This window comes from Amblyomma maculatum, unplaced genomic scaffold (genome assembly GCF_055883805.1).
Source record: "Amblyomma maculatum isolate TAMU_Amacu unplaced genomic scaffold, ASM5588380v1 scaffold_13, whole genome shotgun sequence".
Lineage (NCBI taxonomy): Eukaryota > Metazoa > Arthropoda > Arachnida > Ixodida > Ixodidae > Amblyomma > Amblyomma maculatum.
This window is the reverse complement of record NW_028146738.1, coordinates 4,319,644-4,391,732: the sequence shown is the minus strand read 5'-3', so window position 1 is coordinate 4,391,732 and position 72,089 is coordinate 4,319,644. Positions and strand designations below refer to the sequence as shown.

The 72,089-nt window shown below is 44.6% G+C and overlaps 1 protein-coding gene across 1 annotated transcript; it reads right to left on the bottom strand.

Annotated features, from left to right (window-relative positions):
* Positions 1-17,565: 17,565 nt before the first annotated feature.
* Positions 17,566-42,349, bottom strand: LOC146172118 (superoxide dismutase [Cu-Zn]-like). The gene is made up of 6 exons (XM_084585955.1): positions 42,287-42,349; positions 32,232-32,368; positions 30,041-30,137; positions 21,546-21,615; positions 20,917-21,034; positions 17,566-18,551 (listed from the first exon to the last, which is right to left on the bottom strand). The coding sequence occupies exons 2-6, from the start codon at positions 32,361-32,363 to the stop codon at positions 18,414-18,416; spliced, it is 555 nt and encodes a 184-aa protein (XP_084442081.1). The 5' UTR covers positions 32,364-32,368; positions 42,287-42,349; the 3' UTR covers positions 17,566-18,413.
* Between the last annotated feature and the right edge of the window lie 29,740 nt (positions 42,350-72,089).

Sequence of the window (72,089 nt, the reverse complement as noted above, 5' to 3'; positions counted from 1 at the left end):
GAATGCAAACATTATCCTCATTCACAAGAAAGGGGACTCTAAGGACCCTAAAAATTACAGACCAATCAGCATACTGTCTGTTACGTATAAGGTATTTACTAAGGTAATCGCTAATAAAATCAGGACAACCTTAGACTGCAATCAAGCAAAGGATCAAGCAGGGTTTCGGAAACGGTACTCTACTATCGATCATATCCATACCATCAATCAGGTGATAAAAAAATGCTCGGAATATAACCAGCCCTTATACATAGCATTCATTGATTACGAAAAAGCACTTGACTCAGTTGAAACCTCGGCGGTGATGCAGGCATTGCGAAATCAGGGGGTAGACGAGCCGTACGTGAAAGTGCTGGAAGATATATATAGTGGCTGCACAGCAACCATAGTTCTGCATAAAGAAAGTAACAAAAATCCCTTAAAGAAAGGTGTTGGGCAAGGAGACACAATCTCCCCAGTACTATTCACAGCTTGTTTAGAGGAAGTATTCAGAGACTTGGAATGGGAGCAGTTAGGGATAAGGGGAGATGGAGAATACCTCGGTAATCTGCGATTTGCTGATGATATTGCCTTGCTAAGCAGATCGGGGGATGAACCGCAAATAATGATTGATGACCTAGATAGGAAAAGTAGAAAGGTAGGCTTGAAAATCAATATGCAGAAGACTAAGGTAATGTTCAACAGCCTCGGGAAGGAACAGCAGTTTACATTAGGTAGCGAAATACTGGAAGTAGTAAGCGAATATGTCTACTTAGTACAGGTAGTAACCGCAGATCCGGACCTTGAAAAGGAAATAACAAGAAGTATAAGATTGGGATTTAGCGCATTTGGCAAGCACTCACAGATTATGACTAGCAGCTTACCGGTATCGCTCAAGAGGAAAGTATACAACAGTTGCATCTTGCCTGTACTCACCTATGGGGCTGAAACGTGGAGGCTAACCAAGGGAGTTCTACTTAAGTTGAGGACCACCCAGAAGGCTGTGGAACGAAAAATGGTAGGGGTAACATTAAGAGATAGGAAGCGTGCAGAGTGGGTCAAGGAAATAACTCAGGTCACCGACATTCTAGTGGAAATTAAGAAGAAGAAATGGGCATGGGCAGGACATGTAGTGCGAAGAGAGGATAACCGATGGTCGCTGAGGGTAACAAACTGGATTCCAAGGGAAGGAAAGCGTAGCAGGGGGCGGCAGAAAGTTAGGTGGGCGGATGAGGTTAAGAAGTTCGCTGGGGTCAAGTGGATGCAGCTAGCACAGAACCGGGTTAAGTGGAGAAATATGGGAGAGGCCTTCGCCCTGCAGTGGGTATAGTCAGGCTGATGATGATGATGATGATAATGATGAATTAACCAATCACATTCGTTGACGAAAACCTGACCACGATAAGACGATGCCTTCACACTCTCGCCGGTCCTACCACCACGACGCTGGTCGATTGATGTAACATTACTCTTTGGAATCGGAATTCTTCGGGCCGACGAAGGTGATGTATGCTCGTCCCCTGTAAGCCTTGTGTGAACTTGAGCGTCCAAACCCGCGTCTCCGCCGACTGTAGATTTATGGGTCTTCCCCTCCCCGGTTCGGTCGCCCCACTTTTGACGCAGTCGTCGTTTCTCAGGACATAGGTGCGCCAACAGTGTCGCCTGACCGAAGCGGGCGGAGGCGGTTTCGCGACCGCAAACCGGGCGCCGGTGCGCCGGCGGCGTCTGGACCGCAAAGGGGCAACAGGCCGTTGCCGGGAACACTTATGCGTGACCGAAATCCTTCTCCGAACGGAATACCGGTAATTAAGCACGCATCTACTCTCCTGCAGCAACCAGCTGCTCTTCCCATAATTCAGTCGGTTTGGCGCCAACTGTTCAAATTGTAGACAAGTCAAGCTCAATCGATCCTAATTGAGCTGAATTGAAAAATTGTGTCAGTGTGGGCTTAGGTAGCACTCAAGCCCAGGACCTTCAGTTTGCGAAGTAGGCTAACTCCTCATTACCTGTTCCGGCAGGTACAGGAAAACCCCAAACAAGTTGAAGTTGACGGGAACAACATTAAAACTTATGGACTCTCGTCTGTGCAAGGCCTTCCGCCAACTCACTCAGTTATTAGAGCCACTTTGGCTCTTCAATAAGTCATGCAGCTTGCATACATTTTAAAGAAAATAAGTGCACACAGCGTGAGCGCCAGAGTCCCAATCTCTGCCACCATACACTCCGCTATGTTCCATTCAGGCCAAGTGGAAAAAAAACAATATCATATGAGTTCATTTCGCCTTTAGCATCGAGAAATCGAATGGCTCTTGGTGAAAGGGAGAGGCTTTTTATCAAGGTAGGCTGTAGGCCTTCATAGAAAAAGGCAGCGTCGAAGAACTCTTGAAAGACACGTGTAGCACACCCTGGTCTTCTATGTACAAGCGAGCGACTTGTTCCGCTCGCCAGAAAAACACCTTTTTCTTGGAACCTACGATAGCTCATTGTATCGAGCTGAATAAAATTGGACGTAATAAATGTGCTGTGATCTTTGACCTGGTGTCTCAAATGAAGGCTGCTTATGCCTTCATGATTGATTACGGATGGGGGAAAAAGGAATCAGGTCATCACGCGAAAAAGGCAAACTAAGATCACAGCGCAAGGGACGATATGATATCCTTTACGTTATCGCCTTTAAATACGTAGAGCCCACTATGTGGCCATCAATAGACGCTGGAAATGCAATGCCTTTGAGGAAAAAATCCGGTAGTAATGCTTTCACTACTCAATGAATACCTGAAACTCTTGTGCGCCCGTTATTGAGGATGAACGAAAAGTTTTGTCTGCCCGTAGAGGCCTCTGCAGAAGCAGTATACAGTGCTAAAAATGAAGAGAAAGGAAAAGCAAGTCCTTGTGAGAACGCTGATTTGCTTAAGGGCCTCCAAAGGGTTTTATTTCCCCCTCCACCTTCCATAAAAAGCAGCCCGTAGAGGTCACGTTTGGTGAGGCTTAAGGCCATGTAATCGGGGCAAATACACCGAATCCACTGCAGAGGCGGCACCGTAGAAAGAAAGCTCACACAACTGGTAGGCAAAAAGGGTAGCGCTCCATCACATTAGTGCTACACTGAGCACAAAATGCCACGTGGAATTTCGTACGCAGTGTTTGCTACCACATCTTATAAAATGCAAATTTGTTAGCGCTTGCCTCTCAGGATCCTATCAAAAAACTTTGACTCAACGTAACGGGACACGAATAATTTCACGCCACTCTTTCGAAAACCATCACTGCTGTAGCCTTTGCTCTCGCAAGCTCTGCCGGTTGCAGATCGTCCAATAATACCCATGGCTGAAATGCGTCCCCGCATCGTCCAGCTCCGCCTCGTCGGTACGAAACATTATTTTAGAGATCTTCATCCTGGTCGCCTTTGATGACAACCCAATTGCAGAAGCCTAACCTCCACTGAAAGCCGCTATCAATGAGACTTTGTGAAGTGTTACGTGTTAGCTACAAACGTCGTACTTAAGCTCTGTTTCACAAGATGTTTGCAGCATCACCAAAAGATAAGGGCGACCTAGGACAGTTTGGGTGCCGCGCACAACATGACTGCGCTCCTAACGTCCGTTAATGCCGTTGGTGACAGGTGCGTACAAGCGCAGTCATATGTGGTGCGTGCAATTATGATTGGCCCACACTGCCTTTACATTTGACTGCGCCGCAAACAGAATTGTCAGCGAAGTGTAGAGATTACTGACCGAACAGAAGCAAAACTGTTTTGCGAGGGAGGAGTGAGTTTTCATAGACGGTCCGGCGCTTCCAGCTCATTTTCGCCGAGACGCTGATCTCGAAGTCTACGCTGAAGACAAGGCCACTTTGTTGGACGATACAACGCAATGGCGCTGCGAGAAGGATAAAACATCGTCATCATCTACATCATCAGCCTGACTATACCCACTGCAGGGCGAAGGCCTCTCCCATATTTCTTCAATTAACCCGGTTCTGTGCTAGTTGCAACCACTTGACCCCTGCAAACTTCTTAACCTCATCCGCCCACCTAACTTTCTGCCGCCCCCTGCTACGCTTTCCTCCCTTGGAATCCAGTTTGTTACCCTAAGCAACCATTGGTTATCCTCTCCTGCACTACATGTCCTGCCCATGTCCATTTCTTCTTAATTTCCGCTAGAATGTCGGTAACCTGAGTTATTTCCCTGACCCAATCTGCACGCCTCCTATCTCTTAATGTTACAACTACCATTTTTCGTTCCATAGCCATCTGGGTTGTCCTCAACTTAACTAGAACCCTTTTGGTTAGCCTCCCCGTTTCAGCCCCATGAAAGATGCAGCTAAGATGCAACTGTTGTATACTTTCCTCTTGAGCGATACCGGTAAGTTGCTAGTCATAATCTGTGAGTGCTTGCCAAATGCGCTAAATCCCAATCTTATACTTCTTGTTATTTCCTTTTCAAAGTTCGGATCTGCGGTTACTACCTGTACTAAGTAGACATATTCGCCTACTACTTCCAGTATTTCGCTACCTAATGTAAACTGCTGTTCCTTCCCGAGGCTGTTGAACATTACCTTAGTCTTCTGCATATTGATTTTCAAGCCTACCTTTCTACTTTTCCTGTCTAGGTCATCAATCATTATTTGCACTTCATCCCCCGAGTTGCTTAGCAAGACAATGTCATCAGCAAATCGCAGATTACTGAGGTATTCTCCATCTACTCTTATCCCTAACTGCTCCCATTCCTAGTCTCTGAATACTTCTTCTAAACAAGCTGTGAATAGTACTGGGGAGATTGTGTCTCCTTGCCTAACATCTTTCTTTATGGGAATTTTGTTACTTTCTTTATGCAGAACTATGGTTGCTGTGCAGCCACTATATATATCTTCCAGCACTTTCACGTACGGCTCGTCTACCCCCTGATTTCGCAATGCCGGCATCACCGCCGTGGTTTCAACTGAGTCAAATACTTTTTCGTAATCAATGAATGCTATGTATAAGGGCTGGTTATATTCCGAGCATTTTTCTATCACCTGATTGATGGTATGGATATGATCGATAGTAGAGTACCGTTTCCGAAACCCTGCTTGATCCTTTGCTTGATTGCATTTTAAGGTTGTCATGATTCTATTAGCGATTACCTTCGTAAATACCATATACGTAACAGACAGTAAGCTGACTGGTCTGTAATGTTTAAAGTCCTAAAGTTCCCTTTCTTATGAATGATGGTTGGTTTGTGGGGTTTAACGTCCCAAAGCGACTCAGGCTATGAGAGACGCCCCTTATGAATGAGGATAATGTTTGCATTCTTCCATGGTTCTGGTACCGTCGATAACACCAGCACTGCGTATACAGGGTGGCCAGTTTTTCTAGCACAATATCCCCCCCCGTCCTTCAACAAATTTGTAGTTATCTGATGTTCTCTAGCTGATTTCCCCCTTTTCATAGTTTCTAATGCTTTCTTGACCTCGTCCTTCATCACTGGTGGAACGTCTGACTCTTTTTCTCTAAAGCCCATCTAATTACTGTCCTGACTACTTTGGCTACTGTAGAGATCTGTATAGAACTCCTCGGCTACTTTGACTATCTTTTCCATATTAGTGATGACGTTGCCCGTCTTGTCCCTTATCTCATACATCTGGTTTTTGCCTATACCCAATTTCTTGTTTACCGCTTTAAGGCATCCCCCGTTCTTTACAGCATGGTCAATTTTATCGATGTATACTTCCTTATATCCGCCACCTTGCGCTTAATGATTTGCTTTGATATCTCGGCCAATCTGTTTTGGAAAGTGAAGGAAACGGTGGAATTGATCACCGGGTTGTCACAATGCATGCACGTATGCAGCTAAATGAGGCTTCTTTCTGTATTTATGAAATTAACATGTCCGCTTCCCTAGTCGTCGAAAAACAGTGCCATGCTTCTACAGCCAAGTAAACTGGCGGAAACAATAAAGCAGGCGATGGCACTGCGCCCCCAAAAAGGATGCTATGCCGCGGGTTTTCCATCCAAAGAAAATTTATACTGCTTTTTATTTTTCCGCGTTTTGCCGACCAACTCGACACGTGTAACATGTATTTTGGCAGGTAGGTGACAAGGATGCAGCCTCCAGTGGTCGCGGCTCCCCGGCCGCTTGTATTCGCTCCAGCCGATGACAACGCGCAAGTGGCACGAGATCCTTGTAACACTCCAAACCTTGAGTGAAGTCAGCACTTGAGCGTGAATGTGCAGCGCTGTCCGGCCGCCATGCAAAACTTAATTTCTCCAAAGTTGAAATTCTGAGAACTGTGGCACATGCGGCATTGCATTTAGCCATATGTATTGAGGTAACGGATGTTTTAATGATCCTCTACAAGTTTTACATTAGAATCTCCCTACGATGCATACTCGCCGGTAATGCCTGGCGCAGATTGCAAAAGTGTGCGCTCTTTGTTTTTAATGGATTCCTGGGGGCAAATTCCCCCGATGATGGCTTAAATCTCCCCTCGAAGCCATGCAGCTGGACAACAACGGCGGAATATTGTCAAGCTGAAAAGTATCGCGTGGTATTGTTGCCCCCAATTGCGACAACGCAGCAACACGCCCGCGTTCTTCCTCAAGTAGAACGCGCTTTCGGCCATCCCGGGGCGTTCACAATACCGTGGGAGTCTCCTGAAAACAAGAGCCCGCTCAATGGACTGCTGAGGAGTTCGGCGGTACCATCGGGCGCGCGATGTTGTTGTGCTATTTATGTAAATATTACTGAGAATTAGTCCGCTGAGAGATTTGTAATATTCAAATGAATCTACCTTGTTCTGCTGTGGCGCCCTCAGTGCATATCGCCTTGCTACTGTGAGTGGCTACGTATCACCAATGTATTGCTGAAAGTCAGTGTGGACGTTGAGGGACGCCCTAGTCCAGATAAATTGGACGAGACGTACAATAGGTTTTCCGAGATTTATGCTTTACAAAGTATTTCAAGCAATGATTTGCAAAATTTGGTATGTAGTGTTAACAGAACTGGAAACGATACGCGCCGTTAAGGCAGTGTCATAAAAAGCACAAGAAAGTGTGAAAACAGCCAGTGCGTTAGAAAACGTCTTCACTCGGTTTAAGAAAATTCATAGCCTAGAAAATTATTGGCACATGAATACCTTGGTCGTATTTGGTCACAAAACAAGCTATTAAGAAGACAAAGCCTCACATATATGTACGAGTTTTCCGAAAAAAAAGATATTTAGAGACACTAACTCCGTTAATTGACGTCCATTTCAAAGAACACGTTCACTGCTTTGGTGCTAACGTCACTCGTCGTGAATGACCCGCTGTTCCGGGAGTCTAGGTTGCAATGACAAAATGGAAATACTGTGCAACGATATCAGTGTCATAAGCTTTTTCGTAGTTGTCCACGAAGCCCTTAGAAAATTGAGAAAGTAATATGAAAATGAACATGCGTACGGTGATAAGCTTACCTTTGGGTTTAACAGTAAGAAAGAATGAGGATCCGTTTTGTGTGGACGATGCTGAAAATAAACCACTTTTACAAAATGAAAACAAAAGCAATGCCAATGCTACTACAGGTCAGTGAGACTGACAAAACATTACTTCAGCATCGCTTGCAATGCTAAGCGTCAACCCCAGAAGTATATTTCCAATAAACTGGGAATATTAGGACTGTGGCTGCTCTACTCTCCTATGTGGCCAGAATCACGGAAACATGGGCGACCTTCATTCACGACTCAGAAATAGTATTTTCGTTTTACTTTTTACTCTGATCCGATCACGACAGCCATGTTGGTGGATTAGTAAGCGCCATTACCCGAAGTTTATCGCCCAGCAGGAGCCTTCTGTAACCACGGAAGTAGTAGATACATTAAAAAACTTAATGGCTCTTTGATACTTATCGATGTAATCGGCAGGCGTTCGAATCAGTCTGAAGACATAAAATGGGTAAATTTCACAAAACTTAGTTAGTGAGCGCACTAAACCGTTAATAAATTTTGTTTTCAACTTTCAGTAAAATGATTAGGAGCCATTGGCTATCGGTGTTAAAGAGGTGCACAGCTGTGAACGGCTGCTGGATATAATGTTCAGCTTCCCTTTGACTCAAATTATTGCTGAAGTTACTCAAGCGCCAAGACATTCTAGCGTATACTACTTTATCTGGCCTTCCAGTCAGGCTCAATGGGTCCAGGAATACTATAAACGAGGGCATCGCAGATCACGTGGTGCTGGCACTAGCGTTCCATATCTAACAGAAGAGCGCGGCCAAGAAAGGTCTCAAATATTGAAGTTGAGGAAAATACGCACGAAATGCGCATGAAAACGCATAGGGCCTCAATCTATTGAAACCTTTATTTGTAGTTTTGAACAGTCGCCAGCACGTGGCCTTATCCGTGATTATAGCGCACGGAACAATCTTGTTCCTGCTCATTGTTGCGAGAGGCTGCTTTAACAATTTCTTTGTAGCGCGAGATAAGCCATGATTTTTTGAGTGATCACGTGGAGCCCAACTATTTCCTTATCGTTCCCGGTTTTTCAAAGTTCCTTTTGCCGGTTATCTGGATGTTCTTTTGCTGACGTTAAGTTACGCGCTGCCGAATTCTGCCGGCGTTCGTAGATAGATGAGCGATGAGTTGCTTAAATTGCCGAAATGCTTAAATAATTAGCGGACGGAAGTCAGCTGAATGAACAGCTCATTGAGTTCAACGCACGTCTCTTCGGTTGCTGCTTTCGACCTTGCCACCCCCACGGGGCAGTAGTGTAGCCCACTACCTCGAAATAGCGTTTGACAGCTTTTTAAGAGGAACAGCCCAAAGCGTTAATGACCCCTAGGGAGAAAGAAAAAATATTGTTGTTCATGGAGAAACAAATTTTGTTCCGTCCATAATAGAAGAATAAAACGCGAAACTAAACTGATAACGTGTTCTAAAATTTATCTGAAAAGAAAATTGCGTGGTAATAGAAAATTCTAAGCTAAAACCATGGAGGCCATTGCACGGTCGCGTCAATTGAAATTTGAAATATAGACAATGAGGAGTACATTTTCTATATTGTATATTGATATACATAGCAGGCGTTTTGAAAACTGAACTTCAAATGTTGTCTCGTTATTTGACGAACAGAAAGAACATACCAAGAGATCAAATATTGCTGGTTTAGCCGCTGAGGATATAACAAGGTAGCGGATTCGTTCAATGAGTATTTCCAATCGGTTTTCTCGCTACAACTGCCGTAAGCATTTATTTCTTCTGCGCCAGAGATATCAACAACAGGTCAAGAGCTAAGCGTGCTTTCACAAGCAGGCAGAAAAATGTTACCCCTCCCTAAAAATATTTTCAATTGCTTTTTGAAGCTATCTTTGGAGTAAATATTTCTTTTTTGCACATAGCTTTTGTCGAGTCTAAACTACCACACTTCTGATTGCCTGCATTCGCGCAAGGATAAATCCCATCTATATAGAAGTGAATATTCGCTGCTGATAACGGCATACAGTTGTTTCCGCAGAAAATCAAACTTCAGCGTTTTAAGCAGTATGCGCGTCATCCCCTTAAGTTCTCCACTCAAGCATGATAAGCAAGGATGATAGGTTATGCGAAACATTGATCTCAAGACACGCTAACTGTAGCGTCGCGGCAAAGCTGCGCATCAAATTCTAAAGTCAGGCAAAATGCTAGCTATAACACAAAGCGAAATCTTTTAAGTGTAGACCTGCACTATTCCCAGGCCTACGCCTAACGTTGTAGGCTCCGTTTCGGTATACCTTCCTCTTCCGCCTAGGTACTGCCTCGTCCATACCAATGCTTTTCCAGGCATTCCTAGTGTTTAGGTACTTTGGAACGGAAGGGTTCGGTACAATTTCAAGCATTGCTCTCCAGAATTCTAAAAGTATTCACTTACATATGCGGAGCTAAGCAATCTGCTCTCACCTTGAAGCTCTACGTACGTGTGTAAGATCACAGGCTACAATTCACTAAGTACCTTTGGGAGTTGCTCTGTTCCGAGACACAAACCACACTGTCATCAGCCGATCTGCGTCAGTCGACATTGTATGTTCAAGGACGAGCCTTCCTATCTGTTAGGTGAAGCCACTCGTACACGAAGTTTGCGCATAGGCGTTTTTTTTTTTATTACGCGCGCTATGAGACGTTCCCGCCAGCTCAAAGAGCACGCTGTTCCTGTTCGGTATATGTGCGCGCAGATAATTACTGAAAGACAGCAGAGCCCGACGCATCACAGCACAACACAATGGCTTTGAAGTTTATGGGCTCCAAGTTTAAATAGGAGGCATGGGCAGACGTGGACGGGCAGGTGCCGCTTCTGAAAGCAGACATTTCAAATTGTCTTTTAGTGAAATGAATGCTTTTCTTTCTACACTATTCACAAACGCGCTCGGCTTCCTGAGCCTGTCAGCGAACAGAATAGCCCTTTAGCTCTTATACAAAACTTAATTCTTATACATTCTGACCACATTAAATTGACGTTTTATATGTAGGATGAATTATGAGAACATGTTATTGAGCTCCGCAATCACCACCTCGTGAGAGATATTGGTTATTCTCTACGCTCTATATTTTAGCTTGCAGGAAGACCACAAATTTATTACCAATGCATAAAATCGAACTCGAAATCGCGTCTTTGTGCTGTATCGATTATAGCATATTTGTAAGAGGACGTGTAGTACGAAGAGAGGATAACCGATGGTCGCTTAGGGTAACGATCTGGATTCCAAGGGAAGGAAAGCATAGCAGGGGACGGCAGAAAGTTAGGTGGGCGGATGAGGTTAAGAAGTTCGCAGGGGTCAAGTGGATGCAGCTAGCACAGAACCGGGTTAAGTGGAGAAATATGGTAGAGGCCTTCGCCCTGCAGTGGGTATAGTCAGGCTGATGATGATGATGATGTAGGAAGGCTACAACAATTTACAATTTCGGATGCCATATGTGTGCCCTATTCCAGCCTAACATAGAACGTATGTTGCAAAAGGCGTTTTTTTTTTAATTGCTGTATGTCAGGTATATTTTTGCGCTTTTCTGTTACAATTTCCCAGATATACCGAATACAAGTTTTCACACGTATATTATTGTTACTTAGATTATACATGGGTACTTCATCTTGCAGGATATATTTTATGCAGGTGAACCAATGGAGTAGGCATTTATACTTTTGTTTAATGAGTAGGGTTTAGTACTAAGTTGTTCTATGAGGTTCACTGTTATGGAACGAAAAAAATTATGACTTAGCCTACGCTGATCACATTCCATTGCTCTTTCTTCATTTATTTTTAGAGTTAACAGCATAACTCTCTCCTTTAAATGTCTCAGTCTGTTAACTGCAATGTTTGGAGAGCGGCATATTGTTATATTTGCTAGCAGTTACTAGTTACGCTGCGCCAAGCGGGACGAAACAGTAGCCTTAGTCACGAGAGCAATGGGCTCAGTTTGCCTTGCCTCGTGGTCCTTAATTCGTGTGAGTAAAAATAAGCGAAATGTAAGATAAGTAAGCTAAATGAAAAACAATGCATTCCTTAATGGGATTCCACGTCCTGATCTGCGTCTAAACAACAATCGCACGTTTTTCTTTTTTCTTTTTTTAGAGCGCAGCTCTTTGGCGCTCGTGCCTGCGTTTCGCGTCGTTGCCGCCGTCGGCGTTGTCTCTTGTAACCAGCTCCGCAAACCCGTTAGTGGAATGTTTTTTGAGGCAATATGTGCCAAAAATAAAAACGTACTTTGTAATGGTACACACATGTCTTGCTCGAAATCTTTGCCTGTCTATCGAAAAGGTGAACCAGCTGAAGAGATGCGCTCAAATTTCACATTAGGAAGTAACATAATCGTCGGCAAATTTTTTTCATGTGCTTTTAATATAATGTGAATAGATTTTCAAGGAATATGTCGACTGGCGAGAGTATGCTGCGCTTCAATACCTTTGTACTCAAAGCCTTTCACGTTACTGATATTGAATCAAAGCCACATTATTAGGCGCCAACTTACAGTCAGTAGGAGGTTGCAAGTTCTGGCAGAAATAACGGCACGAACTTCCTGTAAGCTACATGTGAGAAACGCCGTTTTAGCGAAGAGTTTTTGAAAGGCTGACAAGATTACGATTGTGTGATAAGCTTCGATAAATGCGCGGCTAAAACAGACGTTTAAACACCACAAGAAACGGCTTCGCAACCAGCGTTCGTGCTACGGTTTTAAAACATCCCAGCCCAGCATTTGAAGATTATTATGACCGTCAAACAGAAGCCGTTTTATTCAACGCAGTGATGTGCAGAAGTGGGGCCAGTACCACTCCATGTGTTGGATAGCAGAATCAAGTAGAAAGGCGAAAAAAAAATGCTCGGACACTTAAGCTCCGCCTTTAAGAGCACGGTGCGCAAATGTCAATGGCTCCCGCCTGGGGCCTTCCTTGCGGATCCCCGTTAGCGCACATGAATTTTGCTACGCAGCTAATGGCTCATCCAATAATGTCTGCCCTTAATATCTCAGATACTATTAGCATAGAACTCTAAATTATAGAGCTATATGAAATGCCGTTTGACCGACATGTAAAAATTCTAGACGGAACTTCAGAGCACTAAAGTGCTATAAGACGAAAGCCATTATAGCGCGGTGGATCGCAGCCCTCCACTGCGGCACCTCTGCCTCCCTCTCTTTTTTCACTTCCACCTTCCTCCCTTCCTTTACGGCGTGGTACATGTGTCCGCGGGGAATTTTGACAGATAATGCGCCTTTTCTATCATGTAAAGCGATTTCAAACGCCGCTGCTGCCTGCTGTACTAACGCCTCCTAGACATCTGGGCCTGCTTCTCTTTGCTGTCCGGTGCGGCGGTCGAGGAAGCGGCAAACGAAAAGCGCCGCATGGATGCCTGGATCGGACGCCCGGCGGCCTCAACTTCGTATATGCATGAATTGCCTGGTGACGTCATGACCTGTCGTGACGGTACATCGCGCACCCCTTGTCGAACACAACCAGCCTTTTATTGAACGCATCAAATTTCATCGGTGTTCTATAATTCATCTACAGGAAAGGAACGGCGCAGTATTAGTCACTCGCGGAATCCCGCTATCATCCTCACGGTAAGCAAGGGGAAAATGAAGTGCGTTTCACGACCCGGGGTGTGGCGCAGTTGGTAAAGCACTGGACTGGGGATGCACAGGATGGCAGTTTGATTACCAGTGGAGGCAAGGCTATTTCATTTCCTTTTAACTCTCGCTCTCGCAAGCGTGACACCTCTGCTGAAAACATTCTGTCGGAAATCTTCTGTCGACAACGATGAGCCATCAATGGATTTCCGCATAATAATCCGCAAGATAATCCGCACGACCGTACCTACGTGACCTACGAGTAGCTCGTCTACACGTCTGGGTCTGAATCACATTGTCCCGAATGGCTGGATTCCCATTTCAGCCTCCTATTTCACAGAAGTTACCGGAGCTGGCCGCTGCTACTCTCTCGGCCTTGTATTTGATCTCGTGACGTCACATAAGTCGCCGGCCGATCAGTGCTCGGCAATGTCGTCTCCCAGCTATCATCTTTCCAGAGGTACGCTTGTGGTAGCTTCCGTAGCTTCCGGCGTAGGCACTAGGCGGAGAATCATGCCACGATATCTGTGGATATTTCGCGCTTTTTGCTTATCTCGCTATGCTTCTTATATCTCGAGGCGATGTCCAAACGCAGGAGTCCGTGCTCCTCCTTTTCACCTTCAGCTTTACAGCGTCCTGTGGCACACACTTCTTGAAGGAAGCCTTGAAAGGAGAAAAGAAATTACCGCCGACGCAGCCAGCAGATGGCTTGAGAGTTCTCCCGCGACTGACATCCTTCATTCCACTGGGCCGAACAAAGGTTCATAATTGGCACCAGGCATTATATGCCTCGCGAAACGAGAAAAAGAACAGAAGCAGGGGCTTTTGGGCGGCCCGACTTCCTCGCACTACGTACACGTCCTCCATTGTGCGGGAGACGTGATTGCAGGCTGTGTGCCTCTTTGAGAGAGGGCTGAAAGGTGCTCGTGCAGGGCTGCTACAAAAGATAGTTGTCTTCATACGCACCAGTACGGAGCTGACACCAAGCCTGGCGACGTTGCCTTGATTCATTGTGCTCCGAATTTATGGCGTTGTAAACTTCTTTTCATGCGAGAATGAAATATGTCTAGTTTACTGCCTATCATGACGCGTCCTGCTCTCAACTGTCCACTGGAAACAAACAGTACTGGAAATGATTCATACGGTATCCTATCTTGCCGTTTTTGTGGCATGCAGGTAAGACGCATTTTCGAGCTTTCCATTCCACTTTTTTTTTTCTTGAAACTGTGCATGTCCTATTAACGTCGAAAGAAGCATTAGTGATAGTTCTTTTGAAGTGGTTCTAATAAATATATTCTACCATTAATCTGGAGACCAGAACCTCCAAGCAGCTATCGCTTGGAGCAAAGCTATATTTGATGCAGTTTAGAGGCATGCGCCGGCTCTCCGTGCATCGCTGTCGCTTGAGGTGATAACAACAAAATTCTCCGAAAAGAATGTTCTGCCCCGCTGTTGTGTTCATAATCTGCAGAGCGTCAAACTGTAGGCTTGCCACTGCAGTCTTACTGGGTAGCTTCGTAGCACTGCAGTCTTAATGAACTCTTTCCTTAAGTCCTCCATTTATAAGGTGTGCTCGCTAACCGCGCGTGCGTGTAGTACGTCAGCAAGGGAGCGTCGGTTTGTCGCAAGTTGCCCGGCCCAGGAAGGAATTACTCAGGCGTGCCGACATCGACGGCCCGACGCCCGCCTCGGATCGGACACTATACCGCCCTGAACAGCTATGAACTCGAGACACTTCTTGTGCTTGCTAACAGTGCATGCGTGTAGTGTGTCAGCCAGGGAGCGTCTGCTCGTTTCAAAGTGTCCGGCCCAGCGAGGTATCACTCAGGCGAGCCGACGGCGACAGCACGCCTCTCACCCTGCCGCCCCGAACAGTTAAGCACTCTCTATACTGTCGTCTCGTGAACGCTTTCCTGAATTTCTCTCTTCTAATGTGTTCGGTATTGTACCTCTCTTTATCTGCCTATTTGAATGCATTGCATGTATGGCAAAGCTTTTTCTCTTTATCCTGTGCCACATGCCTTGTTTTGAATCCTTGTCATTTCATTCCCGACTCCTGTATCGTGTCTCCGGTCGGTGAGTGATCAGGAGTAGACCTATCGCCGGCTAGCCACCTGGTCCTGAATTAGAATTAGCATTCCGGTAGAGGTGTTTGTCCCTCTTTCCATCAGAACTGGGAACTTCGTGTGCAGGGAGACATTGGCAGAGTCCTTTCATCCACGAACCCTTTATCCCATATCGTGACACACCCTGGACCTATATAGCTCACTCGTAAGGCGCTTTCGTCGTGCAGTGTTCCGCCCTCCAGAGTTGGGGATGACTTGTAACAAGCTCTTTTATCGACTTGTTCATCAGCTCAATACACCAGCGAATCTGACTTTACTATACTGGGGGATCCAGATTTCTGTATGTACGTTTCATGTTCACCGCACAGCTTGTAACATTATATATATATGCAGATAAATGAAGGGGAAATGAGGCTGCTCGTTATAATACATGAAGGAAAGAAGCCAACAGTCGGCGAGGCCAAGGAAAGCATTGGGGATTATGTTTATGTCTTTTTGTTTTAATTTTTACTTGGATATTCACAGAAATGAGTAATGTAATCTGCTTAGGGGAAAGATAATTAAACACAAAGTAGAAGAAAAAACAACGTGCCGATGGTTGGGACCGAACCCACGACCTCCGAATATCGCGTCCGGTGCTCTTCCAACTGAGCTACATCGGCCGCTGTCCCCCCTGCTACTTTCTCGGGTATTAATGTTGTCTGTATACGAACCTTGAGAGTGTTGACCAGCGCCACCCTCAACCATAGCGGCGGACGTCGAACGTCCTGTGTTACCGCCAGCATCACGTAGAACGTGATCAAGAGTGAGGGCGAAAGCTGTGATAGAACCCTCTTATGCTACCTATGGCTTCAAGACTGCGAGAACCGAGACTCCCGTAAGCTAGAAGCAGATAAATGAAGGGGAAATGAGGGTGCTCGTTATAATACATGAAGGAAAGAAGCCAACAGTCGGGGAGGCCAAGGAAAGCATTGGGGACTGTTTTATGTCTTTTTTTTTATTTTTACTTGGATAATCACAGAAATGAGTAATGTAATCTGCTTAGGGGAAAGATAATTAAGCACAAAGTAGAAGAAAAAACAACGTTCCGATGGTGGGGACCGAACCCACGACCTCCGAATATCGCGTCCGGTGCTCTTCCAACTGAGCTACATCGGCCGCTGTCCCCCCTGCTACTTTCTCGGGTATTATTATGGCGCTCGCGGGTAAGCTATTCGTGGTCTTCCAATGACGTTCCCTTCACATATAAATGTTTGCGTGCATGGGGCAATGAACCTTATTTTTTCCTGTTACTTCATTATGTATATCCGCCTATTGCTGTGTGCATTTTGGTAAGACTGAAATTTTAGAATTTGCGTGTGCCATCGCGTAAGATTTGTACGAAGTTTAGCCCTTCAACTGCTGTTCCTGGCTTCCGGCCATTTGTTTTTTTTTTTTTTGCTACAAGGGGCGTTGTGCACTTAGGCCGCGAGAACATCTATCAATGAATATATCAGTAATTTTATTCATCATGTCACAGACATAAAAAAATGAAGAGCCACGTCCTGGGGTAAGTAAAGATGAATAAAAGTTTGAGCGCTGACTCCTTGGGTTATATGTAGAAGTTTTCAAGGTTCTAGGGGTACTGTGAATCGAAATTTAAACAGAAGTCAAGCGAAACCAGCCTCAGTAGTGCAATGGTTAGGGCGCTCGACTGCTGTGCCCAAGGCCCCTTTCTCACGTTAGTGCACGTTAAAGAAGCCTGGTGGGCGAAATCTCCGCAGTCCTCCACTACGCTGTCTCCATAGCCTGAGTCGTTTTGGGACATTAAACTTCATAAACCAAACCACTAGAGAAGTGAAGTAAATTTACTTTCAGCATCTGCTGTTCGCAAGAGAGGTTTGGTGTTGAGGAGGAGGAGTCGCCTCGCTCATGGGCATCAAGAGTGCCGTAACAGTATTCAAGAAACGCCTTAAACAGCGCACGTCAAATCAGATTGCGATACATGGATTAGATTAAATTGCCATTTGATGTCGTGCTCTCGGGCTCTAACATCACGGTCGTTATAAAAACACTAGAATGCTCACAGGTTGTCAGGAGATCTCTTGCGGTGCTCCCAATAAATGGCATTAAAACTATGTTGCAAAAATGTTCTACCGACCCTGCGACAAAAGCTACTTGTTTGTACCGTACCCTGACGAAATGTGCTAAACCCGTGTTGGTTGGATTTGGTTCGTAGGGTGACATAGGCTATGAGAGACGGCATAGCGGAGGGCTCCGGAAGATTCGACCACATGGGGTTCCTTAACGTGCACTGACATGGCAAGTACATGAAGGTCTTGCATTTCGCCACCATTGAAAGGCGGCCGCTGCGGCCAGGGTTTGATACCGCGCCCTTGGGTTTAGCTGTTGAGTGCTGTAGCCCCTAAGCAACCACGCCGGAGCAAACATACGTTGAGCAGCAGTCCACACAAACGCCACACGTAAACAAGAACGGAACCTCATTTATTTGTAAAAAATTGGCGCACATAAAGTAAGGATCAATATTAAGTAGCCATCAGCATTGGATTTGCTAAAAGACGTCGTATATCTAGTCGAACCGACAAAAGAACTAAAGAATCAAAAATCAATCTAGGGCTATGCTACAGATTCATTCCTTATGTATATTTTGTTCACGTCACCCTATCATCGAAGTTTAATAGATTTGGGCGATAGAGTAGTTCCTTTCGGATTAGAACAGCCTTAAGTATTTTAGAATAGCAGCTATAGGGGAGAGCTGGTGCATAATACCCAGAACTGTGGCGCAACGTAGACAGACACGTAGATAGAAACACAAAGCAGGCGCACACTGCCAACTGTAATACAAAACGGAACCCGAACATCCTCTTTCATCCTCAACCACAACCTCCTCCTCTACTCCCAAGTACACCACACTTGCACACCTCTTCTTTCCCAAGCAGGTGCCTAGCCAACAATAAACGTTAGCAGCTCTCACATCCAAGTATCAAGTATTTTGTTTTAATGACATTTATGCAAATAACAAGAGCTAAAATCGGCGTAATAAGACGAAACCAAAATGAGTGATGCGTGAGGATGCTATCTTGAACCGAATTTTCGTAGCAATATTAGACAAACTAACTGCTATTTTCCCCATTTTTTGCTATGCCGAGGACCGCAAGTGATATCGCTAAAGCTCTGTTTTAATGCAGTGCAAGACATGATTACGCTAGATCAGCTATGATGTGAGCAGAATTGAGTCTATGAGACAGAACCATGTGCTACGTGTCTTAAAGCCCAAAAGCGGAACGTGTGCCCAACCTGTCTACACATCGCTAAATATCTTTAGCCCGTTTTTAAGTTCAGACTACTGCTATAAGGGGCGATGCCGATGACACAACATGTTAGACGCGCTCCGGAGTGCCCTGTTGTGAGACTGTCGCTAAAATTGCCCCGACCAAGATCATCCCTGTCTTCGTGCACCTGAAATAAAAGTAAGAAAAACAAATAAATAATTAGAACGAGAAGCTGGTCTATAAACGATGCCCGAAGCGGTGCTAGTAGTTTACAGCAGAGCCCAAGCTAAAGCAAATTAATTCAATGAAATAAGCGTTCGTATATGTCGACACAGGAGGGGTGTTGCAGTCGGTATTTTTGCTAGTATAGGTACTGGTTCGGGACTGGAACTTTAGGAACATTGGAATATTTGATCGTGTGCTCTCCATGATGGAGTAGATATATATAGTATATTACCTTGCAGTGCGTACGTATGAAGTACGCACTACAGTTGTATTATAACTCTTGCTTAACCGGGAAGCCAAGCGGCATAATCATCAGATGCCTTTGTGCTTAGAAGACGAATGCCATAGTTCTACTTCACAAGATGCGTGTCACAGATGTGCTTGCACTTTGTGCCTTGGAGAGTTCTCCAAGCTGTACATGGCAAGGGTGTAAATCTTTTGTGTGTTTTTATGTGCTTTAGTGTTCCGTGTTTCTCGGGGCCTTACAAGCTGTTCGGCCCTGAACATCCTGATTTGTGACTTACGCTGACGACGGATTCCAAAATTGTTTTCTTACAGACGAGCAGAAAGCCGCCCCCCCTCTCTCGAAAAAAAAATTATTCCAAAAAAAAAAAAAAGCTTTAATCTCTTATGACACGCCTATTATATAGTTGAGTACGGAACAGGTCGTGCCCGACATACTTATTTTATTTTTTGGCCGTTCACTTGGCACATGATCATCAAACATGTTACCATAACTCGTTATTCTAGGTCTTATATGCGCTCCATGTACAGACCGAAAAAAAAATAAATCAAAAGCTTCGTTCGGTGCCTAAAAGGGTTACACTTGTAAGTAAAAATTGTTCGCGCTTAACATCCCGCTTAAGAACTGTTTTAGGCTCGATGCGCATAAAAATGACGTCTGGATGACATTTTGAGCCCCATGTCGATAAAGCGTGATTTTTCGTACTCAAAGCGTGAACACGGTCCGTACTGCTGTCGTACTCCTGTCATTTTTGTAGATGCAATCGACGAAACAGTTCAAACTCCGGGCAGGCACATCCCCGTGTTTGCAAAAGGCTCCAAACTTACTTTAGCTACGGCCATAATGTTCACACATGCTCATGCTAGCCAAAAACCGAAACTGTCACAGGGATCATTGAAGCATTGTTATACGCCGCCAAAGCCTTCAGCAAAGCAATTTCATAATGGTTGCCAGAGTTCGTACATTATGGAAGTATACTGTCTCGTCAAAAGTGACGCTAGCGCTTATTAACTATTTAAAATGAACACTAACAGCAGCAAAGTCTTCATCTGGGATATGCATATCCAGCCTCTAAAGTATGAAGTCAGGGGCAGGGTCGGCACAATTTGCATTCTGATTTGTATACGCCCAAGGAAGAAAGGCAGTGCGCGTGGGCTCAACGTCATCGGCGTCGGTTTTATGTTACTCATGCTTATCTTGCCGCATGACGAGTGTGCATGCCCGTTCCTACCGGTACCAAATATTCGGCGAGCGAAGTGGATTCGGCAGTTTCTACCTGCTGGGGTAACGGCAAGCGGTGTCTGACCCGTTTTCCACTTCCGTCGTGGTCCAATGTTTTATTCTGACGTCACATCCCATTCAGTACAAACCTGGCAGCCAGCATGTTGATACAGCCCGCTGACGTGGCCTTCTCTGCAAACGTACTAGAATAATAAGCCTTATAATAAACGAATACCTCCTCATCATGTGACTCGAGAGACTTGAAATTTGTTGTTGTTGCACGCAAGGATACAAGGTTATTCCAAGCTGAGTAATAGTGTAAAGAGTAGTGCCTATGCAACAAATGCTATTTCCAATTCCGCCCTAATGTACGCGGTTTTCCGAGTAATGCTTGCGTTTGTTTTGCATATGCAGCGATAGATATTGTTTCCTACAAAGATGGTTTTCATTCTTTAACAGTTAGCCCTACTATTTCTGATATGAGCACTTGAAGTGAGGAAACCAAAAACGACACTGCTACGGGACCTTTCGGTGATCGCGGAAAAGGGAGAAACCGTGATTGTTCTGCGTGCGTGAGTTTAAAAAGATGGAACGCATTTGTTTTCGCTACGAATACGGAACTAGCCGGGTGTTCCTGATAGTGTGAATGGAATTTAATACAGTGGACCTGACTCTGCTATTTCTTCAATAGCTAAAAGCAGTCGTATTCTAAGTCTCATGCCGCTGATAGTGCAACTAAGGCGTCAGGAAGAGTCGCATCACGCCTAAAACTTGCCTTGACCGCTAGGTTCAGTTGAGTTATTTGTATTCAATTTGTGGGTGAATAAGAGCACCAAATTAATTTCAGGCGACCGACACTTACCACAAGGGAGCGGCCAATGATAGAGTATTCGCCGTTCAGTTGCAGAAGACGGTCTGAGAAGGAGAAAACTGCTGAGCTGCTGTCATCTGCCTTGATGTTTCCGAGATCTCCAACGTGCCTGTAACGGGTGGGACATTATAAATTGTAAGGAATCACAGGCTAAAACCAAACTGGATGTTACTATTACAAGGCCTCATTTTACTCAAGACCGCTCCAGGTATTTTCGGCGAACTTCGCCTCAAGAACATTAAATAGGTCTCTGCTTGCTGGATAATATCACACTTGATCCTAAACTGGAAATTCATTCAGAAGCTACGGGAAAGTATTAAAACACGCATAACATAACAAATTGCTTAACTTGAGAGCTAACTTTTCAGAAGAATTCAATTAAGGACTGATGCTCTTTGAGGTTCTGACGAACAATATATGTTTACTATGTTTCCTGCATTTCATTTCAAAGGAATACTGAATTCTCCGCAGAAAAAACAGCAAAGTGCGCTAGCCACAAAAGTTACTACACTCGCTAGGAGCAGAATCGCAGCTCTTTTGGTTCGACTTATGTGAAACGCGATGGTCATTGGAAGAAGGCACATGTAAACTATACCAGAAAAAAAAACAAAACGTCGCACCTGTCTTCGTTGTACGGGGCACCGTGAGATTTACCAAAAGGATTGTAGTGGGAGCCAGCGGAAGTGCAACCTGCGTAGAGGTGTTATAGCTTATCAAAGTGCGCAACCGTAAAACAGTTTGTACATGAAAATAGCTATGTGATATCTCACATCCGAAAACTGCATTTTATGAAAGCGCCTTTCCAATCCTGTATATCTTGATATCAAACTGCCCCCCCCCCCCCCTCCCATTTTCCTAAGCTTCTGGAGTTGTCCGATAATGTTAACACATTCCTCTTTTTCGCTTTTAATGATTGGGCGAATTACTGACAAGTATAGCCGGTGTTTCTGCGAGCACTTGAGAAAATTAATAAAAATGGTGAAAATTTGGACCTGAAAAAAAGAAATTTTCCTGATTCCAATGGTATTTAATTAGAACTCAACAATTAACTTGAGATAACATATTTCGTTCGATACTGCTGATGGCAAAATCATAGCTGCAGAAAACAGTGCTGAAACAAAGCAAAACTCACTTCTCTGCGCAATAGCGACACTCGCCGCCTTAGATAAGCAGGAAGTTCGGTGAAAATGCGATATCTGCTGATGAGATGCTCCAGCGACTATGGCGCTCATTTTGAACTGCATGTGCCACGGCATGCGCTTTTCTGCCATGTCACGGACATTCCTTTGCTTGGTGCAAAAAAGTCTGTCAATGCTAACGATGCGGCCGTTAGTGTTGAGAGAAAAATAGCAACAGAAGGGGCATTGCACGGCGCAGTAGAGCAGACAGTTGGAATTTGGCTCCTTAGTCGCAGTTTTCTGCGTGATTCGAGGTCGACGGCGACAGTGGGGCGATTGTTTGTCCACGGAAAGACCGTTTTCGTTGAAACTCCAGTCTCTGCCGGAGCAAAAACACACAGACGGCGTGCCGAAACCAGAAACAGGGAGCGGAGCGAGCGAACTAGAGCCGCCGAAACGTTGAACCTGGTAGTGCAGATGCTCTGGCGAATACTGTGAGACCTCGGTCAACATTGGTTAACTCCAACGCCGTGCTGAGACCGAAGGTCAGTGACAGCTTGACTGAAAAGGGACGTTTATCGATCGTATGGGGACGTTTTCATGTCGAATCTGTGGAAGTGTAGAACGCTATTGTATAGGAGGATCACATTAGTCCCTTGCCGAAAATTCATTCCCATAACTATTAGTGCAAAATAACTAATCCGGAGGCTGCTACTCCTATTAAAATATGTGTTGTGTTGTGCTGTGTTGGGTTTTATGGCGCATAAGCAACTAAGGCTATCATGCGCCAAGAGCGAGGTTAATGTATGTTCTGGTTGCAAAAGAGGAAATGGATATGTTTAATCTATAGTTTATTTAAAAAGCTTCCTTCTTCTAGGAAACTGAGAACAGATGCTAGGTTTACAAGTGCTCTTTCTCCTAAAAGCAAGGTGGGATGGAATGGGATGGTATGATTGTAAAATATAGTAAAATGTTTTCTCCGTAGTGCCTCAAGTTTTGAGCATGTAATTAGAATGTGGTTTACAGTGAGTATCTCGTCGCATTCTTCACAGGTCGGTTTGTTATGTTTCATTAGCAGAAAGTTATGTGTTAGATGTGTATGTCCAATACGAAGACGGCATACTATCACTTCCATAAAACGTTGTTGATGTGTGCTCGATTGCCATTCTCCTAGTACAGGCTTTATGAGACGCAACTTATTATTTTCTTGGTTGTTCCATCTGGACTGCCATTTATTCATCTGTTTATGTTTTATTAATTTCAAGCAATCACTATGTGGTATGTTTACTTTCTGAATCAATTTGTTGTGGGCAAGTGCAGCACATTTGTCTGCTCTTTCATTGCCGTCAATGCCTACGTGACTAGGGACCCAACAGAACACTATGTTGTGTCCTTGTGTCGTGATCATTTTTAAATTATGTATTATGTCACCGATTAGAGGCATGGCAGCATTTCTGTGATTTAAAGCCATCAGTACACTCAACGAATCGGTGTAGATGACACTGTTACAAATGCCTTCATTCACTATTTTTTCTACAGCTGTCAGGATAGCACAGGATTCAGCTGTAAAGATTGATGCGCACTGAGGAAGCCTAATTATTTGTTCCCAGTTCTCTTCAACTACGGCACAGCCAACATAAGTAGAAGTTTTTGATCCATCTGTATAAAACTCTGTATAATTACTGTACTTTTCTTTTATTGTGCGAAATTCTTGTATTATATGCTCTTTAGGAGTTTGGCTTTTGTTGAAGTGTGTTAGAGTGAGATCACAGACATTTGGAAGTTTGTACCATGGGGGTAGGGGGCTGTTTTTTGGTGCAGTGTCGGGCAAGGTGTCCAGAATTTCTAACTCACTGCAAATGTTTTCGAAACGCATTATCAGTGGCCTCGTCGCTTGTGGTTTATTTGTGAAAATTACTCGTGAGCGGCATGTTGAGACTATTGGATAGCAGAGGTGTTTTTTCTGTGACCTTATTCTAAGGACATAAGCACATGTAAGTGAAGCCCTTCTATCTTTCAGCGGAGGCTCATTCGTCTCTGCATACAGACTATCAACAGGGGATGTTCTGTAAGCGCCACAAGAAAGGCGTAAACCTAAGTTATGTACCGGGTCCAATTTCCTTAGGTATGATGGTCTAGCTGACCCGTAGACTATGGACCCGTAGTCCAAGCTAGACCGCACAACAGATCGATATATATGTAGAAGACACGCCCTATCAGACCCCCAGTGTTTCCGAGAGAGAACCTTCAGTATGTTTAGAGATTTTATGGCTTTCCTCTTTAGGATGTTTATGTGAGGCAGGAATGTTAGTTTTCTGTCGAACGTTACACCCAAAAATTTATGTTCGCTCTTTACTGGCAACTCAATCCCATTTAAGTGTAACTTGGGATTGATCTGTATACCTCGTTTCAGCGAGAACATTACTGCCACGGTTTTCTGTGGGGAAAATTTGAACCCATTTTTAAAAGCCCATGAGTCTAGTTTATTTACTGTTAATTGTACTTGTCTTTCACAAATTGATATGTTTGAGGATGTGCAGGCTATTTGAAGGTCGTCGACATACAGCGAGAACATAATGGATTTTGGGATTACCTTGCTAATAGAATTCATTTTTACAATAAACAAAGTTGTACTTAAAATGCACCCCTGAGGTACCCCATTCTCTTGAATAAAGTTCCTCGAGAAGGTGGTACCGAGACGTACTTGAAATGAACGACCTGATAGAAAGTCCTTCAGAACATTTAGCATCCGGCCTCGGATGCCCAAATCTGCTATATCGCGTAGGATCCCGAACCTCCAAGTCGTATCGTATGCCTTTTCCATGTCAAAGAAAACGGCAAGGCAATTTTGTTTATGTATGAACGCTTCCCTGACAGTATTTTCAAGACGCACTAAGTGGTCGGTCGTTGCACACCCTTTTTTAAAACCACACTGATGAACATTAAGAAGTTTATGAGATTCTAAGATGAAAGTTAGTCGGATGTTTAAAACACTTTCAAAACATTTTGCTAAACAGCTGGTCAGAGCTATGGGTCTGTAACTGCCCGCTGAGGTCGGCGGCTTTCCTGGTTTCAGAAACGGAACAATAACGGCTTGTTTCCAAGCCTCCGGGAGTTTACCCAGAGTCCAAATTTTGTTAAAGAATTTCACAAGTGCCTCTACAGAGGATTCGGATAAATGAGCCAGCATTTCGTAATGAATTTCGTCAGGACCAGGCGCAGTCTGTTTTCCAGCAGCAAGGACGTTCTTTACTTCTTGGAGTGTAATAAAACTATTATATGATTCATTTCTGCCACCACTTGTTGGGAGTTTTTGTTTCTCAGCTATGTTTTTGTATTTTAGGAATGTTTCTGTGTAGTGTGACGAACTTGAAACGTGTGCGAAATGTTCGCCTAGTATATTGGCCTGTTCTTCTATGCTAGTCTGAACACCAGGGGCTGTGAGGATGGGAATTGTAAACGGGGAAAAGTTTCCACTGAGTTTACGAACTTGTTCCCACATTTTTTTAGACGTCATTGAGCTATTTATTGACGTGACATACTTCTGCCAGGATTCTTTTTCAGAGTTGCGACGGATGTATCGAGCTTTAGCTTTGGCCTTTTTAAAAGCTGTAAGATTTTCGTGTGTAGGGTACCTTCGGAAAACACCCCATGCTTTATTTTGTCGCTTTTTGGCCTCCTTACATTCCCGAGACCACCACGTCTTGTGTTTTTGTCGCACCACACCTAAGGACTGTGGAATGGCGAGGTGAGCGGCAGTGATAATGCAAGTCGTGAACAACTCATTTATTCTGTCGACACTAAGGGCATCTGTAAAAACTGCTCCTAGATTCGCCTCTACTTTAAAAAGCTCCCAATCTGCTAAGTGAAGTTTCCACCGTTTCGGTTTGGTCGGCATGAGTGATGGTGAGGATGATAAGCTGATTATTGCTGGCAGGTGGTCGCTACTATACGGGTTGTTCAGAACATCCCATTTAAAATCATTAAAAAGGGAAGGTGAACTAAAAGCCAAATCTAAAAAACTCATTTTTCCTGTCCTTGGTGAACAGTACGTGGGCTCACAGGAGTTCTATAAGCAAATGTCTGAACTAAGAATAAAATCCTCGATAAGCTGTCCACGTGTATCACTTTTTTCACTTCCCCACAAAGGAGAGTGTGCATTAAAATCTCCTACTACTAGGTAGGGCTCTGGTAGCTGGCAAAAAAGGTTTTCTAGATCATGGAGTGTTATTTTAAGATTTGGTTGAATATAGACAGAACACACCGTAAGAGTTTTAAAGGCAATTATTCTGGCTGCTACAGCTTCTAAGGGAGTGTTTAATTTCAGTTCTTGAGCTGGAACTCCACTTTGCAATATGATGGCCGCACCACCCGAAAGCCTGCTTGCTTGCTCTCGATCTCGACGGAAGACTTGATATTTTTTCAGTATATTCGAGTGCATGCAACCTAAATTTGTTTCCTGTACGCACAGTGCAACTGGCGAGACTGTATCTAGAATGTCTTTTATGTCATTAATATTCTTTAGAAGTCCTCTACAGTTCCACTGTACCAGGAATGCCATCTTTTTTTGTTGAAAGCTTGGAGATTAAGTTAAGTTTTTTCCAGGGCCCGTGATTCGGGCCTTGTCTGTTTTTGTTCGTTCCAAGGAGCTCCGCCGTCTCTGTGACGAAGACGGCAAAGAGCTGTCCTGGCCTATGTCCATTACCTCGTCTGAGGTGCTGGACGAACGTGCCAGAGGCACGTGTTCCTTATTTTTAGACCTTGCCTCGTGGGCAGAGGTCTTGTGGCCCGCCGACCCTGAGGGACGCGTAGCCTGTTTTGGGGGTGGTGGAGGAGCGGGAGCTGCTTCCACCAGGGCAGGGGATGGCACTACCTCAGCCTCGTTTGAGGTCTGGGTAGGTGCCGAAGGCCGTTGTGGTGCCCCGCCCTGTCGCACCACATCGGCGAGATTTGGTTTCGCTGTGAACTGAAAAGTGTTCTTGGTTTTGTTGTACTGGGTACGTGCCTCTTTGTATGTGATGTTCTTTGTTGTTTTTAGTGTTATGATCTGCTTTTCTTCTTTCCATTTTTGGCAGGATCGAGAGTATGCGGGGTGATCCCCCTCACAGTTTGCACAGCGTGGGTCTGCGGTGCAGTTATCAGAGTTGTGGTCGTTCGCAGCACATTTCGCACAAGTTCTGCGGCCACGGCAACTTTGCGAACCATGGCCGTATTTCTGGCAGTTGAAGCATCTCCTCGGATTTGGGATGTACGGTCGGACGTTTATTTTGATGTATCCAACTTCAATTGTCTCTGGGAGGGTGCAGCTATTGAAAGTCAGAACCAGATGTTTTGTAGGGATCTCCTTGTTATCCTTTCGGATTTTTATTCTGTGAACCGCTATGACGTTTTGGTCTGCTAGTCCTTCTGCCATTTCATCTTCAGTGAGAGCAATGAAGTCTATCTCAGATATTACTCCTTTTACAATGTTCAAGGATCGGTGGGGAGTGATGACGACGGGGATGTCCCCAAGCGACACAATGTTTTTCAGGTTGGAGGACTGGCACTTAGTTTGTACTTCTAGCAAGAGGTCACCATTTACAAGTTTTGATACTTTGTATCCAGGGCCCAGGTCTTTAGTGAGACACTTTGACACTATGAAAGGGGATATTTTTCGAGCGGGTTTTTCTAGCTCTTCGCTATGTATGACATGGAACTTTGGGAAAGTCTCTTTTGTTTTCACAAAGAAATGGCTTGTAGCATCGGTCCGCCCTCGTTTGCTTGGAGGGCGATCATTTGTTTGGGAGAAAGAATCCATGAAAGGGTTTGTGTTTTCGGTAGTTGTGCCTGCCACCCACCATGGAGCCCAACGAGGGGACGGGACAGGAACTTGAAAGAAGTCCTGCCCACGCCAGCAGTACACCGCCACTATAACCAAATATGGGCAACTCAGGGTAGCTACTCCACACAAGGTTAACCCTCGCCGCCAAGAAAAAAGGAAAAACAAGAAATGAGGAGGAGACAGGACAGTGCTGAGAAAAGAGATAGGAAAGTGAAAGATGAAGTGGAGGACAGGAAAAGGCGACTGCCGATTTCCCCCGGGTGGGTCAGCCCGGAGGTGCCGTCTGTGGGAAGCGTGGGCCAAAGTGGTGTGTTGCCTCCGCCGAGGGGCCTTAAAGGTCCAAACACTCGGCATCGGCTCAACCACCAGGATCCCCTTTTCCCCAGACACGGCGATGCCACGCACGGCTAAGCGTGGGTGCTCGGGGTCCGTGGTGTCGCACAAAACACACAAACACCTGCTTTAACAGGTGCCCCCTGCGGGGCCTATTAAAATATCTTGCTTGTGGAGAGCAACAGCTGCATATAGACGCCGCGGCGCTTCCATCGCCACAGCGCAGTGAGGAAGAGCGAGAGGGGTACGTGGACGATCCCATGTCGAAGCGCGGAATGGAGCTCGTCGGACAAAGAAATTTATTGCTGACAGAATGTGTGCCTCATTCCAGCCAGCTAGAAGACAGGAGAGCAAAGCCTGTGTAACGCCGCTTTTGAACTATATTGCAATTTTAAACAATATTGTCTTCGTTTATTATTTGCTATTCGAACTCCCTATGGCTATATAGGAATTCGTACAGTTCGCTAAAGCACCCGCGAGCCATATTACCTATAGAAAACCAACGAAAAGAACAAAAGTGCTCATTTGGTTCGTTTGCCGCGAGCCTCGGAAAGCCTGCGTCATTGTTTTTCACCGCTATTCATAGTTTTGACTATTGTGGAGCATGAGCCACTTCACGAGGCCATCTGCCCAGAGATATCCTGACGCACCGGAATCGACGCATGTGCCGAAGCAATATGCGTCGCACGTCCGCGTGCCTGCTCCACGTTGGGCGCGCATATACACAGAAACCGATGAGTCAGGCGCAAGACCCTCGCCATTGGAATGCGCTGCCTTCCTTTCGCCTGAATTGCACCCCCCACCACCAACAACTTTTTTTATTTTATTTTTTTGCAGCGGAGAGAGTCACAGCTTCGCTTTGCGTAGTATACTATGTATCATAGAGGTTTGCTTTGAAAATAGCAGGGTGATTGATTTTTCACGGCTGACATATTTTTGAAATTTGCTTCGTTCCCTGTCACGAACGATCTACGCGATTTCTAAAATTTTTGACCCGGCATTCTACTGCACCATCCCTGATGTGCTCATTCTGCTTCTCCGTATAATCGTTGTAGAACACCCACAATTTTATTGATTGAACGTTTTTTACGTGATAGTACTATGCGCTTGGGGTACAGGCAAATCAGAAGTGGAAGAAATTTCGCGTGGGGTTTTGGTAAACTAGGACGCTTCAATGTGCCTTAAAACGCATCGACAAACTTTGTGCTTACTTTGACCAGAGTGAATTTGACCAGGAAATAAAATGTGTTAACTCGAATAAAGCCTCACATAGCGTTTAAAGTGATGACAAATTTTCACTTTGTTTAAAATTATTTTCTTGGTTATAATTATGACGCGAGACACGCACAATTGGCAGACTTTGGTTTACGTTTTACGAGCAATGTATTTGTACAAATGCAAACTTCGGGATGAGATAACACGTGGAAGCTTAGCTCGACGCCCCCTAAAAAGTGTAGTCAGAAATAGCAGCAATTCAATGCGAGAGATACGTGCCACCTTACGTGTTCAACTTCTCTAGCTATACAATTCTGGAACGCCGCGGTGGTTCAATCGTTCGGGCGATTGACTGCTGATCCTAAGTTAGGCGGGTTTAATGTCGGCCGCGGCGGCTGGCTTTGCACGGATTCGAAACGCAAGGCGTCCGTGTACTGTGCGTTGTCAAACGAAAACCAGAAATTATCGCGAACATTCCACTAAGGCCACCACAATGGACGTCGAACCCCGTATACAATGGTGTACAATGCAATAAAATTTGGCGTATTTTTTACATGCGGGTAAATATTTTGTAAGTCTTTTAAACGCCGAGGCAAGTTATCCCTGGCGGAAAAAGATAATCACAAACCGTCTGTCAGGTCGCCAAATTCGTGCACGTGAAAGCCGTGCTCTCCAGGTGCCAATTGAGTAATGTTGCCTTCCAGTTGCACCTGCTGGCCAGGATCCTGAAGGAGCAGGACAAAAATTCCATTATCGCACTGATATCTGCGCAATGAACATAAAAAAAAAATGAGAAGGGTTCGAATCTGCTGAACCGAATGTAGAGCGAAAGCATTAGCTGCGGGTGACCGAGCATTCTTCTTCCTCTTTGTCTTCGTGTCCTTCGTATTCTTCTTCTCGTAGCTACGCCTTTTCCCGACATAGCTGCGGCCACCCGAGTTCTTGAAAACCTACCGCAGTGTAGCTTTCGCTACAACAAATAAAACTGCATTGAAACAAGTGTTGGGGCAGCATCACATGGTGGAAAGCATAGCTAGCTGGGCTCAAGCCCCGTTCATAAAAAAGCAACTCGAGGGGTACGAGGTACAAATAGGCGTAGCGGACCCCCACATTTGGAGGCGGAGAAAAGATTTTTCTTTTTTTCTGGACAACTTCCGTCGGCATTTTATAAAACATTCACATGTTTGTGCTAGGTGTGTGTTGCCTTTCCATTTTTCGATTAGTTTTCTTTATAGAGTTAGCTCTACTGCGCTCATTTGAGAGTTTCGCATTATTCCGACCCCTACACACCATGTGTTCCCCAGATGGCCCAACGTAATCGTGCGCCACGATACTGATGCAACACCGAAGATGAAGGAAACGCGGTGCCGTGCTCGTGGTAATGCGGAGGTGACCATTGACCATCTTGAAGAGGCAAGACAAATCTCACAGCATCTCTTTCCGGGGTGTCTCTCATTGCTGCCTCCTGTCTCTACGTCACCGCTTGGACGAGCATGGGGGCGCGGAGTCGGCAGCTGCGGCGGAATACGCATGTCATTTGCTCTCTGCGTGCAGAAACGCAGCGTGAGGCGGCCATATCAATGGCAGTTCCAACCTCCTTACATATTATTTTTTTGCTTACACTCGTGATGAGGCCCAAGGACGTCTCGAGCAGTTTTATGCCACCCGTTCAAATTAATGAGATGAAATCGGCCGTGCATTCACCTTACGGCGCTGTTTGCGTAGCCACTGTTATAGATGTTTTTCGTAAATTCTTCGCTTCATTAAAATATGATGTCAGCATGCGAACGTTCACTAGTAAATTGTAGATGCCAGAACACTCGCTGCCGCAACTTTCGAATCATGGCAATTTAATTGTGCTTCATCACTAACTCACGAGAGTATAGCAGCGCACCAACTGAACTAACTATAACAATTACTGATATTTGACTAGCCTCATAAACCTTGGCTATTATCGTGTCTCCATTTCTTTCTTTTTTTTATGTATTGTGCACAGTCACTCTGCCTGCGCAACCTTATGCATTCATGCATCTTTGCAAATCGCGTTTTTATCGTGCAATTTGGGATCGTTTTCTGTATCTCTGAAGCTTTAAGTGAGTTCAGAAAGGGGCGTCACAATCTCGCTCCACAGTATATTGGATGGTAGATGACAGCCAAGCAGAGACGGTTGCCAGCCGCCAAGTATTTACAGGTAGTAAAATATCTATCTGCGATTTCCACTTGGTGCAAGCATTGCAGAGGTAGCTGCGTAAAAAAAGAAAATGTCATATCGAATTATGATGATGCCCTTACCCTAATAAAGCACGTGGATAATACTGGTAGTCATGCTGGACTGAGCTTGAGAAGTCACTGGATGCCCTTAGGCGTTTATAATATTGGGCGAGTGAAAAATTCTGAGCGTACTTTGAAACAATGTGGCTCTTTGTGAAGGACCGCTGGGTATTGATTTACCGGCTTGAATTTCCTTTACTCGCAACAAGCAATGGCATCGAGGCCCAGAATGGGGTGCTTAAAGGGACACTATATCAAGAGTAGTAACAGGAAGCGGTCGCTATTTTTTTTATAACGCCGATTGTTCATTACTACTTTGCAAACAAGAAAAATCGAAACTTTAAAAGTTCATGAATCTGAAATGAGACAATAACTTTTGTACAGACAATAGAGTGAAAATCTCTCCAATTATCTTCCTAGCCTACCACATAACTTTATTAAAATATCTTACGGAGGCTCCTGAATGCCGAGGAATACGCCAGTGCTAGAGTGCTGTCTCAGAGGTCACTTTTTTGTACGGTTCCGTGTGTGGACGTAAATTAGCTCACCTGATGAAATTTGACGTAGCCACGAGGTGTGCCAGTCTGAAACACGCAGACTGCATCCGTGATGGGCTCCTGACCATTGGCTTCTGTCACAATGACAGTAAGCAGCGACAGCAGCAATACATCTTTCCCCATGCTTCCTGCGTAGAACACACTTGGTTCAACTAGGCGCACAATATACTTTCTGTGCTTAAAAATGCGGCAATCGTGAGCAGCCACGTGTACCGTGTTTTCCTCAAGTTGTAAATGTCGCAGATAAAAGGGCTTCAATGCGAAACGTCGAATGCGTTCATGCGTAGCATTAAATTTAGCACCCTTTCTCATTTTATATAATCTAAGCTTGAATTAGTTTAGAATGCGAAAGAAGATAGCTACACATTATGAAAGGACACCGAAAGGGTATTAGGGCGAGTCTCAGTTCCTGAGTGGAGCCAACGTTTCGACAATGTCTTCGTCTCTCGACGAAGACAAGCCCATTTGTCGAAACGTTGGCTCGGCTTGCAAACTGAGGCTCCCCCTCTACCCTTGTTCAGTGTTTTTTTATTAGCTTCAATTCGTTGATCATCTATCTCTTGCGCTGTTCGAGTGCGCTTGCCGCTAATACGAGCACAAACAACTACTCGCACAAAAAGAAGAACAATATGGTTGAAACAAAGTATCCGTTAAAAATAGACGCAAAAGCCCACATGGCCACTTACCTCGATACGAAGAAGTGACAGTTATCACAATTACGTCTTAATTAAGAGAACGTTCATAAGAGTAAGAAATTTCACCTCGTTGTGTTCACGGTGAAAATGAAGTCCGCCAATATATCCAAATTAAGCTGAGAATTCTGCACCGAGGTACTGACTTGAGGTACTCAAAATTGTTAAGAGCAGCGTGTAAGAGCGTCGGGCACTCCCAGCATCGCCGGCTAATATCCGCCAAAGCTATCGAAACGCTACTGTAATAACCAAGAGTAAGGCGTCGGTGATGAACCGCTTTGGTGGCACTGGCAGAGGGACGTGACAGGCTGCTATCAAAGTATTGCCGGAGAGCGGTGCGCACAGGAGGCGGAACGGGTTCGGCTCCTACAGCCCTGCACGAATGAAAAAGACAGAAGGGACTATTGTCCACTCTATGTCGCGCGTATGGTACTTGCGGAGATTTACACCTTCATCTCATGTGCTGTCCAGGCCGCTCCCCGGAGAGGCGGGTCCCGCTCTCTTCTCCCAGGAGAGCGCGCGTGGTTGCTTGTAAATCATTGGCATGCCGCATTACCTTTACCATTACCGAATTAGCCGGGACGCGAATGCTAATGCGCGATATTTACTGGAGCAAGTCGCCAGGATGCACTTTTTACACCGATACCGCAATGGCGGACGGCTTGCACCTTCGTTTGAGTAGTATTTGCCACTTGCTAGTCGCTTCACTCAACACGAAGCCTCATATCTTCAGTAAATTATAACCTACTGTTAAATTCGCGTTGCCGTATTTCTGTGTAATGGCCAACACGTCGCATGAAAAAGGCGCTGATTCTGATTGTAGTGCGACGTCGGCTCCAGTCACCGTAGACTAGGCCAGAAGGCGGCAGTACTTGTGCGTCAAGTGATCGCTTTGCAAGCGGAGGAGCCTATTTTGCATAACGTCTAGACCGTAGGACAATGCAAGAAGCATGGAAAATGCTTATATACAAGCTGCTGTTACAAAAATAAACGAAGCTGCACTAGCAGTACACATAGCCAGACCGTCGAGATCTTCGAGGTGCTTGCGATCCTTAACAAGGTGACAGGTCATAGCCGCTATTTTCAGGGCAAATCTAAAGGGTCCGGGGCAGTGAATGGGGCTTCGGGATTTCGTTTCATTTCTTCTTCCTTAACTGGGAAGGATTGGACGGGGAGTATCAATTACAATATTTGTGTGTACAATATGACCACCGTGAACAAATATTCACATACGAATAGCTTCGCTCTTAGCCCCGTCACCATACGCGTTGCGAGTGCTTGGGACATTAGTTCGAGTGCCTTAAGCCGCATGATCATCGTAGACGTCATCGCCACGCCAAGTACACTTTAATGTGATCTAACCACTCTCAGTGACACCAAGCCGTTTGACACTCGAAAGCTACACGCTCATTGGTACCGCGGTATTACAATCAGGGATGTAATCAGACGCATCGATAACTGCAATCCACACATCGTCACCAATTTGCAACTCAAAAGCGCGTGCGTGCCTATCCTCCTCTGTTTAGCCGGGAGAGTTTCTTCTTTTTTTTTCTAGCGTTGTTTGCAGTTTGGTATTTCCCGCCTCTCCACTCCGTGCTTTGGCTACAGCTGCGTGCGGGCTTCGCACCGTCTGGCCAGAGCTCGACAGATATTATTTTTATTTTAATATCCTTCATTTCTGCGTCCGCGTTCCGATGTTTACTTTGTGTTTTGCTGATTTGCTAAATTTAGAGGCGCGTGCCATCGCATTCCTCCTCGAGCAGCTGGCGGTGAGACAGCGCACATTCTTCACATCGAAATGACTTTCTTCGATAACATTAGTAAGCGCACCCTTTTTCTTTTTGTAACTGAGCCCGGGCATTATTGATGCATTGAACTGATACCGCCAACCTTCGCTATTACATGGAGAAATGTAGAAAATTCTGTAACTAACGGATATCGGCAGTTTTTCTGCGCGCCAAACTGCTCTTTATGTTGCGGGTTATTCGCTTTTTGCTCGTTGCCACTTGCGCAATATTGTGTGCTCGCGGAGTAAACTATTGGGTGGTAAACCCACTTGTCTCATCGTATTTCGTGTCCTTGCGCTGCTTCACCTAGTGTAAATATGAGTTAGTTTGTCCACTTCGGGGCTCTTTTTCATGTACTATGCCACGCCTCCAGCGTAGGGTGTCTCAATGTAGCTACTGCCAAGCGGAAAGCAGGGGCAGATGCGCAATCAAGGGAGTAAGCGCGCACTGGTGCTGCTAACCCAGGTGCCGCGTTTACGTGGTGTGCGCGGAAGTGAGCTCGTGCGCAAATACGGCTTCCCATTACCTTCAGCGTGGAAATGCGATGAAATAAATGCGTTTGAACAACAATGAGCGCGCTGCCGCTGATTTCGCTACCCATAATAACTAGCCACCAGAAACAAGAAAATAAAATAAATACCAATCAAACACGCTCAGTAGTGGGGAGGACTATATGTGCCATGACGTGCATAATACGTCATCGTCGGTATCCCGATTTCAGAATGAAGAGAAATCGGATGTTACGTGGCTGCGTGGCTGCTGTCTTGCTCGTTTGCTTCATTTGAAGGCGTGATGAGTTCTGTTTTTGGACCTTTTCTAGACGCTACAGCAGTCGCCGACGGAATTTCGTCTACTGGGTCTATGGTTTTCCAATAAAAGAAAAGGAGACAAATGGCGATGCTCGCGTATGCTGGCGCAGCGTGCATCTAGGTATATGCGCGCAGCGAACGCAACAGCGATGCCATTGCCATGGAGAACTTTTAACTCTGAGTTGTTTCGTAGCTTTTATTCCTTGAGTAATTTAGCCTTGCACAACCCACTGCGCTGGCTAAGTGGCTGTGGCTTTTGGCTGCTAGTCTCAATGTCGCGGGTTCGATCATGGCCGGGGTGGCCCTATTTAGATGGGCGCGAAGTGCAGAAACGTAGGATATCAGCACACGCTATTGAACCTCATGTGTTGCATATTTATCTCGAGCCTTCGGCTGGGGCGTTACCCACATCCTTTGTATTTATTCAGGAAGTTTAATCCCACAACTTATTTTGCAATGTCTCCGTGAGCTTTGATTGGCTAGTCATTGATAATACAACAGTTGCATCTTACCTGTACTCAACTATGGGGCTGAAACGTGGAGGCTAACCAAGAGGGTTCTACTTAAGTTGAGGACAACTCAGAGGGCTATGGAACGAAAAATGGTAGGGGTAACATTAGGAGATAGGAAGCGTGCAGAGTGGGTCAGAGAAATAACTCAGGTCACCGACATTCTAGCGGAAATTAAGAAGAAGAAATGGATATGGGCAGGACATGTAGAGCGAAAAGAGGATAACCGATGGTCGCTTAGGGTTCAAACTGGATTCCAAGGGGAGGAAAGCATAGCAAGGGCCGGCAGAAAGTTAGGGGGGCGGATGAGGTTAAGAAGTTCGCAGGGGTCAAGTGGATGCAGCTAGCAAAGAACCAGGTTAATTGGAGAAGTATGGGACAGGCCTTCGCCCTACAGTGAGTATAATCAAGATGATGATGATGATGATGATGATACAAAAGTGTAATTTGTCGTTGACGGAGTTGATTCGTGCATTCAGCTGGTCTATTCTGACGATATCAAAAATTAACAGGACACAGCCTCGAAGGCCTGGCGCGATAAGTGCCTCTTCTTTAGGATACTAATACTCGCATGCAGTCTTAAGATACGACGTTAGGCAAAAGACCCCATGACATACTTGCTTTAACGTCCACTTCTTCACAAGTCGTGGAAGATAGAGTTAAATCATTTTAGACACGCGATGACGTCCAGCTCGCATTACATGTCATGTTTTAGTTCATTTCATTAAACTTGTGAACGCAGTGAGACGTTTGAAATTTGCATATGATACCATGTAGCTGCGACATCCCGGCTCTGTCAATTAATCACGAATTTTCACTCACGGTCAACAACGCCGACTACAGCGGCAAGGTAGCTATCTTGAGCTGCCGCGTAAAATGTCGTGTTCGTAGAAGGAAAGTTTGCATTGTCGAATTTTTATTTCTAACCAGAAACAAAACTACTTAGTCGTCTTTTCGAAATGTCTCGAATTCCTAGCGTGCACTTTGCAACGTGGGTGTCTATCGGTGCGCTGTGGACAGAAGGAAACACCCTGCCACAAAGGCCGCAAAGGACCTGCGCTGTACCTTTCTGCAAACCCAGCTTATCCACGAAACGCCAGTCAAAATGTCCCTTGCCTGTCAAGCCCAGCCGGCTAAAAGTAGCTGCCTGCATTAATTCGGCCGCAATCGCAGCTGTTTTTAACCCACGAAGTTGTTTGCCTGAATATTTTTTTAAAATTCAAAGCAGCCTAACTTGCTTTGAAGTTGGTTTGAGTGCCTTTGAAAAGGTACCTGGTCGAATTTCTGTTCGCATTCAATGTGCAATTAACATCTCAGCTTGACTTAAGCTTGGATTGAATACTAGATGCTTATTTGTTCTCCTTTTTCTCTGCTCCTTTGGAGATCAGAATACATTTTGTTCTCACACAAGGTATTTTACACCTGTGATAAACCGACAAACTATGCGGGATACTTCCGCTCTGCCTTAAGTTTTATTTATTTATTAATTTAGTACATACTGCAGACCCTTTTCAGTGTCCATGCAGGACAGGCATATATTGTTAAGAAAACTCAAAAGAAATATGCATAAAAATGAGGAAACACGTTTTGCGAAACTATGACAGTCCCATAACATGGTTCCAATCGGATATTGTCCGCGGAAAAAAAACGAATATTTAAAACAGTCAGTATTCGCACAATACGGCATCAATGAGGGAATGTGATGATGTCGGGTATGCCGTGTGGATACAGGGGATATGTTCTGCGAAGGATCTAAATTTAACCTATGTTTAAGTAAAGAATGAAGAACCTCAACGCGATATTTTCCTCTTCGCGTTTCAAGTGATTCAATATTGTTAGCCGCAATGATCTCAGTGGGGGAGTCGGTGATTTTAAATTTCGAATAGATAAACCTAACAGCTTTTTATTCAACCCTTTCTAATTTATAGATGTTAAGTTTAGTAAATGGGTCCCATACAACCGAAGCATACTAAATCTTTGGCCTGATGTAAGCGTTAGACTTCAGCAGGTTTACGTGAGAAGGAGAATTTCTTAGTTTATGTCTCAGAAAACATAGCTTTTTAAATGCAGAGGAGCATATGTTATCTATATGTTAGTTCCAGGAAAGAATGCTTGTTATTGTTACACCTAGATATTTGTAGCTATTAACCTGCTTTAGTGTTGATGATCCGAGGGTATACACGTGGTTAATCGGGTTCTTTTTATGTGTTATTTGCTTCGAAACTGTTTTTTTTTTCAATGTTGAAAACCATGGAAAACTCACTGCACCAATCAAGAACATTTTCAAGACACCGGTCAAGTTTATTCTGATTGTTAGTACACGTAATTTGACGGAATATGACACAATCATCAGCAAACAAGCGAATATGCGTTCCTGGTGAAACTACATTAACAATATCATTGATGTAAATCTGAAAAAGCAAAGGTCCTCAGACGCTTCCTTGGGGCACCCCAGATGAGAAGTGGTATAACGATGCAGCGATAATGACTCCCGCCTGTTGCGCCCATTGCTGATCCTCAATCGCGTACACGCATTATGCCAGTCGCTTAATCGATAATTCTTTCATTATTGCCTATGTTATCCTGTACGTACTCTTTAGTATGAAGTCGTAGGCTACCACATTGTGTGAAATGACACCCAACATGGATGTGAAGTCCCACTTTATAGCCAAGCCTTGCTACCGCTCTTGTGTAGCCTAGGTGTCGCCTGCGTCAGGATCCCATATTCCCGGAAGGACCGGTTCCCATCTAATCCTCCCATCTCAAAGGAGCCACCCTAGTTAGAAGCTCCTGTCAGCTGAACCCTGCCATGTGGTCTCATGACGTCACATAATGGGACGATCAGTTAGTACCCGGCCATACCACCAGTCAAAAACCACCTGCCTGGGGCATTCTGGTGACTGAATAGGGCTTAGAAAGCAAAGAGAAATGGCATGCATTCATCGTGTGAACCGCGAAATAGCGGCGAGGCTTCCAAAGCTCGTCACAACTTCAATAGCCGTACATGTTCAATCCAAACAAGCGCATGCACTCACTACGTAAGAAGCAGGGGGCGAATTTTCGGGGCTCTACTAGGAACCGTGAAGCGTATTTAGAAACGCACGCCACAGCTGAAAAGTGAGTTCACACTCAGGCGAGCCGTATAAATAGCCGTCAGCCTAACGTCTTGTCTGGCAAAATTTCCAACGCTAAACATCGGCGATCAATTTTAGCGTAATTTTCCTCTTTAGACGCTGTACAAAAATTACAGTTTTATAGTGGAATCATCCATAATTAGGCCATGACGTATGGCGCAAAGCGGCATCGCACAGTTCATCTATAACTGGTCGTGTTTTTCGTGTCCTTAATATGAGTCTTTCAACGCCAGTAACGCCTTCCAGTGCATCCACAAGAACATTTGCGTATTGAACGAACAACGCAGCGCTATTATGGTTTGCATAATAACAACCTCAGTAGTTGAACCTATAAAATGTTATCATCATTTCGACTATCGTCGAAAAATTGAACGAAATAACGGGATAAACGGGGAAGTGGCACTGCAGTCGCTTAAGTGTCCCAGAGATAGGGTATATAAGTGAGAGCAAACACACGTGAATAGCGTACTACCGTTGAGGTAGTACGTTAAAGAAGAGAATAGCAGTGAACTATAGGTAGATAAAGACTGGAAGGGATAGGCGAATGTTTCTACATATGAAAGTCAGTATCCATAATAACAGCGCACTTGACAACACAAACGAGTAGAAGCTAGGGCACAATAGCGCTGACTGTTAACTAAATTTTATTAAGAAGGCTTTTATACAAGCTGGTAACTAGGAAGCGAAGTACACACAAAAATTGTCCACGAAAAAACGCAGTCGCCAAATTTTACACGGGAGGTACTTGATCTCTTTTGGATATAATGCCACTGAGGGTGCGCTAATGCAGTCCCCCTGTAATCTTGCAGTCATATGAGCCTTTGGTATTTCCCTCGTTAGAGCGTCACATTTTTTCCCGATAACTGTTCAATCAGAGTACATACGCTAACAAGTTCCGCTGACATTTCCGTCTAGTTTGTAGTCCCGGCAATGTTTGGCTACATGGCCAGCAGTAGCCACACGCGCGATATTATCATAATGTTCTTTTAATCTTTGATTTGCGGTCTGGTAGCGGCCGGTATACAAGCCTGCTCGTTTCTTAATAAAATTCAGTTGACAGTTTACTCGTTTGTGTTGGCAAGTGAGCTGTTATTATAGATGACTGAAATCAACTCGCCCAACATATTGTTTTGTGGGGCATTTAGTAACCGCAGATCCGGATCATGACAGGGAAGTAGGTATAGGGTAATAAGATGGGGATGGAGTGCACTGGGCAACTACTCGTAGATTATGAGTAGGAGCTTACCGGTGTCGTTCAAGAAGAAGGTGTACGACAGTTGTATCTTACAGGTACTCACCTATGGGGCTGAAACGTGGAGGCTAACCAAGAGAGTTCTACTTAAGTTGAGGACAATGCAGAGATCTAGGGATTGGAATATGGCAGGTGTAGCAATAAGAGATAAGAATTATGCAGAATTGGTCAGACAAATAAGTTGAGTTAATGGCGTTCTAAACGAATTGAAGTGGAAAAAATGGGTATATACAAGACATGTAGCGTAAAGAAATACAATCGATAGTCAGTTATTATTTATTTATTCTGTAGGGTTTAACGTCCCAAAGCAACTCAGGCTATGAGAGACGCTGTAGTGGAGGACTCCGGAAATTTCGACCACCTGGGGTACTTTAACGTGCACTGACATCGCACAGCACACGGGTGCCTTGCTTTTCGCCTCCATCGAAAAGCCGCCGCTGAGGCCGGGATTCGATCCCGCGTCCTTGGGAACAGTAGTCGAGCGCCGTAACCACTGCGCCACCCCGGCGTGACCGATAGTCACCTAGGGTAAACATTTCGATGCCAAGGGAACGAAAGCGTAGCAGCGAGCGGCAGAAATTTAGGTGGGAAGATGAGGCTAAGGAGTCAGCAGGGGCAAGTGAATGAAGCTAACACAAACCGGGTTGGTTAGATAAATACGGGAGACGCATTCGCCCTGCAGTGAGTATAGTCTGGCTAGTGATGATGATGATTCATATAGTTGCACAGCAATAATAACATTACTATGTGTGCGTGAAAATGTGCCCTTATGCTTGCTTCTCATCTCAACTTCGCCCATGACGGCTGTTCTACGGGCTAGCTGCCGTACTAAACTAAACATAACTTTCAGAATTCAGAACGGGGAGTCTGTTTTACAAGTATTTGCTGTTTTTTTTTTTATTGAAGCTATCCGTTTTAAGAACTACTTAAAGTGATTGGAAACCAATTAGCTAAACGTTTCTACGTTAATGAGAAAATTTATTTTACAGTAAAACAATGTAGTACTCGAAAGTTGCCAGTGTAAGCGTCACGGCACTGCAGAACAGGTGAATAAAAATAATGATTGAATTATGTAGCAACCGTTTGAGCAGACCTTTTGCCGAGCCGCGAAAGTTTAGAAAATTATTTTTACATGGTTATAAAAATTGATATGACCGTGTTTGACCTGGCTTCCAACTTTGCATTGACACTAATCACCCAACTCTGCGAAATAAAAAGTGATCAATATTTAGTCAACCAGACATATATATTCAGAATAGTTTTTGAAGTTGATTACTTGCATCGTGGGTGCGTTTGCTCCTGAAAATATATTTTTTTTTCTTTTCGACCTTCCTCTCTTTAGGAATTTTAAAAATGGCCCACTGAAACTGCCCGTATATATGCCACACACGAAGGAGAAACTTTGGTGCAGTTAAGGAAAACAGAGGAACGGAGTGTGACAGAGACCGCAACAGACCCAGTGTTTAGCGCACATTCAGGAGAGTTCCTACACCCACTCACCCCGTTTTCCCAGTGCAGAGTAGCAAATCGGTTTCTTCTTCCGGTTAGCCTCCCTGCCTTTCCTCCTTCTACTTCTCCTCCGCCTCCAGGAGAGTTTTGGCGTTTGCTTCTAGCGCAGAAGTACAGCACACGCGGTCGGTAGCACACTGTTTACCTGTACGTAAACAATGCGCGATCGCGCAGAGCACTGTACTTCCTATCGAGAGTCAGTGCGATGTGTGACTAGGTTTTTGTAAAGCAACGCCGATTGCCTGCTCCTTCGGTATAGGATGGCAAAAGGAGAGCAAATCTTAGTGAACGGAAGGGGAAGAAGTTTTCACCTGGTTGCACAGCAGCGCGCAGTTGATGCAAGCATTGCCTCACCTTTGTCGTAGTGGTCCGCAGCACTCGCCCCGAATCCTTCCTTATATTCAGCTCTGCGGACTGCAAAAGCTAGCCGACAGTTATTTGACGGGAAGCTACGCCGGATGTTGCTCGTGCCGGTGGGCCGAGTGTAAGGGATTTGCTCACAGCGTGCCGTGCGCAGGTTGTCACAGCTGTTTTTCGACACGGTTCAGCGAGCGGCCGACTATATAGTGGTGAGGGGGCGCTCCGGCAAGGACGGCGTACTGCTCAGCGCTTTACGGATACTGATGTGCGCTTCTGGCTTGAAGCAAATAAAAATTTAAGATTAAACTGTCCTATTTTTATTTGCTTAAAATCTTCATTTTTCGCAATAGGCGCTCCCCCGAGCTCAGCCTTCCTCGACGCAAACAGGCTGTTTTGCGCAAACGGTATTAAAACCCGGTACAGTCAACTTAATCTATGGGAAGATCATTGAGAGTAATCCTTTTTCTTCACGTGTGGCCGCCTTGACCACACGTGAAGAAGGTCCATCAGCAAAGCATAAAATTGTCATTGGAGCAATGCAACCTGGTGGTGATTAGCAATTATGGTCGGTTGCTCAAGACACTTAGCGCAAGTTTGCTACGGTCATGTTTTTGTATCATCAATATATTAACTTCTATTCCTATTTTTCGCCCCTTCTTAAGTTCGTGACAGAAATTCATTGCGAAATCTGAGCTAAAGAAGTGAGAAGAAGACGAGAAAAAACAACAACACAATCCAATCTCGCGGTCGGATTCTTCCACGTGTTTTTATTCGCGGAAAATTATGTGGCACTGAAGCCAAGGATAGGAGGGCAAGGGAAAGAGACGGGCCTCTGCCTGAGCATGTAAATGAGGGTTCGTGGTTTTATCCGCCTTCGACGGCCGAATGCAACTCCTTCGCTGCTTATAGGCCCCCTTTTCAACCCGTAGGGTTACGCGAGGAGCCAGTTACCCACTCGGAAGCATCTGAAAAAGAGTTGCTTCCTTCCTCCAAGGAAAAAGATTTTCTTTTTGATTACGTTTCTTCCGCCTCGCGTGCACTTTTACAAATATCTTCCCTGTTGAGCTTATTGACTGCTCCGTCTTTACTTCGTAGGCTGTACCGTAAGAATGCTATTACAGCTAACTGCTATGTTGTAGTTATTTTTACATTATTTATCTACCTCCCCGACGAAGTGGCGCAGTGGGTACGGCGCTCGACTACTGCTTCCAAGTATCCAAGGATGTGGGATCAAATCCCAGCCTCTCCGAACGTTTTCGATGGAGGCGAAAAGCAAGGCGCCCATGTGCTGTGCGATGTCAGTGCCCGTTAAAGAACCCCAGGTGGTCGAAATTTCCAGAGTCCTCCACTACGGCGTCTCCATAGCCTGAGTTGCTTTGGGATGTTAAACCCCATAAACCAACCATTATTCATTTACCAAGGAAAAAGGTTGCACTTTGGTTCGAAGATGGCGGAGGACAAAGTAACCCAAAATTAATATTAGATCAATGCAATAGTGTTGCCCTCGTATAAACTGTGAATTATTTTGGCCTTTACGTACACATGATAATGAATGCTTTCCAACTATATGTCAGGGTCAATACTTTGAGCATTCCTAAAATTATGTCAAATGCAACTTCCTCCCACTAACTACATTTCTGACGCACTAAAAACATTATAAATAGAGCTCGGCTTATTATAGAGTGATTAAAAGCGCACCGGCAAGACAATGGTAGGTATAACCTCTGAGAACTACATTTACCCATGACCTATTTCTGAGCCATGCAGAAAGTAAAATAATTTTTTTTCCCTGTGTAAATTTCTACCTGTCTTTAAATCGATAAAAAACGCACCAGAAATCGCATGCAGTTATATTTTTGACAGCATTAGAAATCTGGCGCAACTATATTTTTCCACAGTTTATTCTAGGACCGTTTTCACAAGCATTTCACCCGAGAAGAGCCGAGCATCAGGCACGGGAAAGTATCCAGAATTCAAACTACGAGAGCTGTCTTCTTCCATCAACAAATTTACAGGCTGAGTGGCCAGCTAGAATGTAGGGTGGTGGTTGTCGACCTGCTGGACGTTATAAATGAAAGGAAAACAAAAAAGGACGTCTTTTGATTGTTCCCCGAAACACGATTTCGAAAAAAAGATTGTTCTACGGCAGCTTAAAGAGCGCTGCAAAAATAATTTCCTGTAGCGACCATTATTTGTTCGGAGTGAAATATTTCAAAACATTTATATATTTGGGAAATTAATTTAAAGGCCAATATGTTAAAGTCGCGTGTATAATTTTCTGAAACACGTGAAAGCTTCTCGGAACGTGCTTTCAAGTGAGGTTTAAGAATATATTTTGAATACCGAGCAAGAAATTTACCGGAGCTATTTCTTTCATACTTCAGTACAAGAGACTACTCACTCTGCATGCAATGTGTATTGTATCGAAAGGATGATTGCACCGACTGCTGCGGTTACGTGTAGGATTGTTCTTGTCAGCGCTTGACTTTGAGTAGCACATTAACAAAGGAACATTTTTTCATAGAATAAATAACTATGAATGGTCGCAAAGATCATGAGTCTTCACACGAATATTATTGTATTACGAGAGCTATGGGACTTTCGGCAGTGAATGACCAATTAAATACCAAAACTTAAATCCTCTTCAATCCGATGTTGATTTCATTTCACTGAAGAACAGTGAAGCTAATACTGCCTTGAAATTAGCTTTAGTAAGACATGAATCTTGATCGCAACTACATTGTAAAGAAGGAACTTGCAGCTCCGTACTCGAATTATTGACGCTCTTTTAATGCGATGGTGCTGCGGCTGTAACTTTCCCTTTCTGCAATCAGCTCCGAGTAGAAAGGGTAGCCATGAAGCCATGCTAGAGATTTAAGGGATGCGAAGTAGGCACGGGTCGTAGTACGAGTTCAAAGGAGGCATATGAACAGCCTCGGGCTCATGCAGGCGATCACGTGAAGCCGTTACTGCCTCGAGGATATAGGATAACTGCATAAGTTCGTTCAAGGACGCGTAAGTGTCCGTGGTCGCCTTCAAGATATATCACGTGAGACAGGAGGCCTGTGAGGCCAATTAAGGGATTCCCGAACAAAGCTTTCATTACCACGCGAGTTATTAAAGCGGTTTTTCTATCTACCTTGGTCGTCGGATCTAAATTTGCAGACTGCGAGATCTTGCTCTACTCAGCAGCGCCACAACACTTGAAACCAGCTTCAGCGACAGCGGAAGAAAGGCAGAGAAGGAACTCGCAGGTCCGCGGGCTAGGCACAGCCGATTCTCTGGATGAACTTGCAAAGCTAGCGCTATGGCTGTAAGTCATCTTGTGTACCGTGTTAATAATTAGGTGCTCTTGCTGCCTCTTGCTATTTTTGTTGCAACCTAAAGTTTTTATGTTAATTCTTCATTCATATTTTTTTTCTTTTCTTTCCTCCACCTTTCTTGCATGAGCGCTTCATTATATTTACCCTGACATGTTGATTGAGCTCGCTCGAACGTCATAGATCCTCTTCGAACACCGTTCATGGAAAAGTTTAGATAACAAGTGAGGGAAAAAATGGTTGAACGACATCGGGAGTACAGGTGCCCCCGGTGACTGTTGATTACTGTTGTCTTTCTTGAGGCTATGCGTCAGTGTTGGTTTGCGATGCGCCCCACATAAATGAAAGTGCACTTTGAAGGCCTGCCCAGCGAAATAAAGAAAGGAAGCTTGGACCCGTGCATAGAGACGTTCTTTCACAGCTTCTCTTCTAAGTTTTATGGCTTGGTGAATATGCTGCCAACTGCTGCTGTACTGTGCTGCAGGCAGCTCAATAAAACTGCCATCCGTCTCTCAACTGCTAAACGTTTAACCGTTTATAGGGCTATTTCCGCCCATGTCAGTTTTATGACGCAGCAGCCACAATGGTAGGCGGCAATTCTCATCCTGAAATATATTTTGGGTGTGAAATCCTTTCGCGAAATAGCTTTCGTCCGAACCGCTCGAGAGCTCAATTATTTGGAAAAGCGAACTCGAGCGCTTTTGGGCCATGGTCTTCGCTGCCGCACGGCATCAGCAATACAGCAACGCGATATTTACCGATTGGAGAGCATGCATTGAATGACAGATCGCGTCTTCACGCAGTGATTAGAGGGCCCTTGCTTTGCTCTTCACGTGTACGGACGTAAAATAATATGGCTGAACGTAGTGCTGAAATGAAGACAAACGACGCGGAGAAACAGTTGTGAACGCACCAGATTTGCGCTCTCTGGCCACCTGTGGTCACATTTAGCGCTCGGAAAACCAAAACAAGTTTCAGCGCAGTGCGTTGGAATCTCACGTAGGGCGAAATTTCTGAACGCTCCTTACCTTGCATGCTCTCCTTAACTCAAATCAGGAGCCCTTTATGCTTCCTTAGCTCGAGCAATTATTGAAGGGAGCCATGTAATTTTCCGTGTTTAGCCGCTCCCTCGGCACGGAGGCACTTCGAGCGACGAGGGGCCGGTTGTACGCTTCTTGAGTCAAGAATTGGCGCGTAATAATTTTAAATATGTTGATCCGTATTGCTAAAAACAAATAAACACCTATAATTTGTATTTCAGTTCAGTTCAGTTCAGTTCAGTTCACTTTATTTTCCTTTCAAGTGAAAGTGGAAGACGAGGCAAAAGGTGTGTAACCTGACAAGGCCTCGTCTCCCATGTGCAGCTCGCAACAGGCAACACGTTACGACGCATACAAAGGGAAATGTCCTGATTAACAATACAGCAAATTAAAAAAACAAAAAATAGATATACAAGTTACATAGGAACACACAATGCAGTTTACAGTATAACACCACCTTGGAGCGAAACAAACACATAAGAGAATATGCGACAGCGCGAAGATGAGAACAAAAATGCAATAAAAATATGGATCTGTATTTGACTGGAAATATCATGACGACATAGACTGCAAGGGAAAAAAAAATCAAGAAAAACGAAAACTGATCATTTGGATTCAGATTGGTGCACCTATATTCAATAAATATATTCCGTGGTCTTTAGGAATGCTTTATATGCTGATTTGAAGGAATTAAATGGTAACGTAAGATCAATCCTGTGTTCATGAAGGTTTAGTAATTTTACTGCTTGATATTCAATATCCTGTTTGCCATAATTGGTTCTGGCTTTTTTTGTTTTATGTACAAGGGTTCGAAAGCTATAATGCGGAGATATATCTGTGTACCTTGTGTACAGCTTTCTTTTATGGATGATTTGCATCAGTTTAAAGTAATATACCTTGTTGGCTGGTAATAAATCATATTTTAGGAAGAGTGGCTGGGTTGGCAAGTCACTTATTTTACATTTGTAGTTTTCAAATAGACGTAGAATGCGCTTCTGCAGTACAAGCAGCCTATCGTAATTTCCTTTCGTCGTGGTACCCCAGACTAATATTGCATAAAGTAGACGCGAGTAAAATAATGTGTAATACAAAGTTTTTTTAAGCCAGAGAGGGATAAGAGGAGCTATACGGCTAATACAACCTACGGCACGGGAAAGATCGGTTAGAAGGTGATTAATATGCGGAGTCCAGGATAAATCTTCGTTAAACCAGACACCTAAAAATTTTTGTGTAGACACCTGATCAATATATTCCATTCTGTATTTAAGTGTAATGTTTTCTTTAGAAACTTTGTTAACTGGTTTGAATAGTATAAACTTTGTTTTGTGCGTGTTCAGCTGTAAACTATTGTTCTCGAGCCAGATAGACAGCTGGGATAGGTAAAGATTGGCTTCCTTTTCGATCCCCTGCACATTTTTGCCCGTGAAAAATATACTAGTGTCATCAGCAAAGATGGTTATTTCAGGTGTGTGTTTAACCTCAGTTATATCATTTATATACAACAAAAATAGTGTGGGACCTAGTATGGAACCTTGGGGTACTCCAAGTTTTATTTCTAGATTTTCCGAGCGCTCTCCATTGAGATTTACGAATTGGTGTCTGTCTGATAAATAGCTTTTAATAAGGTCTGATGCAACGCCTCGTATTCCATACCTGTGGAGCTTATAAAGCAAAGTTTCATGGTTAACTGAATCGAAGGCCTTTCTTAAATCAAGAAAGATTCCCAGAGTGTACATTCTTGTTTCAATATTTTTTATAATTAATGATTTTACTTTAAGCAGGGCCTCTTCGGGCGTCTTGTTCTTTTGAAACCCGAACTGAAAGGGTGAGATTATCTTGTGTTTCTGGATGAACCCAGTCAAACGATTATTTATAGCCTTTTCGTATACCTTTGAAAATACCGGTAAGACTGAAATTGGTCTGTAATTTGTGAACTCATTTCGCGTTCCTCCTTTGTGTATAGGTACCACTTTAGCTATTTTAAGCTGATCTGGAAATATGCCAGTTGAAATAGATACATTTATTAAATGTGACAATACAGGGCTAATTTCAGACGAAACATACTTCACGGTCGAGGCTTGTATGTCATCATAACCCCTTGCCGCATTTGGCTTTAACTGCTGTATTAGCTTTTCAGTTTCCGCTGGCGTAACAGCACTTAGTACTATAGACTTAATTTGTGAACATACATTGCTTCTGTTGTCGGCTGGGTGTTGGGGGCACATTGCTGTATTGATAAAGTACTTATTCATTTCATCTGCTAACTGTTTGCCGCTGTATACATTGCTGTTTAAAAACATTTGTTGCAATGGGGGGGAATTTAGGTTTTTGCCGACGAGGGCGTTTACCTGTTTCCATATTTTTGCAGGATTACTTTTTATTTTCGAAAACATTTCTTCATAATATTTTAACTTCGATTTCTTTATATCAGCGTTTAATTTGTTTCGAAATTTCTTGTACTCCGCAAATAGGTTTACGTCTTTAGTAGCAAGAAATCTGTGGAACATTTTATTCTTAGCTGTTATTCGTTTAAATAATGCGTTATCTATCCATGGTTTCTTTATTTTCTTTTTGCGCTTTTTTGCTCTTTGTAGAGGAAACGCAGAGTCATAGCAATTCATGAATATATTTAAGAACGCTTCGTATGCTTTATTTGCTTCAATCTCTAAGTATACTGGACACCAATCCACCTGTTGAATTAGAGCTTTAAATGTGTTGAGTGACAGCTCATTGATATTTCTATGCTGGAAATAATTGTCATTATTTGTCTTTTGCGATAGGGGATGCGTGACGTAAAAAAGAGGTAGATGATCACTAATGTCGGACGAAAGCGTGCCAGAAATGAACTCTGAGGCAACATGGTTTGTTACACAAACATCAATGGATGTAGAGCAGCTGGGAGTAATTCGAGTTGGTTCGGTTACAGTATTTACGCAACCGTACGATGCAATAAGATTATTAAAATCACGTGAATGAGTGTCATCAGAAATTGTATTGATGTTGATATCACCCATGATAAAGAATGGCTTTTGACAAGATTTACAGTATTCAAGCACCTCCTCAAACTTTTCCAAAAAACGTCGCTTATAACCGGTTGGCGGTCTGTACACCACGACAAGTATAAATTTATTTGTATCAATCCCTAAGAACTCAACGTCAGGATTTGAATCCGTAATGTCATCAATTACATCACTTGCGTACTGGTGCCGCAAGTAAATGGCGACACCGCCACCTTTTCCGTTTCGATCCAACCTCATGCACGAGTAATTACAAATTTGAGGGGAAGAATCGGTTCTATCTAACCAGGTCTCACAAAACAACAATGCGTCAAAATTCACCTCTAGTTCATCCAGATAAGTAATCAAGTCATCCTGTTTGTTCCGTATGCTTCTCAAATTCAAATAAAACAGAGAAAAGCATGGTTTAAAAAGGCTGACCCTTTCAACAAGTGAAACACATTCTGTAGAGTCATCCATTGACACGTGCAGCATGAATTAACCAGGGGAGTTGATTTAACTGCGGGTACAGTCAGTGAATAAGGGCAATGTCATTCTTCGTAGCAACATGAATGATATTGGACGATTCATCCTTGCGCGCAAAGATTTTGCCCCCGCTTGTCCAGACAAACTTCCATTTAGCTTGCTTTTTCCTTGCAACAGTAGCGCCAAGAAGTTGTTTGTTCTCCCTTGTCAAATGCTCGTTAACATAAATCGGACTACTTGACTCGTCAGAGTCATCTGTGGAAATGTCAAGGTCATCTGTGGCAATTTTCTTTTTCTTAGTCTTGGCAAGCAGTGCATTCCTCTTTGCGCGACTTACAAAACGGACGACAATGTTCTTATCACTTCCATTCATTGTCGGCACTCTGTGGCAAATATCTATGTCTGCGTCGTGTATGGTCTCGCCCACCAGTTCACCGATTTTTTTTACAATGGCAGTCGAGTCGTGTTCTTCTGGGACACCCTTGATTTCCAAATTATTGCCTCGATTATACTGCTCAAGCTCATTAAGGCGATTTTCAAGCCTTTGGTTTTCGGCTTTCAGCCTTTCATTTTGCGCAGTGAGTGCCTGTATTTCTGATCTGAGGGCCTTAATGTCACTTCCTATTTCCTTCACCTCATCACAGGTGTCGCTGCAAAAACGTATGCTCTCCTTAAGTTCCCTGATGTCTGCACGCATCTCTCTGCGAAAATCTGCTAGCAACTTCTCTATTTCAGCTTTGCCTCCCATGCTTGACAGGTGCAGAAAAAATGCGACAGAAAATAAAACACTTCACAATGAAAGAAATCTTTCGCTGTGTTCGGCAGCAGTGCAACGCATTCTACTAGTTAAAAGAGCTAATCAATGATTGTTTGTGCTCACCTGTGAAAAAATACGTTGATCAGTCCACCGCAACGTGCGTGCACTGCTGCCGAACTGAACAGAAATTCCACAGCGGTGGGCTTTTATAGCCAGTCGTCGCTCGGGTGGGCTCCAACTGCGCAGGCTTGGACGTATTCGCCGGTGATGTAGCGGTAGATTAGGGCAGGGCTGATTACGGTGGTAGGGCTTCCAAATGTGGTTCGACAAAGGTCTGTGAAAAAATACGTTGATCAGTCCACCGCAACGTGCGTGCACTGCTGCCGAACTGAACAGAAATTCCACAGCGGTGGGCTTTTATAGCCAGTCGTCGCTCGGGTGGGCTCCAACTGCGCAGGCTTGGACGTATTCGCCGGTGATGTAGCGGTAGATTAGGGCAGGGCTGATTACGGTGGTAGGGCTTCCAAATGTGGTTCGACAAAGGCCTGTGAAAAAATACGTTGATCAGTCCACCGCAACGTGCGTGCACTGCTGCCGAACTTTGAGGTACGCTCTTAAGTTCACCCATTTGTGCATGTCACGCGCATTGTTTCAATGCTTTAAATGGCTTGGTGGGAAAACTTAGTTGGTCTCTCAGCGTGCAGTTTTTTACTCCAGAGCGGCTGCGCAGGGTCAGCGGTGAAGTCTTGCTCTGCCACTGTGAACAGGGCGTCACCCGAGCTGCAAAAATGCCCAACCACGCAAGCGCAAAGCGCGTACCTTGGAGTGAAGCATCCGTTCTGGAAGCGCTATTCAGTGAAAGGAAAGCACATTATATGTCGTTCTTTCGTGATCTGTACACCTCTGAGGGGACTTTGGTCGTCAAGGTTCTGCCATACGTGCAGTTATTCTGCTTTGATTCATGTCTTCTTTTTCATTATGTTTAATTGAGTACAGTTGGCTTTTGATGTAGACCCAGAGAGGAAATCAACCTGTCACAAATCCGGACAGGCCAGAACATAGCGCCGGAGCTGCCCGATCTGATGAGAAGGAAAGTTCTGGACCAGCGAGAGTCTGGCGTGGGAGGTAAAGTGAGGTAGTCCGCAAAGCTTTTGCAAACAAGCTTCTAGCGATATTTTTACGGGTAATTCCGTAAGGCGGCCAAAAATGTTAGTAGCAAAGCGGTTCCCAATGAGGATGTCTTAATAAATGCTTCGGTCATTAATGTTGTTCCCCGGGATGCCGTATTGTACGTTAATGGACCGGCAAACCTTGTGATTTGACTCTCATAGCCAGTGCAGGTTCTCCTCTAACCAGTAATGGATGCTGTGTCAATTGACGTCACGATCCTGGCCAAAGTGAGCTTCACCCATCTCTATGACAATACACGGAATCTCTTGGCTCCTGTTCGGCTTTTATCAAGACACACTTGGGTTCCAATGCCATAGAAAGCAAGCACATCAAATTTTATGTCTTATGGCCACGATATGGATAAGACGGCCAATTTTTCTTTGTATGAAAAAATATGTGCTGAAGGTGGCCAAGTTGGAATCGGGGAGGCACTGGACACATTACTTTCACTCTTCAATTACCTGACTTTTCTGACAGCTGTTGGCATGGTTATGTCCTGCGAAGTTCTCGTTTAGTATATCTTAACTCACGCAGTTTAACAACCTGACGAGAGACACGCTTATTAGTATTTCGCAGGAGCGGAGCTTTGAAATTAAGCGAAGAAATTGAGGAAGTAGTGCAGCTGTGGGAATTGTTGGTCCATATCACGTGCGGTGACCCCGTCCTTAGCGGAGGCAGCGGAGGGAAGATAGGAGGATATTTACCCTCCTCCGCGTGTAAATGCATTTTCCGCGTACGCAGTACCTTCGCTGCAACCCGGCCAACACAGAAAATTGGGGCCGGCCTCCCAATGCTTATGAGCCTTGCGACTTTACCAAAATGGTGTGGTGTGCAGTTCCACGAGAAGACTCCGAGTTCACTGTTGCAATAAAAGCATGCCATGCGTAAAGCAGGGCGTTCACCTGGCACAAAGGTGCATCGACTGAGCGCGTGCGGCTCGCGAAACGCGGACGTTGACTTCGCGGTCTGATTTAATGTATTTTTTTACTGCAACAGCAAAACTGAACAGGAAATAAGTATGCTGTCTTCTTGACGACTGCGTGTGAAACTTTTGTCGCAAGGCAGGATCGTTAGCGGGGCTCACCCTTGTCGTTCCACGTTTTGCTCGTGTTGTTATTTTTGCGATTTAACTCTTGTAGATAATGCGAATGTTTCCTGCTGCGTGATATAGCATTGCATCTTTGTTTTGGCGGGGGGGGGGGGGGGGGGGTGGGGTGGTAGTCCTTGTAGACCTTGTAGGCCTTCAAGACATTCTAAGGCGTCTCTGTTAGAATGAGTCAACAACTCGCCATCTCTAGCATTCACCGAAAGGACCACAGGCCTGGATAGCTGGCACGTAAGGGCGAGGAAACGCAATAGGTATACAGCTGACATTCGGTTTCAAAGCGAAAGACGGTAGTTCACTAAATTCAGCGAGCAAGGAGCTTTTGTAGCGTGGTGAAATTTCGATAGAAAGGGGCCATTAGCTTTGTCTAGTCATTCGCATGATTTTAAGTTGAAACTTCTCCATGGTCCGCTTTCAAGAGCCTAGACAAGGATGCGCACGAAGCACTGCGGAGCAGCGAAGTCGCATCACGCTGGTATAGGCCACCGAGGAGCTCTTTAATAATAAAGTTTTCAGTGTTAGTCATGCGGCGTATTGCGCCAGAAATTTTCATTCTTAACATGAAGCGAAAGTTCAGTGATTTTTATACGGAGCTTCCGGAACATAGCTTAACGCGTAGCTGCTCCCAGATGCAACGATATTTTTGCACTTCCATTCTTTGTGGCTGGACCGAAACCAGTGGCGTTCATCCACTCTTATTTCACATGAAGGGCTCGGGATGCTACATTTTATTAGCTTGATGGCGACAAAAATGACCCAGCAGCAGCCGTAGGATTTGTTTAGAGCGGCAAGAAAAATGCCGAGGTGGCACTTTTTTAAATGGAAAGCGCAGTTACACGCAAAGTCTCGATATCTAGCTGTGAAGACTCTGCCAAGCTAAAGAAACAAGGAAGTTCAATCAAGGTAAACCAGGTGTACTTATAGCAAAGCAAAAGTGGACCAAGGGTCCACTTCTCAACTTATCACATAATTTCATGACCTTTGACCCTTAGAGCTTGCCCAGCTCCGAAATTTCGGTGGCTACCTTCCTAAACTGGTTTTGCACAATTTCAGATTTCAGTTGAATCACATCCAAAAACCGATCTGGCCCACGCCCAAACTGCACCCGGCCCACCCTCAAATATGGGTAGCCGACCACCGAAATTGATTTTGGAGCAATTCAAAAACGGAAGTTCGAAAATTGAGGTGAATCATGCCTAAAAACGACTTGGCCCAACCCCCAAAATAGACTTGGTCTGGCCACAAAGTCAAGTCGGGATGTTCTTAAATGCGGCTGGGCGATCGAGGCTGGTATGCTTTCGCATAATACAACGTTGATTGGTAGTGTCGAACCGTTCCCTTTCTTTTTTTTGTTAGAGCTTTCTAGATGAGAGTCTTTGATCTCTGTTCATCTCTGTAAATCAACGCTTTGTTGCTGCCTCTTTATTGTCCAACAACTTCTTTGCGTAAACGCTGAGATAATGTGCTCCGAAGGAAAGGCCCACTAATCTGGTATTCCGCTGAACATGCCGAGGTACGCAAGTTGAGCTCAAAATGTTTTATATCCTTCCGACAAAATTGTAACACAAAATTGTGAATTATTCATTTTCTTTATTTCTGTTAGCATTCTAGTGTTTTTGCACTACTCAGTATCAGCTTTGTGTAGATGTACGCGTGTGTTTGCGAGGAGGAGGGGGGGGGGAGCAAAGCAGAATGTTTTTTTCAGCCGTCGTTAAAAAAGATGAAATGGACGATGAGGAGAAAATGAGGTTGCCTTCTATTGATGTACAACGAGATTCTAATCGCAAACACAACACTCTCACTTGCAACATGGCTTTTGAAAGTTTGTTGTGTAAGAAATGCATAAGCGCTTATGCTGGGGAATCACAGCTTCCGCTTAATTTCGCAAATATATGCTTCATAGACGCAACAATGGCCGCAGGACAAAGGCGTGAGCCAGACCTTTGCCGGTGGGGCCACCGCCGCGTGATAAGAAAAGAAGCTGTGTGTCCAATCGGCGCACCTCCTCAACCTAGACATCCTTTCTCAATTAAGCGAAATTGTGGTTGACCTAATATATTCTTTCATATCGAAAGCTACGTAATTCACATTTTTTTCATTGACCTCTTCTTCACTGTACCCACTTAATCATCATCAATGACCCTTTATGGTGTACGCATAGGTTTCAGCGCCTGCTGCCCAGGAACCAGAATGCTTCGTGAAGCTGTCCACCCTTAAAACCCTCGTTGTCGTCGAAATTTGCGGATGTGAAAGTGGCGGCTATGGATTACAGCTTCTGCATACCAAAACGTTGTTCTTTGCGCGCAATGAGTTTTTCTTCTTCATTGTGTCTCAGTCATTATTATTTCTAAGCGGGATGACTATATGGCTTGCTTTGAAATGATTTTGTTAAGAATGAGAAGTTTATTACGGGGCGGCGAGCTAAGCCCCAATCTCCCAAATAATTTAGCATAGGCTGCGCGCAAAATAGGCTGTACGAATGATGTTGTCGTCTCCCCATTACGGCTTCAAAAAGTGTGCTTTCAAAGCTAATACTGAACAGTGTCGTAGAGGATGTCAAAAGAGATGGTATAAATGAGCTTTATGCAGCTGCTGAGTAAGCTTCAGTGCAAACTCTGATAAAGTGTAGGCACCGAACAAATGATGTCAATTTTAATGTTTCTTTTTATACGTCATTTCAAACGAAGCATCAGTTGAGGCTGTTCCATTTTGTAATCGTGTTCATTGCGCGAAATCAGTATGGTGTTGGAATAGTTGCCCCGTTTTTTAATTAAAACCGAAATCTAAGCACGATTTCCTTCGCAAGGGTCACATAGCTACTGTCAAAAACGCATTTAGTTTTGTACTGAAAGAACAGAGCTTTCGCTTAGGGCAGCACTGATTCGCGATGTTGTACTTACGCTCAAGTAGCTCTGAAACATCGATTTCTCATGGCGTGTTCTTAGACAGACATGCCAAACAGGGACGCGTGATAACTATTCGCGTTGATATATACTGCATATGCCCCACTCTCCCCACATCTCTTTGGCCTCCATTAAAGATGTGTTTGGCCTCATTGAGAGTCGGGCGGGGATGGTGAGGAGGGACGGCAACTGTACCACATCTGCGCGTGAAACGCTCTTCTTGACATAGCTTTCTTAACGTAGAAGTTCAATTTATTTTGGGGCACGTTCGCTCCAAGACAGCGCGAACATGCTGTGTACTTTGGTCCAGAGAACGGCTACTGCACACCTCTTCCATCATCCTTTCTACTCGCAGGAGTGATTCTCTCGACATGCAGTGTCTTGATATCTGACTTTTCTCAGCGTCATCGTGTGTTTCCTTGTGCGACCCAACTTTTTCTGCAAAAGCAACGCCTACCGACCTCTACGCCTTTCTCTTAAAATAGCACAGAACGTTAGACGAGAAAATAACTTTTTGCACCTCTTGTGTCCTCCCGAAGGCTCGAAGACAAGAGTTAGTGCCCAATGCTCTTCATTAGATCTCCAAAAAGGAAGTATAACACGTTCCTCATCTAGGCGCCATTAATCATAGTCATGACGCCTGGCATGAGTCATATTTTCTTGACAGCACCATGGCAGGCGCCATAAAATAGAGCCCACGGAAGAAAAAAAATAAAAGGATAAGATTATACACAAAAATGGCTCATGTGACATCTTCTGTACTTTAAATTCCAAAATATTAGCATTTATTGTTCAAAGTATAAAATGCAGCCTCACCAATTCAGTAAGCACATTGCTTTACATTTTGTAGTGCCAATAAAATATCTTCCCCCTCACAACCAGCTCCTCCTGTTGGATGCGGCGATTGTGTCTCACGCGTAATTGAAATGCTCTGATGTCGTTGTTACACACCATTACCAGTCGAAAAAAAACTACAGAACCATGTCAAAAATACGACAGAATATTCTGTAGTTCTGTCGTAAACATCAGATTTTCCTGTAGTTCTGTAGTACTTTTTTGTATTTCTTTAGTTTTTCTGTAGTATCATTCTGTTGACTGTAGTTCTGTCGCACTTTTCTGTTGTAACTACAGAAAGCTGTAATGTTAATATAGAAAGTTTTGTTGTCACAACAGGTTTTCTGTCAAAAACCGCACAGAAACTCTTTCGTAACAACAGAAATTTTTCTGTAGTTTTTTCGACTGGGTTATTTTCTACAGGAGCAACGGGTGGGTCCCTAAAGCTCAGCACCAATAGACATGGCGGCGCGAAACGGACAGTGTTATTCCTACTGAATGTGTCGCGAAGAAGAGAAGACAGAAAACAAAATGGAACCGCCCATGCGCACGCGTTCTGCCTTCATCCTCAAGCATTCGCTGATTAGAACTTGGGCACTGCCAGCAGCATTCCCTTTGGCGAGAGCAGTAACCATACGTTTTGCCTGTTCAACTCTTACAGGCAAACTTATATCATCGGATGCACCACCGGCGCCCCTGACTCCTGAATCGTGGTGTGAGGCTGTTGGGCAAGAGTTCACCTGCAGCTCTGTCAACACCGGCCGCTGCCTGTACACTACGATGGGGTGGACTAAGCGGTCACCGGTCATCAAGCTCGGCCAGAGACTCGTCGTCTTGGTCCGATGCGCTGACAACGACCGCGGAAAATATGAGCGGGGTGACGGCCGATCCTCCCATGCTCGATGTTCATCACCGCCGAGGCCACCTCGGAGGGTGAACAGCCTTCCTGGAAGAGCAGTAAGCCGACCGGCCAGCTACCACCCAGCTGCATTGACGTCGAAGGCTTCTCCCGTGAGTCCTTTCAAGGCGTTAGCATAGTTAAATGGCTGCAGTTATTGCGCAGAGCGTCATATGGAGCCTGCACGTGGGCGCCAAGTGGTAACGTCACTTAAAGAGTCCGTCTGGCTGCACTGTAAAAAAATGACCTGTCGCGACGGGCAAACAATTCAACTCCTTGTAGATTATTCGTATTGCGTGGCTGCGGCTTTCCTCTTGTATGCACTCCCATTTCTCTTGGACCGTACCATACCCTGATTTTATGGCAGAAGCCTCGAACGTATGCATTCCTCCTCGAACAACGTTAACCCGCTGTATCATACCTGATGCGGTCACCGAAATTTCATTTATTACGCGATAGCATATTTAGCTAGTTGAGCCGAAAAGCCGCCGTCACCATGCGCTAGAATAGAAAGCCTTAGACTACTCCCGGACAGTCTTTTCGGGCTAGGCAGACAAAGCTCCAGAGCTGAAACGCATCAGCCCACTGTGCCGCAGAATATAGTCGCTTCATAAATTTTGCGGATCGTGCTCTGGAATATTATGCCATTGCGGAAATATTGACATTATTTTTATATCACGATTATACTTCACGACAAGCGCGTGCAACGTTAGTATAGTTCATTTTAAAATCCCTACAATACTTCAAGAAAGGTCAAACTTCACAATAGGCCGTGTAAGAAACCTCATTAATCTCACTTCCCGAGGGGTCCGTCCATGGCGGTGCGGGAGGTCATCGGGGTCGTCGTCTGGGCTGGCAGGCAGCGATCCGCGGGTTGTCCGGGAGTGAAGAGAGAGAGAGACGACGGCGTGTGCCTTCCTTTATAGCCACCCCGCGCTGGACCGGTTATCCCCAAAGGAGCGGGGAGAGGGAAACGGGCAGCGCGCAGGGAGTGTTGGGCAGTGGCGCGGCGTTTGAAGGCGCGGCGTGCCACGGGCCCTAAAGATATGTGGCGCAGGGCCCCACAGAGTAGAGGGAATTTCCTGAAGAGTATGTCTACCCGCCGGCTTCTGTACGTTTTCACGATACGCTTGTTTCGGCAACGTACGCCGCGCGTGATATTCATTCACCTCAAATTTACATTCACTTAGGGCCTAAGTATTCTAAATAAAGTCATTTCTGCTGTGTTGACGGCTCAAAACCTATAATTTCAAGCAAAGATAGAATTGAAAACGGAACCGCAACTGAAAGTAAATATGCCAGAACTACATTGTGTAGTAACACCGAGACGGTAGCCTCACCCCCATAGCATTGGCTGCATAGCCAGAAAGAATCGTCCGAGAGTTTAGAAACCTCTCTAAAAAGGTAGTAAATCCCAATATACAAATTCTCCGTAATTGAGGCTTAAATCGAGCTCTGCTAGATGACTGGTGTACAAGCAACGCGTAAACCACGAAGGGGCGTTGGTACCAAGCGTGTGTGACGGACACCTAATGATCGCTTTGTGATTCTTATAACTTACTACCGGTTGATTGGGACGTGCGCTTGTGTTACAGTAATAATAATTCTCAAGTAATTTAGGCAACAGAAACCTACAATTATCGTAAATTTAAAAAAGGTGGTTATAAAAGCGCTATTGCATCTATTCTTAAGACGAAGCTGAAGCGCCCTGATACTTTTTATTTATTTTTGGTAGGAGGTCGTCCATTGTACGAAAGCCAACAGGGTTAGCGCTAGCCGCGTAATCAAGACTTATGGTGTTATTGCACATTCTTCAGTGGCTGAGAAATAAGCAGCCGAGCAAAAAAATAAATAAAGAGTCATGAACTATGGTGATCATGAAGGAAGTTTCGTTTATTGGTGCTACGTTCCAAAGCAACTCAGGCTTTTTGAGACGCCGTGGTGGAGGGCTCCGGAAATTCGACCATCTTGAGTTCTTTAACGACCACAGGCATCGGACAGTACTCAGTAGGCTTGTGTTTTGCTTCCATCAGAACGCGGTCGTCATTGTTCGAGGTGAATCTGGGGTCTCGCACTCCACTAGTCAAGCACTACAATCACTAAGAAGTTGGCGAGCACACGTTCTGTGCGCTCACTGCGCTTGTGTTGGTTAATGTCTTTGTGTCTGACGAAGTTCATGCACAGTTTGCATACTGCATAGAGCACCAGCCCGACTTGCTCGCAATTGTGAAGGTGATCAGTGTTCAATAAATAGTTGTTCTGGTACGGATCGTTTCAAAGATAACAAACTGCTACCTCTCTTATTTATATTTTCGGCTTATTGCTAACCTATAACGCACTGCTAGACACAAAATTATTTGGGCCACCGTTGTAATGTCTAGCTGCCGCTGCATCATTTATAACGAACGGATTTTATTAGGACATTTCCAGTCTGAAGTTTTAAATATGTACCCTATTCTGTGGAACTTCACGCCTGGAAGCTATACAGAAGCGGCACCTTGTAATCACGAAAAACAATTGCCTAATACACGTAGGGGCGGCCAGCACAACGAATGCAAATACTTGAATGTTGCTAAGGTTATCAACCTCACATGGGCGCTCTGAACGTTCTGCTCAACGAACAGGGACATGCGCAAGAGCGCGTGAGGAAATTTATCTTGTATATAATTTTCTAACAAGTTTGTGAGAAAATTCGCTGCTACGCAGGTCTTATCGATTCTGAGATTCGTCGCAGGAGAGTTCTGCTCGCTTGTCTGATTGCCGGGGTTAACGCAGGCAATCATAAATACAAATATTTCTGCGCCCTGCCTTCTTCTGGCTAAGAGGGACGTCAACCTGCTTTGCGATGGGAGACAAGAAATTGGCGGATCACCGTATGTATTTCCATTTATTAGCAGGTTACCTGATGGTCAAACTATGTTAGCCCTAGCTGTTGAGAAGAGCGCAGATAGGTTTTACCCGATCGTTGACAAAGTAAAACGTTCTACGGAGCATTTATCAACTGCGTAGCGAAAAAAAAAAAAGATAATCTGCTCTCCACTCATGGTAAATCTCGGTATGGGTTTTCAATCTAATTTTGTCTCTTATAACTTCTTACAGAAAATATCGATTCTAAGTATAGTCTTTATTTGTTCCAGTAACATAGTGTCCGAGGGACTTAAAGTGCCCGCCATTTATTTTACCGGTCTTTTCAAGATTTAATACTTATGCGAAAGTCGGCATATAATAGTAGCTTGCTCGAGAATACTGCGAAAGTCTCTGCTTATTATATTTTCCGTCTATTCCTTGCTCGAATGCAGACCTTGTGTGAACAGGTTTTTTTTCTCACTAAGCAAAAAAGGTTTGCTTCATGTCTTCTTTTAATCTGCTGAATAAATACTTTTCCGCATGAGGCACGTGGGTGTTTGCTGAGTTGATTTTTTTTTTTACCTGGTGAGAGTGAAAGGCCCCTTTATTAAAAAAATTAGGCGTTGAAAGCGTCGTCGGCTGTGTCAGCATGAAATCACGAGCATGGGTGTGATAAGTGGTAGTTATCTGGTGGCAAGTGCGCATACTGTTTTGTCGGCCGGTTGGGCGGCCTAACTGCACCACATGACCTGACAGGAGCTGGCAATTGGGGCTTACTATCAGATAGATGGGTAAGATGGAATACAAACCATCCAGAACTGTCAGAAAATTAGGAAGGTACGCTATTTCTGGGCTACGTAGGTACGTCCGAATGGCTTGGCTAAAGAGGACTTTTGCAAATAAACATAAGCGGTAGGCTACGTCTGCATGCTAATAATTATAAATGAGATTATAGAGGTCACAATTATAGGCACAAATATCAAGCGGGTGTATCGAAGTTGATAGGCGCGAACTTTGCACAAGCCCTTTAGTAGAGGCACCTCCTTACGTTTCTACTGCAGCCAGTAGCCCAGTATCATCAGAGCAGCGTATGTGGAGTGATGCGCCGCCCTTCTGCTCTTCCGATATCCACCTTGGCCCTGGTCATTCCACTTCTGAACACACCGGTCTGGAACTATTGGAAGCGCCGCCGTCACAGCTACAGTCAAGGCCCTATGCTTGAACTGGTACGGAGGAGAAATGGCTGGGCAGAAGCAGGCTTATCTGCGCAAGTGTACCTTGGCTGCTTTTCCTCGTCATTCTCCGTGAGTGTCAATTTAATAAAGTGCATGGATGCTGTTCTTCATAGCCACTAGTGACTTTTGTTGTGTAGTCACAGGATTTAAAAGAGGAAACGCCATAAACTACTCCTTGCAGTCTGCGGACCGCTCAGAAGCTGAGGCATCGGTCTGTGCGCCGGACGCACGCCAGTGCGAGGAAATTGGATGCCCTATTGGCTAAAATAAACAGAGTACATAAAGCTACGCTCTCTCCAGAGTTCGGTATATGGTACTGCTGGCAAAAAGCAGAATCTTATGTTCATATCTTATTTTGTAGTTTTTAAACGATATATCGACGCCTAATACGCCAGATTATGACGACAGGCGTGAATGAGCACAGTGCATTTCTCGCATTACGCAAGGAGAAAGCTCGAAAGTGCTGTGCTAGACGAAGCGGAGTGTTGAATTATAGTCCACATTTTTTTTAATTACAAGGTAACAACGTACTAGTAAATGTTGGTTTGTGTGTGCTATCAGCTGTCATATGCTTGCAGCTAATATGGTTACATGGTTGCATTTTCGCAATTGGCTTTGGTTGTGCCTGTCTAGCCAGAAGTTTTGTGCAATTCCGGCGCTCTAGCATTGGCTCCAAAGTTTTGTCCTTAAAAAGAGCAGAGAATGCTATAGCATTGTCGTGAGATTCTGACGAATTCGCAAATAACGAAATATGGTTTCAGGGTAACGGTTTCTATACTGACTATGTAGTATATGTATTGCAATTGTTGTTCTGCGCAGCAGGACCAAGGAAACATCCTGAACGCCCTCTTCCCTCCCAATGACACTCGCTTGTCATTATTGGGTGCGGACGGTATTTTGGAACTTTTCTCTCAGATTTTTTTTTTATGAATGAACAAATCTGTTTCAAATGATAGTCAAACACATTAAATGAAACTTAACAAGGAGTTCCCTGTTTTGTGTGCAGCGACTTCAGCGCAGCTTGTAAAGGAGGAACAACCGCAGTAAATGCTTTTATGCAATGTATTCAATTATACTTATTGCGGGCGCGACAACGGCAAATAAAATAGCAGCTTCTGAGTCATGTCATAATCTTCAATCGTGAAAAGTACGCTTAGTCATGAGGTGCAAGGTGAGGAAACGATTTTTTTTATGACACAGAAGGACAGTGCCAATGAACTGGACTGGAGATAAAGCTAAGCTAAGCGGAGGAGAAAAGTAAGTGGATACAACAAATAAAACAGCGAATAAAAGGTTCCATAGCGTTTACTACGAACTAATAGGCAAGGACACCGTCATTCAAGAAGCTTAAAATAATGCAGCAAATGAGAGTAGAATTTGTAGGCATATACGGTGAGTCCGAAAATATTGGAACCTTTATCATATCAGCATGCAGGAAACAAAATGATATTACTCTTATGAATATATTTTGTTAGGTCATATTTTAATAGTGGTAATTACGCAACGTCCATATCCGTGCCGGAAAACTAGATCCGGACGTATTTATCGACTATTTCATTTTGGTTTTGTTCTGAAAGGTCCCCTCATTCCAAAAACATCACCTTTTTTTAAATTTTTGAACACAACCCAGTTACACGAACATGATGCCAAGCGGTAAGGAGCTTCTTTAGAGTTACGCAGCTGTTGGCAGTGGGATTTTCTTCAGTTATTATGGAATGTGCCCTGCACATTTGGTACATGGTTCTCGGCAAAACAGCGCGCAGGGAAAGAGGTCAAAATAGAAGCACAGTGTTCTGTCTTCTTATCTGGGTACTGCTAACCTGCGTGATCTTTTGCTGAGATCCCTCCTTTTTGCTAGCCGGTAAAGGAACGGTACTTTATATAAACATCAACTCTCGCTCTGCATGTTGGGTGTGTCAGAATATTCAGGAAGACATGCCACACTGACAATCACTTTTGAACCGATGGCAAATGTGTTAATTTCATAATTAGACACTTTGTTTTGGGAACTCCTAAGCTGGCATAGCGAAGAACAACAGCACCTTAATTCATAAGAGCAAGCGCTCAATGCTTATTTTATAAACATTCGCATTAACTGCTGCGCCTGATGAACGTCGTCATTATTATTATTAGGCAGTTGGCGGGAGATGTCAGTCCATTCGTACCTAGCTCGGATTGCTGCTTAATCATCTTGTCAAGAACATTTTGTATTTATGATAGCGTTTGCTGAAGGTGAAACAGCACAAGCAAAATTTTGTGAGCGTTTATAATTAGTTTCATATGATTTAAAAATAATATACAGCCTTATCTACATACATAGCTCGTAACTTGCTCCCCCTCCCGAATCTGAACATGACCGATGTAAACTGAGGAATGTTGCTACATAATTTATTGTAACCTAGGGAAAAGGAGGCGTTAAAAACAAAACAGTAAGACTTCTTGTGCCCAAGAGAAAGCTCTCGTGGAAGTTTTTAATTGTAGTGCATGGAAATAGCTGGAGTAGATACCCATGTGTTCTATCGCCACCACACATTCCCCGTCCTGTCTAGAGCTTTTTTCTGTTTATTTTATCTGCGCGCGCCTTGTATCCTTTCTCTGTTGCCGCCAGGCAGCCGACAACGCACCCAAGGACGTAAGCAAACAGCCTGCAGCTATCACAAAAGTGCTCACCGCCTACTACACTGTTCTGCTCACCATTCACAGCATACTTTGTCTCCGACAGGTGAACAGCCGCGTAGTGGAAGGACATTTAAACCTTCTCAGTTGATTTCTCTCCTTGAATGTAGGTTTGTATGACCAGCAGGACATGTCCACTTCACTTTGAGGCGCCAACCTAGCTGCGCAGACGTCTGTTTCGAAACAATATCACTGTCGCTGAGCGCTAACATTTATGTCATTTGCTGCAATAAACAACATAAGTTTTCCAATATTCTGTTCTACCGTTTCCGGGCCACGGAGCGGAGCGGGGCGATGGGCGGGTTGAAATAATTTATTTCGCATTATAATTGCTGCCCTGCCGACTCAGAGTCGCGCTATATGGTGGGCTATATGGACTTGGTCCCTAGAAATCGTACACAGGTGGATTTTCAGAGGAAAGTTGGTTGTGGGTGCATTATCTTTTTTGGGTATCGTAAAGTTTCCTATAACAATAAATCGAAAGATCTACCGTCCAGGGGCTCGTAATTTTCTGCTAATAAAGTTTTGCTATGAACACCCCGAACACCATAAGAAGCGTCGAGAATGAAGAGCTGAAATGTTCAAGGAATTTTACACGCCTGCTTCCCGGGAAGTATCCTTCGTCGATGCTGCTGAAAAGAGGGGTGGGAAGGGGGGGGGGGGCAAGCCTTTTTATAGTTGCAGTGGTAATGAGTGGGTCCTGTAGACGTAGACATATCACTGCACTCACCCTGAAAACTAGATTTATTATGGTAGCTAAGGAAGTAGCCGTAGCTCTAGCCGGCGCCCAGACTCTCTCTCTCTCTCTCTCTCTCTCTCTCTCTCTCTCTCTCTCTCTATATATATATATATATATATATATATATATATATATATATATATATATATATATATATATATATATATATATATATATATATATATATATATATATATATTGTTACGAAGCGGCAAGCCGATGAAGACAGGAGACAGAACATGACCGATGACGATGGTAGATGACGTTTAATGAATGTTCGCGGCGGGCCTAGCGCGAGTGCTCCTTCCCGCGCCACTGCTCGCTTCTTCTTCCTTGTCGTCCGTAACATGACCCGGGGCCACCGAGCGATCGTCCCGATCGTGGACGAGGAAGTTTAGCGATGTTAATGATTTTATGGCGTGATGATGGGCGTGTCTGGATGCTTGAAGAAGAAGAAGAAAAAGGAAGAATAGAACGGCTTGCCGGTACGATGTCTGATGCCTGGGTGATCCGCCTTCCTTCGAGCTGTCAACCATCCGTCACCAGAGTCCATGGGACCGATGGCTGGAGGTCACGTCGGTCAGCTTGGGCGGGGGTTGCGTGTTCGTGTCCATCGGTTCCTTCGGGTCTTTCGGGTCCTTCATCTCGGTTCTGATTGGTCTGTTCTCCTTGTCTTCAGGTCCGGGCTGGGGGCTGGGCGGTGGTAGTTGTTCAGGTCTGGGCTTGAAGGGCTGGGGCGAAGCTGCTCGGCGATGTCCCTGGGCCCTCGGTGATGGTCCCGGCTTGAAGATGGCCTCGATGCTCCAAGGCGAGGATGGGGATATCGTACGCCGCACCTCCAACCAAATGTTACGAAGCGGCAAGCCGATGAAGACAGGAGACAGAACACGACCGATGACGATGGTAGATGACGTTGAATGAATGTTCGCGGCGGGCCTAGCGCGAGCGCTCCTGCCCGCTTCTTCTTCCTTGCCGTCCGTAACAATATATATATATATATATATATATATTTATTTATTTATAGACCTATAGCCCTGCTATAGAGTTGGTGTACGTGTCTACTCAGGCCACGAATCAGCACCGGCTGAGCGGCGTACGTGGAGTGCAACGTCAGCATCCGGGTCCTCAGTTATACACCTGGGCCATGGTGGGCCATGGTGACTCCGCGTCAAACTCGGCGGGAACTACCGGAAGCGTCACCATCACTGCCACTGCCCACGCCCCATGCCTGCACCGGCCAGGAGGAGGAATGCCTGGACACACCAGGCTTACCCGTGAGCGGGTATCTCGGCTGCTGTCCCCGTCACCTTCCGTGAGTGGGCAATGTGCACGCACACGGTTCTGTGTCATTATTGTATAAGTTCTGCAGGCTCCACGTTTCATTCGAGAGCAACGGTTTTTGCATTTTTGTAAATGATCGCTGTCAAATTATTTTTCCCTTTAATGTCCCTCCTCCTTGGGCTCTGGCCTGGAGAACTGAGTAAATAAATAAGAAAATAAATAAAAATACTCTGGTGACCACACATGCACAACCTCCGCTACTCCATAGCATACTTGTGTTGAATCTTTAAATCACTCTCTGCAACTCTTCTGCTCACTACACTACTCGTGTAAAAGAAATATTGCGGGCCCGTCACGCCATATATAGTGAGGACACATGAACGCATAGAATTTGGACTGTATATTTAGATAACGTTAGGGGTGAATCTTTCTATAGCGGCATGATCATCAGCACAATCACCAAGTCGCCTTTTCGTCCACAGAATTGGACCCATAGAGAATGAGCGTGCCAAGTGCGTGCAACATTTGAGGGGAGAAAAAATTGTGTTGTAATTATTCAGAGCCAGATGAAAGTGACAAAGGTGAGTCAGTTCAGATAAATGGATTGTCGGACAAGACTAGGAAGAAAGAGCCCCATCAGCTTCAAAGTTCGAATAAGAAAATGAAAACAACTAATCGGGTTAAAAATTCCGACTTATCCAGTGCATCACCGCGGCCAGTGACAAGTAATTAGGATCAAAAACGTTTTGAAAATCGTGTTCTGCAATGGAAATTATGAAATATACACAAAATGACATTTCCTATCAAGCGACTGGGGGTCATCTGGCTTGGTTTTGTTATTGCAGTAAAATGCCCCAAAGTGGCTCAGGCTATGAGAGGCGCCTAGGTGGAGGGCTCCGGCAATTCCGACCACCAGGGTTAATTAACGTGCACTGATATCGTACAGCATACGGGCGTATAGCGTTTAGCGCCCACCGAAAAGCGGTAGCCACGGCCGGAATTCGATCCTGTACCTTTGCGTGCAGCAGTAGTGCGCGCTAACCACTCTGCCACCACTCGTCGATTGGGTATCTGTGGAGCAATTTAATACAGCGGTGCTTATCGCTTAGATCATATTATGGCAGTACAAAATTTCTCAGGGTTATTTCCGCTAAATTTGCTCACTTAGCAGTATAAAAATTGTCCTTTTGTCGAACACAGTTAAAGTCACTGAAAAAAATCGAGGAAGTCAGACAGATTGGTGCAATTCGAATAAGTTCTCGGTTTCATCAAATATCCCTGGACGCTATTTTAAACGCTGAATAATAATAATAATATTTTATTAATCACTTCATTCAAGTGCACTACTGCTCCAATCACGCAGTGTTTTACTGGCGGTACATAGCAAAACAATGAATGGTAACAGACCTGGCACGAACTGCTGCAAAGTAAGCACCTTCAGCCAAAAAGGCAGTATAGGGAGGTCAGAAGCGGGTGTAGGAGTTATTCGGCTGCGACCAGCGAAGAAGAAAAATTGGAAGGACAAAAACGAGTGCATGAGGATACCGTTTCGTGCATAATTTACAGCCACTCGGAAAATTACCCTCGAAGTCACTTTTTGCATTTTCGACGTCTAACGGTCCTAACTTCTAGCAGCACTTAACTATGTGGCCAGACATAACGTGTCAACAACTGGCAGCACACATACAACCAATATCCGACCACATACCTGGTTCGCGAGGACATTTCTTTAATACGCCATTGATGTATCTGTCTAAAAGCTGCAGCGCACCTCCTGTCATCGATGAGCGAAGCTGAGAGAGTGTCACCGCTGGCATTCGAGGCCGCTGCTGGTGGGGTGGCTTTGTTTTGCTGACAGTAGAATGCAAACCTCGGAAGTTTTGCTGGTAGTAAACAATAATGGAAACGCTAACATTCTGTAGCCTACCCCCCCAAGCATGCCTGAGAGCTTTGGTACAAAATTTTCGAAATGAAGACCTGCTGTTATGACTGAATATATTAGTAATTACACCGCAAACCACTTTAGGAACTGCCGCTAGCACCGCCATCGCCGTCACAGCCAAGTGCTTATGCTTGCACCAGCGAAGAGGCGGAACACCTGAATTTAGCATGCTTCTCTGTACGCGGGCGCCTCGGCTGCGGTTCCCCGTTATCATAAGTGAGTGGGAATTTAAAACGTGCACTCCTATGTTCTTTATAGGGACTTCGGTGGGGTAGTCGCATGATTTGAAAGACGAAAAGCTACAGAGAAATACTTGCAGCGTGCAGAAAGCTGAAAGCAGAAGACGGTGCTCTTTATGGCATACAAGATAATTTTGTATTGATCATATCGTTTGTTTCAAAACAAACCCTAGAATAAAATTCCGAGCAGTCTAGTAATTTGTTAGGCCTTAAAAACCATGTTACTGAGCCACTGACAGTTTTTACTCCAAGCTTCTCTATATGCTCCCTACTCTCAGAGTGACCGACGTGAATTGTATGACTGGTAAAGCGTATTTGGTTTCTCCATATACTACGCCAAATTAGGCGATAAATGACTTTGTGCATGCGTCCAACGAAAAGAGCCCATGGAAATATTTGCCTTAAATGGAAACAGCTGCAGTAGACACCCGTATCTTCAATCGCGACTACACCTCGCCATGCTTAGCGCATTCATTCTGTTGATATTATCTTGGCATTTCCTAACCCTTCTCTGCGGCAATCGAGCAACCGACAACGTAGCCAAAGACGAAAGATCACAAGCCGAAACTGTAGCGAATGTCCAACTAACTATCCTCGACATTTTTCCCCTTTTCGAGCTGGACGAGCACGTGGCGCGGGGACATTGAAACAATTTGTTGTGTAGAAAACAGGACGTAGCCTTCACTGCGAGGCGTCGACTACACCATGAAGCCTTCTGGCTTAAAATGTCTCCGTATCCGCAACTATTTGCGTCGTAAGCGTCATCCGCAACGTGCGCAGTGACTTCTAATCGCGTTATTCAGATCATCACTCAATGACTTCCTTTATCTCATGTATATAAAAAGCTGTACCACATTTTTCTTCTTGTTCTTGTTTCTGAGCGGCGTGTACGAAGCGGAGGAAAAGCGATGACAGGCAAAAAAGGTTTTGGGGTTGGCGTCCGCTTCCCGTAACAGCGGGGATGGGGAATTCTGCATAGGACCTCATTGCGTTCATGCCCGTTTCTCGCTGGTTTCGCCCCTGTGCTCCGTCATACAGCTCTTACCAACTTGACAGTCGACGCTTGCTCGTTCAGGTTGTAAAACTGGGAGGGTGCACAAAGGCGTCGTAATATTCGAAACGATCGGAGCACACTGGTGACAGCAGCATCATGCATCTTACGCTCGCCTTGGTATAATATTTTCATAAACTATGAAACTCAAAGCATGGGGCGTAATGTATCTTAGTTATGAAGTAAATCTGAAACTCACCAGAAGAGATCGGAGGGCAATCACTGCAAAAAAAAAATGATCTGTGCAAAACTTCTGCCAGCCTTCTGAGTCACCCCCGAAGAGAGAAGCGAGAGCAGTCCGCGAAGCAGATGGCTCTACCAAAATCTGTTAGGATCTTGTTCATCGGCATAGAGCTGCACAAATTCTACTGACGGTTGTGCTGCTCAAACCATCGCATCCTTTTCCATTGAGACTCTTTGTTAAGAACAAGTATTCCAATCTATGCCAGAAAAAGGCATTCTTGAAGCGTTATGGGGGTAGCAACATGAAGTTTCCCATCAAAAGAAATGTTCTCAACAGTATTGGAAAGCCATATAGTGCCGATTTCTGATGTGTAATGCATTCTCTACGAAATATTTTTCGTGTTAAAACTGACGCCTTGCAAAGCGGGGGGGGGGAAGCCCAATTCAGGTTCCACGTTTTTATCGTAGTCTTACTCTGTAGGGAATGGGTGGCACAAAGCTCGAGATCCCTTTCTCTGTAAACATGGAATCTCCCTAAATCTGAGCGGGGTTACTTTTTACTGACACTGTGCTGAGAGCCCCTATTCCTTTGATGTGGAAGAGACGTGTTCTCGGAGACCTAACTAGGTTATCTGAAATTCCCAGGAAGAGGACCCGATGGGCCGCTACAGCGAGCTCTACCGGTGAATCTCCATGTGTCCACACAGCTAAATTCATCCTACTTAGTGGGGACCCAACGGAGCAGCATCCCTGTGACGCCACTCAATGGAGACAGTGAGTTCTTGAACCCTGCGGTGCTTCGCAAGGCGGAAGACTCGTCCAAGCTCATGCTGTTCGCGCAGTGCACCAGCAGTGATGAAGGAGCTGCAATTCCATCTGGGTTAAGAGTACGTGAATAAAAACAACACCCATTAAGATATATTTGTGCCAGTGCCACTATTCATTCGTTTGATGTTTTTCCAGACCCAATGTTTCTCTATATACAGAGCTGTACCCTCTCAAAATGTGCGGCAGCCCACTTAATATTAGGCACCAGTAGTTATTTTGAACGTTCACTTCGGCCGTTTCACAGCAACAGCAACATAAATTATCCAAAATTTTGAATTAGTTGTGACTTCCATCATGATTGAAAAAATTCATGCGCAAGTTCAAGCGAGGCTGAATTGGATATATGCGCATTTCAAAAATGCGTGGCAAGAATCCTGTGCTACCTGGAGAGAGTTAATATCAGAGTTATGACAGCAGATAGAAATGCAGTTAAATAATGTACAGAAACATCCACAGCACCCGCTTCTCAACAAATGTTCCAGCTTTAGCATTCGGCATACTCTTCTAGCTAAACCATTCCTTGCTTTTTCCAGGTTTCGTACTTCTTTGCATTTGCTGGTTAGCACTAAGCTCTAGCTTGTAAAGAGCAGTCTGCAGTATTAACGTTTTACTCGACATTGAAAATGTGCTATATTTGGGCTATTCGTTTTAAAGTACGCTACAATAGTACTGCGATACAAAGAGATTGGACATTTTATTTTTAAGAACGATTTTACAGCCTGCGGATTTATTTTGGAAATCTGTGTACCGGAGATAATGGGGCACAATCCATTACAGTGCCGAATGTGATTACCCGCTGAAATGTAAGCATGAGGCAAAGGAGGAAAATGAACCGAATATATGTTTCCTCTGTTTGTTGGCCTTCATACCCCTTCTATAGCGCACTACAAAGCAGCAATACCTGGCCGTTTCGAATCTCCCGAAAAAGGGCACCCAGTAGCCATATAGACAGCAGGAGTCAGCTTAGTTGCGCCTCGCTGAACACAGATCCCCACTTTTGCTTTCTACATCCTACTTTATCCAAATGCAGAGAGTTTTAAGTTGATTACTTCCTTAGTCGCACTGAGGCTGAACATCGGCAATGAGGACACAAGCATGTTGTTTTTATTAGGAAGACGTAGTTATACTGAAAAACTGATTTGTGAATAAAAATATAAAACCACGCGCAATGTTTCCTTGGCACAGCCTAGATTTTTTTTGCAGAAACCTAATAATCTTTCATTAACTTGAAGAGCACGGAGTATAGAAAAATGTTTCTTTGCCGATA

Coding starts and splice junctions, on each gene's coding strand:
- LOC146172118 (XM_084585955.1), bottom strand. CDS start 32,363: ATGGGGAAAGATGTATTGCTGCTGTCGCTGCTTACTGTCATTGTGACA. Junction 21,616..30,040: donor ATTTGGCGACCTGACAGACG/GTTTGTGATTAT, acceptor ACCTCTACGCAG/GTTGCACTTCCGCTGGCTCC. Junction 18,552..20,916: donor TCATTGGCCGCTCCCTTGTG/GTAAGTGTCGGT, acceptor CTTTTATTTCAG/GTGCACGAAGACAGGGATGA.